This window comes from Mytilus trossulus, chromosome 14 (genome assembly GCF_036588685.1).
Source record: "Mytilus trossulus isolate FHL-02 chromosome 14, PNRI_Mtr1.1.1.hap1, whole genome shotgun sequence".
Taxonomy (NCBI): Eukaryota; Metazoa; Mollusca; class Bivalvia; order Mytilida; family Mytilidae; genus Mytilus; species Mytilus trossulus.
In genome coordinates this window covers 52,234,229-52,306,317 of record NC_086386.1, presented here as the reverse complement: position 1 = coordinate 52,306,317, position 72,089 = coordinate 52,234,229, and the positions used below count along the sequence as shown (strand labels likewise).

Here is a 72,089-nt window from a genome sequence, read left to right as displayed (position 1 = left end):
CAACGTATTAGTAGTTCTCTCCTGGATTACATGTTCAGACCTTATAAACACGCAAAGTATATATACTAACGAAAAAGTCTAATACATGAAGATACTAAATTAGGGAATGTTACACGTATTATGTAAAAAGAGCCCAACATATGTCCGCTACTAAAGTAGACTACATTCATATACCACATATGTTGAACACAATTTAATATAATTAGAAACAAATTTAAAAAAAAAACAAATTCCTTTTTATTTACATTATTAAAGCTTTATTAGAACTTTCATGTATGTGGTTTTTTTTTAACAAATAAACAAACCTAAACATACATATTTTTTTTAAAATTCGACTGATGTTTTGCTCGTTGGATAAACCATGCTGTTTATTTATATTTGTGCATTCAAGCACAAAACCGGGTGTTTATCAGATAGTTTATGGCAATGGGTGAGAACTTATTGAATCAATATACCTCAATAAGGGATTTGTCATTTTCTATCTAACAATTTATTTACAGAATGTCAAAAAGGCTACTTTTCCAAGGGTAAAGTGTGTACAAAATGTGTGAATACGTATGGATATAGGTGCATACATACATGCAATTGTAACAGCAAGGAAAGGTACGATGTTTAATCATAATTGTGAACAATAAACATGATTATATAAGGTTGGGAATGCATATTGTGCAAAATCTACTAAAATATAAAACAATTTTGAAAAGGCTAGAATGTACTTAAATACGTGGCTCCATCGCTCGTGACAGCTGTAGTTTGACTATTTCACTTCAACAATGCAAAGTACTTGTATACATTTTAGTCTTGTTCAAAATAAGTCTGATATGCGATTTGATCGATTGTTGGTACTTTAACGTCCAGTGGCATATATGTCATACATGTTCAGGACGATTGCGAATTTATTTTAAGCAGAATGTATAAGGTTGTTCATGATATTTACTTTGTTTAGGAATACGAATAATTATGCATACTATATGCAAATAAATCGTTAAACAATACAGAAATAAGAAAATATTGAACTATTGCTAGTGAGACAATTCTTTCTAAAAGAGCAACTGATTAAAATATATAAAAATGCATATATTGAAAAGCTTGAAATTAACACACCTATTTTAAAAGTTGTTTATTTTCTGTTTCAGTTTAGTGTTTATCAATCGATAGCCTCTTTTTTATTCAGTATAACTACGCATGTTTATGTTTGAGCGTTTCTGGCGAACAAAAAAACCGACAATCACGCTTTTGGGTGCACTGCAGTTAGCAAATTGCTTATTTCATTCAGAATGATTTAGCATAAATTAATCATTAAAACTAAGATTATAATATATTGGAAAACAATCAAATATTGGTTGCAAAATCGGTGTTTTCTCTGAATAGATGCATTCTATAACGACTCAAAATGACGCAACCAATAAGTGTAGCATTATGTGCGTTAAGGCTGATAAAGCGTTAAGGCTGATAAAGCGTTAAGGCTGATAAATACACAATACAACATGCTACAATATTATATGTAGGCTTGCAAATAAAACTGTTGTTTTCAGTTTAAAAATGATAGAGTCGTCTTTTGGTTATGTTGATGTGTTACATTGTATTGTTGAGTTTTTATTTAAATCTAGCAATACAGAAAACGATATACATTTACATGTAATACATAAATATTTAAAAATGTCTTACTTGGTTTTGAAAACCCATGAAAATATAGTAAGAAGTATTGCACACGAGACAAACTATGAACCGGATATATGCTAAATCAAAAACGAAAATCAAATAGAATTGACAGCAACAAGCGACAACCGTTGAATTACTGTAACATTGTCCTTCAGTCTATTCGTAACGACTTTGTTTTTCTCACAACAGGTGTCATCATGAAATAGGATGTGTTCCGATAGACGGTAAGCATTCATTGACACATTCATACATGCGTCGATATTAACTTTAAGTTGCACACGCACATGTGAATCTTAAAATAATAACTTCATCATGTTCATGGCACGAAATACATTTAGGCCGTGTTCACACCAAACGCCGTGTACAGTAAACATGCTTACATTTTGTTCAATGTAATCTGCACTAGTTTCACATCAAATTTGTTCACATCCATACACCTTGTTAAGCTACCTGTACATAAGATTTGTTCAAATTGTAAACTATATGCCATTCAAATGTTCATTACGTAGAACCAAATCAAATTATTAAACAACTTTTCTAGCAGTTAGGGAACGACCATTTGACTTTAAAAAAAGGAGAGTGGATTTTTCCACAAATTGATTAAAAAAAAGGGTTATTCAGATGATTGGAATGACAAAATATTTTGAATCCAATGTTTCCCCATGCATTACAGTGTTAAATATTGAATTGGTACCATCGAAAAACAAAATTGAATCAGACACCCCCCTCCCATTTTGTTTAGAAGTAAAGTGATTGCTCCTTTGAGAAAGTCATTTTGGATGATTTGCAAAAGTTTAATGCTGTGTCAATTACGCATTTAAAACGTAGGCTTGCAATCAGTGTGCTTACAGACGAAAATAAAGAAAAGAATTGTTATGCTAAGGATCACTACATTTCTATCTTTTTTGTTTGTTTAAAATGTTTTTTTTCTTCAAAAAGTATTTGGCAAAGGGAGGGGGTAATCTTTTTTCTATTATTTCTCATTGTCTGAGATACAACACAAACAAACAATTAACCTCACCTTTTTCAGAATCGTTGTTTGAGTATAAAGACCAGTGGCAAATATTTCTGTCAGCGTGTACGTCCAATCGATTCGGAAAGACCTTTTCAAATGAATTATATGTTCGGCAATGATGATTGATTTAAGTCTCGAATAGGGGTTAATAAGGATATGTGTTTTTATAACAAATAAATAATTCACGTTATTACAAATATTTCTGTGAAGAACTTTTTGATAAATGTTATGAGTATCAATTTTATATAAAAAAACCTTTTTAAATACACATGGGAAAATAAAAGTTCTGAATGCCTAGTTTTGTGTTAGTTTTTTGTTTTTGTTTTAGTTAAACCTACACAAGGCCTACATCGATTATCGACTGCATGTAGACAAAACATGATTTAAACTACATGTAAACATTGAGTTTTAGGCCGTGTTCACATTGACATAAATTCGGTGTTGTGTTAGTGTAACTCACACGTAAACTAAACACAATTGCGTTCCCATTGATAAAACTCAATGTTTACATGTAGAGTTTAAATCATGTTTTATCTACACACAGTCGATAGTCAATGTAGGCCTTGTGTAGGTTAAGTGTACACAAAACTAGGCATTCAGGACATTAGGAGGAAACTATTTTTTAGTAAAATTGGTATTTTTGATAATTCTTAGTATAGTTCTGTACAGAAATTATTGTCTAAATTTTACAGATTTTTTTTGTTAAAAAAATTTAACGTGCTTTATTAACCCCTGATCAAGACTCAAAGCAGCATCATTGCCGAACCCATAAGGCAGCAACCAATTGATTTTCGGGAAGGGGGGTGGCTATTATAGTTGAGTATAAAACATAAAGGCAAGGGGGTGGGTGGTGAGCTACGGATTTTGATTTGGAAACCAAAAATGTTTCCAATTTGTGGCCCTGAAATTTTTTTGTTTAATTCACCCTCAGCTGCCACTATATATAATGCTAAAATTGATTTCGACTTGTCACCAAAATTTTTCCAAAAAAAAATCAATAGCCCACGCCCCCTGTCCCCCCCCCCCCCCCCCCGCTCCCCCTCCCCTCCCCAAAAATGAAGTAAATAGTTGCTGCCTAATTCATTTGAAAAGGTCTTCCCGAATCGACTTGACGTACACAGAAATATTCGCCGCTGGTCTTTACTCAAACAACGATTCACGCATAAATGCATGACTAAAAAAAGTGTGAGGTAAACGATATGTTTGTCTAGTATCTCAGATCCGTTAAATAAGACTTAAAATAAATAAAAAAAAACGTTACCCTATTCCTTTACCAAATACTCCTCGGAGAAGAAATACCATTTGAAACAAACAGAAAAGATAAAAATGTAGTGATTCCTAATATTTCAATCCTTTTTTTTCGGCTGTAAGCAAGCTGTTGCAGCTATCGTTTTCTAATGCGTAATCGAGACATCTCTAGTATATTCAAATTGCTACAACTAATAAAAATGGCTTTCATAAAGAAGCAACCACTTGAGTTAAAAAAGGGGGAGGGTTATTTTTTTTTATCTGAGTTAGATTTTTTTCGCGCGTACGTTTTTATTCCTTTTTTTCAATATTTAACACTATAATGTATGGGGAAATTCTTGATTCAGAATATTATTTTTTATCATCTGTATGACCATTTTTTTTTATCAAATTGGGGATCGGAATATTTCCATTTCCACCCCACCCCCCTTTGAAGACAAATGGTTGTTCCCTTACCGCTAGAACAATTGTCCAAAAAATTTGAATTCAGTTCTACGTAATGAACATTTAAATGACATATAGTTTACAAGTGGGAACAAATCTTATGTACAGGTAGCTAAACAAGGTGTATAGATGTGAACAAATGTAATGTGAAACCAGTGTACACTTCACTAAACTAATTGTAAACATGTTTACTCTACACGGTGTTTGGTGTGAACACGACCTTAGAAATGGGAAGGTAATTGTGTTTTGTTTATGTGTGAGTTACACTAACACAACACAGAGTTTAGGTCTATGTGAACACGACCTTAGTGTTAGTATGTAACTATTTCTTAAATTCAAGTAGTAAACAAACCATCCAAAAATAACGAATTTAGATGATTTACGAAATTATACTTAGGATAATATGTGCAATTTGAAACCGTCTCCATGTACCAGTGTATATGCTTGATAGTTAACTGCAATACATCCTGTTAAATGAATGTTACGGTATAATTTACTCAGGATTTCTAAAAAGTCATCGGTGTTTAAGTAGAGAAAAATATTAGCCAGCGCATTTTTTGTTATTATAGAAGAACGTCTCGTCCTTTAAAATTTTTGTTATTCGACATTTCATATTTGACATGACTGGGTATTGATGCATCCCGATATTGTCTTTTCAATTTCGGGCGTTCCTTGTGCAGTATAGTCCTCAGGTACAATTCCGATACAGGACTGATTGCTACATTCTTGTCTAACACCATATCTAACACTTGTGCTTATTTATTGCGGTAAGGTTTTATTGGTCGCAGAATCCCGGAGAGAACCTCCGATCAAGTCGAGGGGAAGTAGAATTTACAGTGGGGTTTTTTGGGTTCTTTTTTAAAACCTTTAATTGTATTCAAACTGGTTTATAGCTAGTTAAAAGTACATGTATACAGGGTTGGCAAGAAATTCCGGATTTTGAGAGTGTTGTCCAGCCTACCAGTACATTCTGGGAAAATCAGAATTAAAAGGGCTTATACGGAAAATAATGAAAAAAAAAAACGGTTTGCATAAAATGCTGCTTTACTTTTATGATAATTTTTAATTATTATCTGACAAATTTTTTCCACCATACTTTTGTCTTATAGAATACAGGTTACAATGCTTTGACATCATTAACAATTTTTGTTTTTCAAATAGTCAGTTTGCCTTATTATATAATGCAATCAGTACAAAAAGTTCCCACGATGAACAAAACAAAAATATATGTACTATGTTTCACGTTATTTTAACATGTATACTAGTAGCAGAATGTCGAACCGAGAAGGTTGTTAAATCATTCGATCTCCGTTTACAATTTCTTCTTAGAATGTCCAATTGGCCACCATTCGAAGGGTGAAAATGTATAAAAAGTAAAAACACAGAAATACTGAACTCCGAGGAAAATCCAAAAACAAAAGGGCAAAATCAAAAGTCCAAATACATCAAACGAATGGATAACATTTTTATAAATTTCCTGTTTATAAAACATTTAATTTTACGAAAAACTAAGGATGTTCTTATCCCAGGCATAGATTACCTTAGCCGTATTTGACACAACTTTTTGGAATTTTGGATCTTTAATGCTCTTCAACTTTGTACGTGTTTACCTTTATAAATATTTTGATATGAGCGTCACTGATGAGTCTTATGTAGACGAAACGCGCGTCTGGCGTTCTAAATTATAATCCTGGTACCTTTAATTACTAATGACAACTATCATATTCTTGACTTGAGACAGGCATTTTCTGATGTCGAAAATGGTGGATTGACCCTGGTTTTATAACTAGCTTAACCTCTCACTCCTCTCTCCTCTAACGATGTATGAACAAAACATCACATTTAACATACTCATTTTGCATTTCTTATACGACTTGATTTATATATGTAAAGTCTACCCGTACAGCATAAAAAGGTTAACAGTTATGATGTTAAATTGCGCGTTTGAAATTCGCACAGGTAGACATAAAAATAATTTTGTCGTTCAAAGTATGACGGCATACATACATGCAGAGTCACGTAAAGTAGATATAACACAAAAACAGACTTAACATAAAGTAATAATAATAAATAAAGTAATAGACTGAGTGTGGTTCAAGGTATGACGGGATACATAAGTACAGTTTCACGTCAAATGTATATCATAAAAAACTTAATAGAAAAAGGTTTTAAAATTTAATGAAATAGCTTTGTCATTCATAGTATGTCAAGATCATAAGTAAAAGTAATATAATAAATGAAATAATTTTGTCGTTCAAAGTATGATATTTTACGTAACCACAGAGTCACTTCAAAAGAATATTTTGAAAAAAATTGAAAAAAACTGACTTAACTGTACAAGTAATATTAAAACAGACAAATAAAAGAATACTATAACACGTTATTAAGATGATAACTAGCGTCAGTACGCAAAATCTATACTTCAAGACCATCTGGTATTAATTGTGAAGTTGATACGGAATATTTATCAACAAGTTCTTGGTATCTTCCGATGAACTTTTTAAGAAAAAGGACGAGACGTTCTTTGACATACCCCTGGTTCATCAACTTTCTCCTCAGACACTGGTGACGTTTTACAAAGTCTGAATAGGAGCTGCAAGCTCTTGAATACCTAATATGTTGGGAAATGTATATTCCATATGCAGGTGAAGTTGGTATATTACAACTATGGTGGGAGAAATTGATAATTTCAATATTAAAATCGTCTCGTTTGTCATAGATTCTGGTACTGAGATGACTGTGTATGTCAAATTCGAGGTATAAGTCTAAAAATGAGGCGGAGGAAGCTGTGTCTGTGGTCTCTTTAATTTTCTAGTTCTGGTGGGTATATAAATAGAACCCAATCAGAAAAGTTCGGATTGTTAATGGAAAGAACATCATCAATATATCTGAAAGTGAAATTAAACAACCTGGCTTCTTTGATCCTTTTGTTTTGACAAGTGTTTAAAGGAACTCCGATTCATATGAAAATAAGAAGAGGTCGGCAAGTAGAGGTGCACAGTTCGTTCCTATAGAACATGTGAAGGTGGACTTTATGGACATAAATGCAGTTTGACATGCAAATGTAACAGCACTGACAGGTACATGACCAATCATGATCATAACTATATATGAATTATATATATGTATATGACATTGAAAATGAATCATATAAAAAATCTACATCTTGGTTTTTATAAAGCTATTTTAAATGTCTTGCTTTGGCTGTTACAGTTGTTTGATTTATTTAATTTCAACATACATCAATGTCAGAGTATACGGTTTAATCTTGTTTTTTTTAATAGTTCTGTTGTACATCATTATATGTATTCGACGTGAATTGTTTCTTAGAATACAGTTTTGTTCTTCGTTCAATCTGATAAAAAAATGGCATTCTACACGTAAGCTTATCTTTACAAATACAAAAGTTAATAGAAAAGATAAGAATATGTGATATGATTGCCAATAAAATACAAATGTCCGAAAACAATCAAATGAAAAATTAGTTAACAATTATAGCAGTATAGTTCACAAATGGTCGTAGAAATTATTTATTTTTTCAGTTTATTCTAGAATTATAGTTGTTGATGTCCTTTGGTGTGTTGCCTCTCCTGTTAAACAAATAAATCAAAACGCACTTTGCCTATATAAGAACACAAATTAAATATTTGAAATATAGGTAACAAATGTAAAGCAGCTTATAGTTATATCATTGTTTTAAATAATTTAAACACACCCAGCTTAATATGTGTATGATTGTGGGTTTAATCGGGATGAGACAAACCTAAAAAATAATTATCTGAAGTCACACATGGTTTAGGTTTGTTACCCCGATTTTGTTTTTTATCAAACGATTTACGAGTTTTGAACAGCGGTATACGTCTGTTGCCTTTATGAATGAAGTTTAGTAAACATGTAGGACGTATATCAATACATAAAATATTTAACTGAAAAAAAATTGGCCGGCGAATTGCAATTGCATATGCAAATTAAAAAACAACTGACATATTGATGGTGTTGCATACATTCAATCAAGGGAAAATCGTTTTATCATTTGAAAATGGAGATCTGATATCTCATTGAGACATTAAACTATCAGAGACAAAATGACGAGGATGTAGAATAAGTTTTCTTACCATAGAGATTTCCAGTACCTCGACGTAAGAACGTAATGTTACCTGTTATTGACAACCATTCAATATGATTAAATACGTCACTAACGTTTAAACAAAGTATTCCATGACTTTTAGAAGATATAGTGTCATCAATAATGACGACCTCAGCAGGACACTTAAGTGATTTATCCTGCAGAACTGACATTTAATAAAGTTAATATTAACAATTTACACTGCTCTTTCCTGTAACTTGATATCTATATATTGGGAAGCAAAATAACAAAGTTTTAGTAAAAGAGATATTTCATCACCTATTGTTATTTTTTTTCCATTTTAGAAGTTGGCGTTCCCTTGACACCATGTTATGGTGTTTATATATCTCAATGTGTTCGATTCGCTCGTGCATGTGTCAACGTATTTGATTTCCACAAAAGAAATCTCGGTATTACTGAAAAATATTACACCAGGGTTTTCGAGGTCACAAACTAGTCAAACCATTTACAAAATTGTATCATCAGTACAAATATATCGTTTGTAAATATGACTCAACATACAGACATAATTAACGATCAGATATTTCACATAAAATATTTGTAGTTAACCAAACCTTTAAACGGACTTATTCGGAGATGATATAGTTACGATACTGTTGTCAAGTTATTAAGGATTGCATATTATGTTATTAATATTGATTGGTGGGTCTTTGCATCGAAAATAAACACATTATTCTTGAACCAGTTTTTGACATGAAACAGGTTATGTTCTTCTCATTTATTTTATGTTTAAACAAGTTTTCATTATAAATATTCCAAACGAGTTTTAGCTGATGCCTGACAGTTTTAAAGGACTTTATGGGAACGTGAAACGTCAACGATCAGTCTATGCATAAATCATTTAGAAAAGTCCAATAATACTTAAGTGAGCATGTGTATTATTTTGCAATCGTAATATAATGTTAACCGTTTAACTGTGTATTCTCACGTGAATATATTTTTATAATTGACATGTCAAGTTCATAGTATTGTCAAAAATAATGTTGATAACAACTTCTTTTTTTGTTCATAAGTGTCTATCTAATATTGTGTTGTTCTATATGCTGACTTAGTTGTTGTTTCATAGTGATTTAGACTCTAGCTTTGCTGTAGCCCAATTTTTGACCTTTTTATTTATTATGTCTGTTTGTTTTGGTCACACATTGAACTGTCAGTAAGAGGTTTAGCAAGCCATAAAAACATTAAATTCACTATGTACATAAGGAAATGCCAGTACCAAGTCAGGAATTTGACATATGATTTCTTTTCGTTTGGTGTGTTTAAGCTTTTGAATCTGCCATTTGTTGAGTATTTTTTCTAATTGTTTTTCTCCTTGGAGTTCTGTATCTTTCTTTTAAAATGATGCCTTTAACTTTTGCTGACCAAACGAACACCATGCGATACAGGGAAATTGTTTCGAGCAAACATTATTTGTGAACTAAGATCTTCAAATAATTCAACATGATAGCAGTCATCATTTGACTACTTATTTGAATTCTTCCCTTACTGTCGAGTGTTTTGGGTAGTTTTACAAAATAATTAATAGGGAAAAAAATAGGGAAAAAAAGAGACTCAGTGCAAATACCACAGTTTTTTTTAAACTAATAACTCGAAAAACAATCTAATTACACCATAGCAAAATAACTTACCAATAATCTGAGCTTATTTTGTTTCTAATTAATGTTCTTCTGACTTATGTATCACTTTCAAATTCTATACTTTTATAGATTCACCTGACATTTTTAAGTCATATTTTACTTACATTTTTTATTCTGTTATTAAATTATATGCTAATGAACATGTTTTATGTCTATTCATTTCTTTCCTGGTTCAAATGTCTTTCTACATTTTTTTTAACTGTTGTTTAATTGGGTCGCTTTCCATTTCTATAAAGCTGTATATTATGAATTTCATCTAATATCATTGTAAACAAAATAAATTCAGATGCTTGTACCAAAATCGATTTGAAAGTATTTATTTTTAATTTTAGAATCATAAACCCACTACTAGTAGTTTTTCTTTAAATTTCGTTTATCAGTTTCTAACTAGTTATGCACAAATGATTTTCCATCCCTTAAAAAAATAGGAATGGTAATAAAAATAAATAACATTTATGTCACAGTTTAGGCAAGTCTTTTTATGACTACAACGCATAAACATGCTGTCTATTACACAACCATTCTTGTCTGCTGCTGTTTATTTTGTTTTATTTTGAATGCAAAATGGATATCATGAAACTGCTTGCATATCGATAAATGCTATCTCGTCATAACTTCCCAAAACAACCTGGGCTTTTATACTGTTTTTCTGGTCAGGTTTTTAAATGTGAAAACATACCTTTTTTTACCTAGGAGAGACGTCACGGACGCTATGCTTACACATTTCCCTCAGATGGTCAGGGCAAAGATAAGTCCATCACTTGTTTTTATGATAACTTTGTTCCAGCAGCACCTGCATACATGTACGGGATATATATCTCCCAATTGATACGATATTCCCGTGCTTGCATTTCCTATAAGAATTTCTTGATTAAGGGTTGCTGTTCACAAGGAGGCTATTAAACCAAGAGTTCCAAATGGTGAAGTTGAAATCAACCCTTCGTAAATTTTACAGACGCCATAACGACTTGGTTGACCGTTATGGAATAACCATTTACACAAAGATATCCGATATGTTCCTTTCGTCGTATAAACTACAATCCCCTTCTTTTTCATTAATGTGACCTACCGAACAGTCAGGGGCATTACTTAAACAAGTAACATTTTAAATTACCTATACAAGTAATGTTGAAAACGAGGCTATTTTGAATATTACTTATACAAGTAACTTTTCTAAACATTATTTTTATAGGTGTCCTACTATACAGGCTTTAATAGCTTTGGCAAATTTTCACGGTCATCTGGTTATTTTTTCCATGAAATATAAAATGTAATCTTTGTGAAACACTTACTGCCTTTCTGAAGCACTTATCTGTCATATCGACGCGTTTGGGTCAAAGATTGGTCTCTTGGGACTATTAAAATATAATTTTCTTCACCAATCTTGAAGATAGACAGATATACATGTAATAATTCAAACTTGTGAATTAATTAAGACTTGATGTTATTTATAATTTGTAACCCAAAACAATTATATAATTTATGTTCCTTACATGAGTTTTATTACTAATTCTTTCAAAGATGTATAAAATAACTTATTCAAGTAATATTTTTGTCATTATTTTTTAAGTTATCCTTTATCTCTATACTCCTCCTAGATCTAATAAGTTCTTCATTTTATGAAATAAAATGCTATAAACATTCATGAAAGTCCACGCTTGTATTGAAATTTAAAATAACTCTTTTGAGTAATTTTATAATATTTTAAAACAAAAATTACCTATATAAGTAACTAGAAAAAATACTTGTTTAAGTAATGCCCCTGACTGCCGAATTAGACTATTTACCGGATTTGTTATTACGTAAGCAACACGACGGGTGACACATGTGGAGCAGGATCTGCCTACCCTTGGGGTTCGTGTTGTGTATTCTTTAGTTTTCAATATTGTGTCATGTGTACTATTGTGTGTATGTTTGTCTTCTTCATTTTAGCCATGGCATTGTCAGTTTATTTTAGATTTATGAGTTTGACTGTCCTTTAGTTATCTTTCGCCCCTCTGTCATAATACAGTAAAATTAATTTGTACTTTTCAAATAATCTTTTATATCACATCATTACCCGGTTGTCAACGTCAACTCATTATTCAAAATAATAAACACGTTAATGTTATATTTATTCGGGGATGACATACAATACAAATTTTTTTTATTTTTTTTTATAGATTATGAGAGAAGCACCGCTTATATAGCAAGCGAAGAAGCAGGTGACATTTTAATTTGTGAGTATATGTCCCTTTTGTTTTGAAAATGGATATGTGTCAAAGAAAACTTGAACTTAATATTATAATTATAAAGCAAGGACCTCAACTCAAAAGACCAATGTTCTCTTTTAGGTATAGTGATTAATTTGAACCCCATACAATTAATTCGAAATATAAGAGGAGAGACAACTCATATTGATTGAATACATACCCTTTCATCCAACATTACCTGCGACATGTCGTAGATAACTATTAGTCCAATTTGTTGTTAATATTTTAATATTACTGTGGAAAATCTGATGAAACCCAAATCTTACTGAGTAATCTGAAAAGTCTTAAAACAGAAAGAGAAATGTAGCGTTAGCAAATCCTTGCCTGCAAAGCTTGGACACAGTATTAGTACAGAATGTTTTAACCATATTGGTTTTTAACGTCAAGAAAGAAGAAGTCTTGTAGGATTGATCAATTTGTATACACAAACAGTGAATGTAAGCTTATAACGGTTAATATGCGACAAGATCATGAAAAATTATTAAATGTGTCGAAAATAAATCGCAAACATATATATAAAAATGTTACAATAATGTTCATATTAATGATGTTTATTGAGCGTTTTGAAGAATGCTTTATTATATAAAAAATATTTTTATTCAATGACAGATGATTTAATCCTCATGATATCAACTACATCTCATTTATCCATGATGATTGGAAAAATTTTGACTAAACTATGAGTATAGGTTTATAAAATCCTTTTTTCAGCGATTACATCACGGGAAATTATACTTTTTGCCGTTATCCTTTTTATTGGGCTACTCGTTTATCTTGGATTCTGGCATGTTTGTCAAAAAAGACAAAGAAGGATATTAGTAATGCCACTTCAAAATGAGCAAATACAAGCAGATAAGGTTGGACTACATCACATTGAAGAGAGAAGTGAAGGTGTGTATGACGAAATAGACGAAACAGCTATGTCAAAAACTGTTGCACTGTCATCCGTCAGACCGTCATTACATAGCTCCTACTTAGACTTAACGGATAGTCAATGTTATACGATGGACACCAAAGATACTCCCAGAAGTATTGCAATGGCAATATTTTCTACTCAGTCTGAACCAGCCCAAAAAACAAGTCAACGAAGACAACGACATAGTCTGGAAAAAATTATAAAGGATCAAAATATACAAAAAGAAGAAGGAAATGAATATTCCGATGGTTATTTAAGGCCAATGTTTCTTGCAGAGCGCAATTGGTTCAACAAAATGTCGGAAAATAAAGGAACATTGTTTTCAAACAAGAAAAAAATGACAGAAAAGGTTTACGATGAACCCGCTTACGATGGCATCAATAGATCAGTGTGCTATGACAGACTTATTAGTGCGAAAAGTGTTGGAAATCAAATTTACGGAGGAGTACTCGTAAACAATCCAATTTATCCTACAGATGATCTGCTTGACACAAATCTAAAACAGTCCAAATGCACATCATTGGCTTCAAAGAGAAAGACTATATAATTTGTACAACAAATACAAAAGAGTCTGCCAGTTGAAAGTTTCGAATTTGTTATCCTTGTAATAAAATAATCTTATTATTAATACAGATGCAGTGAGTACCTTTATTCAACTGTAAGTACATGACACATTTCGTTAATAGGATAAACATATCGGTAATGTTTGTATGAATTGGTCGCCTGAGTTAACGGAATAATTCAAAATAGTCTACAAGTTACAAAGTATTCAACATTTGTTCAATAGAGTTTTGAAAGACTCACCATTTACTTTTGTTTTATTTTCTGGAAAAATCACATTACACAATTGATGCATCTGAAGCACCTTGTCTGATGAACACAATACCAGGACTAGATTTTCGTTAACTAAACGAACTATTATTCTAGGCGAAACTTAAGACATGCTAAAAACAGATACATGCGTCATCTGGGTCTATTGTGGACAGTTGTCTCATTGGCAATCATACCACATCAGATTCTTTATTTTTATATATGTAAGCAATCGCATGAGAAAACCAAACTAAATTGAAAAATACATTGACAGGGATTTGATTTCAAAATTGACAACAGACAAGAAAGAATACACGGTTATTTTTGTTATTTTAGAAGTATGGTTAGTTTTAATTTAATACCGTGATTCAACATTTATAGTGAAATGGTCCTATATATCTCCAACAAATGACATACATTTAGAATTTACCAACACTATGCCATCGTATTAGGGAAAAAGTGCCACGTACAAGATACGCAGACAAGCCAACACTTGCACAAGTCATGCGATACAATTATGAAGTATGTCAAAATCGCATGATGCTTTTACAAAATGTACATGTGTGAATCAAGCAACAAGAGTGTAATAAGAAATATGCAGAAAATGCAAGGTCTTCACATGCCATGTCCGCGCTTATAAATATGCATGTGTCGCATATATTGTAAGCGCATGCTTCGCGGATGAATGCTTATACATGCAAAAAACATGTGTGTATCATGCACAGTTCAAGCGATTAATGTTTTTTTGTGTGTAGTTCATATTAAAGTGTAAGCTTGCAACGATGTAGATCATACTTAGAATTTCAAATTTCAAACATACGATGATACTGTTTTTCTGTTGGTATTCTCAAAGAATTTTCTAAAGGCTATTTTCTCGTTTCTGTGTATCCTTACTCATCTGCTTTAGCTTCTAATCACTTACACTACAAACCAGTAAAGTTTTGAAATGGCATGTACTTGACCCTCACCGTACTGATTTTTACTCAACCAGTCTGAATTGGTCTGAATTTTACTCAACAGTATTTACCTCAAACTTAACACTACTTGACTGTACTGAATTTTACCTACGCCATTGAAAACAGTTATACATTGTATTACTCGACCTGTCTGGAACAGTTTTAAACCATTCTCGACCTGTACTTGACCTATTTTTTTCAATCTTAGACATACTCGATTCTTTTATTGATGTTTGTGATGTATATTATCACAGTTTTTTGTTGCTAGGTCCTAATTATTACCATACTTAGCCGACTATGTATGTTTAAGTTCCTGACCAAATTTTGTAACGTAACTGACCTGTAAACAATTGTCATACAAACTGAAAGGTTTAGCTAGCTATACAACCAGGTTAAACCCAACATTTTTCTCGGGAAATACCTGTACCAAGTCACATGAATAACAGTTGTTTCCAATTCGTTCCGTAAGTTGATTATCCTTTTAATTTACACTGTGTAATATGCTTCACTAATCCTAATACATTTTGTATTTAGATGAGGAAATCATTTATGCAAAGGCAAAGGACCGTGGTAAAACTTACTTTTTACTTATATACAATGTAATTATATACACATAGTAAAAAGTATTGCATCACCTGGATATTTAAAAACTTGAAAACATGACAACATTGGCATTAAAACAAACAAAACAAGTATGCAAACAAAATTTTTATTACAAAATGAAGGGTTTTTATTGTACAAAAAAATACATTTTACAACTTTTACTGTAGTCGAACTTTACGATGTCAGCCATTTCAAAATTAATCTTTAGATAATTGCTCACATCATGGTTAATTGATATACGCCAAAGAATCAGAACTTTGTGTGCAGCCTCCATTCAAACGGATAACCGCATCTTAACGTCTTCTGATTTCTGCCATAAGTCGACTGATTTGTTGCTAAGGTAGCAGCAACCCTTCCTGATGAAGGGTATTGCTTATTTCATGACGTCTTTGAACTAGAGTGTCCTTTTGTGCATTTTACGCCCGATATGGTCTTATATATGCTCGATATGGTTCAAATTCGGGCTACGATTTGGTCAAGGAAGATTAACCGAATTCCATTGGAGCATTTCATATTCAATTGAAATGTTCATGTTGCCTCTCGTACATGTAGGTTTATCGTTGGGGCATCTTGTCAATTCGTGTCATTTTAATCTTTATATTACTTCCTGTGGTCCTTGGTACCATCTGATATTTTTCGCCACACGTACGAAGGTTAAAAAGAACGAATCAATAAGCTACCGATTTGTTTTACAAAAGCAGCACAACTACACGAAGCCTTTTCATTATGTAAGGCATCGTATCATAGTATGAAAACATTGTGTAAAAGTTGTTGGCGAAAAAAGTCAGGTCTTAGAAGCTTAATTTCAAAATGGTTTATTTTTGCTGATTATCAATCTTGTTTGACGTTTTCATTCTGAAGTTAATGTGAAACCTTTTCATTTAGTCACATGACTTCAAATATTTCAATCCTTAATGAGTTGATTGGAAATACATGTATCAGTATGCAAAGAATGTGGTTGTTTAATTTGAATAATGCTTTGTTGTGCTTCTTTGTGAAGTACATGTATCTGTTTGATTCTGTTCTAATTAAGATTTTGACAGGTTGGTGACTGGTGTACCCCCATTTTGATAATTTTACCTTTCAAATCTAGAGTTTTAACGCATCGATGTAAATGTAAATGATTTATTGCGATGTCATATAAGTGAAATGTTTAGCGCTTAATCTACTATTTTCAACATTTGATTAGGGACTTTCCGTTTTGAATTTTCCTCGGAGTTTTTTTTTATAATCTTTTGGTAAATTTCTGCCAACGAAAAAAATCTCTGTATAACCAAAAAATTATTACACCAGGGTTTCGATATCACAAACTATTCAAAACATTTACTATCATCGGTACAAAGACATCATTTGTAAATGTAAATCACTTTAAGGACACAATATACGTTTAACTACAGTCGTCGACCAGAAGTATTCGTAAAAGCAAAATGGCCGCCAGTCAATGTAAATCTGCACCTGAAAAAAATTAGAACTATTTAACAAGTAACCATAATAAAAATATCCTACCTCAATACTTTGTTATGTTTCCTTTGTTCTTCATTACTCGTAAAATCCTCCTTGTAGTGCTGTTATAGAACGATTTCAGGTAAGTCACAGTTAATTTGTCCCATATGTCACGAATTTCACGTTCAAGGTCTTTGGTATTATTTATTTTCTAAGTTTGAACACGTACCAGGATTATAATTTAGTACGCCAGACTCTGATGTCATTACGCACGTGTCACATGACAACCCAAGGTTTTCCACATGATCATATATATTAAGATTCATTGCCATCACGATTGTGACATGGAGACGACAGACAAATCTTGTTTACCCTTCCGTGACGTGACCGCCGTTGTTGTTTTACGAATACTTACGGCTGAGTACTGTATTTCACATTCAACCTTATGTGCATGATACTATTATATATAATGTACAGACATCTGGTATTCACCTTATACTCTAAAAAAAACAGGTAACTCAATATAGCATAGTTTGGTATCAAAATTGATTCACTCATCGGGTCCTTGCACGGAAAGTAAACACATTTAATCTATAACCAGTTTTTAACACTATACGGGTTATGTATTTTACTAGAACAATATCCGGGTCCATGACTAAATTTAAGTAACTTAAAATTGCTACGCCTTACTTTTAGTGTGATTTCTAGTGTTGATATTGTCAATTAATAAAATCACGGTTTTGTCTGATTTCAATATATTTCTATTTGAATCAATCAAATTGAATCTTATTAATAATCTATAATATTAACAATAAAAAAAAAAGGATTTGTAGTGGCGTAATTTGTTATCAACAGCAACGTCCTCTATTAGGTCAATTATTTTTTTCGTCGTTTTTACGGCATGCCGGATAACACATTGGTAACTGTACTTTATTTTAAGTTTAGTATTTTTGTATTCGTAAATTTGTTACTTATAAAGTCAAATTGACTAAAATACTGCAACCAGAAACAATGTGACAATGATTGAATTATGTAATATCAATCCTATTTAATAACGATAATAACCTCTGTTTATGGAAAATATAATATTGACCTCTAAGTGGTGCGCCTGATACAGCAGTTCGTCGACTGAGTACGATCGAACGCGATTAACACACGGATCGATAACAGTCCAAAATTGGATATATTATTAAACATTGGAGTTTTGTGTCGAAACATTGTGTCAAAGCCAAAGGATTTGGTCCGATCAGGACCGATTTTGGCCTAAACTTTTTGGTTCATCTGACAAAAGATTTTCACCACTTTTTTAACACTTAAGTGTCTATTTCATTTGATTTAATTAGTTTATGCGAAATATTTTAACTGATTTAGTCAGTAAAAACGATCCGATTTAAGCTCAAATATGTAAAATCTACCAAATATACCGACACATGTCACTATTCAGATAGTTTTTGTCAAAAATGAAAGTGGCCGCATTCGTATTCATCCACAACCTTTATATCTGTTACGTATTACTATCTATTACAACTTACACTTCAATATTAAGGATGAACACCAATGTGTCCACCTTCGTTTTACACGTTTTACAACGAAACCGTCTTAAATTTAACAAAAATGCTGGCATTGCGGAGATTTCAGTATGACTTAGTGGTGCTACTACCCGATATATGTATATTATTGAATATATCATTTGATCAAACATACCACTTGGTGTAAATTACCAATTAAGGTAAAGGAACAGTAAATGGGCTATGTCGCAGATTTTGCTACAAAATTGCATACAACATTGGCTCGTTGACCTACAACTGAAAATCGAAAAAATAATATATTTATCTCTTTTATTTGCTGAAAAGTTGCAGATTGATTTCTCTTAATATGGGTGAACATTTGTATAGAATGCACATAAAATCGGCGAAAAACCTTCTAAAATGTGTCTTAAAATCGCCAAATCTCTAATTCTACTCCATAGATTTTTCTAAAAAAACTATATATTGTTGACACATAAATTTCTGTTTTAATGATATAAAATAATCATAAGGTCGCCGTCTTCGTTTTTTTATCTAATAATCAATTTGTTCCCGTATTGGTAGTGAAAAACGTCAAAAATTAACGTTTTACGGCCTGCAACGGAATAACGTTACGATTATTTCGACGTTTTGTTGGATTTTTTCACAAAGAATGCAACTTTGAATGATGTATACTGTAAAAACAAAGTCGGTGACCCTATCTTTATTTTGCATCATTACAACGGAAATTTACGTATCAACAACATATAGTTTTTCAAGAAAAATATATGGAGTAGAATTAGAGAATTGGCGATTTTAAGACAAATTTTAGAAGGGTTTTCGACGATTTTATGTGCTTTCTATACAAATGTGCACCCAATTTGTAAGAATTCAATCACTAATATTTCAAATGATAATTGAGATAAATGCATTATTATTTCGATTTTCAGTTGAAGTTCACCGAGCCAGAGCTGTATGCCAAATTTTACTGAAATCGAAGACATAGCCCATTTACTGTAATTTGACCTTAACATAATTGACGAACAGATTCCATTGATGCCTTGATTTGTATTTCAGTACAACAAATAACAAACACTGATTTTGTTTGGATATTGAATTGTCATGGCAACATTTAATCAAAATTCATTCATAAAACAACAACAACTGTTACAACAACAGTACACAACCAAAATATTTGTCAATCAATAAAATGTTGATGACGATTGAACTAATCAATGTATCACAGCTGGGCGATCCAAAGCTGGTGTACGGAAGGGCGGTCCATTCAGCAATATTTCAGAATTAGCAGCTGGGCTATCCATAGTCTGCATAAAATGAAGTAAATTTCGCCAAAATTATCATTCGGACTTTAGTACAGAATGATAATCCGCCACAAAATTTACCCATGACAATTCAGTTATCTCCAATTCTACGATCAACTTATCAACAACATTTAAACAATCAAAATAATAAAAGTTATTACGAATTCAACATTTATGTAACAACCAAATTTCATAAAATACATGTATTTAGCAATGTTTAGTCTACATTATGAACTGTTTATTTTAAATTAAAGATGATCTTGGGGAAATACAACACAATGTGGATACTTTATGAATGTTTCTAGTGCTGACTGAATTTTATTCAAGAAAATATCCTTTCCAATAAATGATAGATGTACTCCATCGTCAGAATATAGCGCTGGCTGACGATCGTCAAAATCTGGATACTTGATAACGTATCCTCCATGTTTGAGTATATACGATCTCACTCCCCTATTTATTCTTTTTCTTGTAACTTCCATGGCATGGTCATCAATTGAGTAACGCCATGATCGCCTGGGAAGAATGCTTGACCATATAAGAGAACATTTTGGGAGCATGCGAGACAGACTTGCTATTGTGAATTTAACATGATATAGCAGAGCACCACATGGTACTTTACCTATGTCATTCCCACCACAATGCAATATCAACGCATGTGGAATTTTGTTGCATAAATTAATGATGCTGTTAACTGTGCCAATAACATCGTCCCATTTCATACCAGATTTGCCTGCCCATCGCATAAACAATTATTATTTTTTAAAAGACCTTAATTACTACTGAAGGTCTGTTCTCCGAGTGATCACGAGCACTGCATATTATTGAAGAACCAATAATCCATATTTCATTACTAAGACAAGCTGAAATTATTTGGTTAGCTCAATTCTTATATAACGTTTAAAGGATGCAGATTTCCAACGACTTAAAGTCATAATTTCTTTATCAGTATGACCGTTCATAGCAAAATTTGTAGCTGCTCCTATTCGAAATGAATGCGTATTGTACCCATTTGAATTACAATCAATAAATTTCATGGTCTTGCAAAGTACACTTGAAAATGGATATCGTGTTACACCGGTTTTGTTAAAATGACAAAAAAGTGGTCCATTGTGTTGGTGTCTGATTGAAATAAAGTTTAATAACAATCTCACCGGGCAAATATCTACTTGATTAAAACTTTCAACTGTTAATGTTGTAGATAAACCCTTTTGGTCTGTTTTCGAAAAGGGAATTGTGACATATGCAGATTGTGAATTATGTGAAACATTGACATCATCAGTGTTAATGACATGTTGCGTATTTCTATTAATTGTAATTTCACCGATTCTCAAAAATGCAAAAAATGCTAATGAAAACATGGATCTAAATAACGTACATTCATACACTGAAGAACAGACAAATTGCAACGAGTTTATTAATCGAGCTAATATTTCTACAGTTATAGGTTTGCGACTATCCACTACGCCATATAATTTGTCCATTTCTTTCAACATGTTTTGTATAATGAACGATGAAGTCAAATCAATGAGCTCATTTATTCGTAAATAATAAATTAAGCCTGACAAGTACACCTTAACCATGTTAACCGTTGCAGGGGCATATCATTATTTTGATAAATAAGCAACATAGTTAAATAAATACGAAATACTGGGTGGCCATGTATTTCCTAAACCTTCTTTTAATCTAAATGAAACAAATGAAGTCAGTCCATTATTATACGTTTTCCATGTATTCTGAGAATTCGAGGTTTCCTCCGGAATTGTAGCTGGATGTGTATCTGCTGTTAGAGCCAGACTTTTGAATTTCTGAATTTTTTTACGAGAAATACAATCTGCAATTATATTTGTATAACCAGGAATGAAATGTGCCTTAATGTGAAAATTGCCTACTAATGACCAATATACTATGTGTCTAACAAGGTTCATAATTCGTATAGATTTTGACGTCTTCTCATTTAAAATTTCAACCACGGCATTATTATCCGAATTAAATAAAATTTTCTTTTTTTGAAAAAGATTACCCCATAAGTAAACAGATAGTGCAATATGTATCATTTCTTAACATGATATATCCCTGAGAACTTCAGTACCAGAACACTCTACAGGCCATTTAAGAAAAGCCCATTTACCTTGGAAATAGCAGCCACACCCTTTTGTTGAACCACCAGCGCTGTCAGTAAATAGTTGTAAAACTGAATTTGAAGTCCAATCAATGTCGAGCATGTAACTAATACCGTTAAATTTGTCTAAAAACAATTCACATACCAATAAGTCTTGATACATGCCTTCTGTGATTCTGACATAATGATGTGGTTTCTTTGCGTGACTACTTGCCAAATAAATTCGTCTGCTAAATGCTCTGCCTGCAGGTAGAGCTTTTGCACAAAAAGCTAATGACCCACACAAAGATTGTAGGTCCCTTAAAGTTATCTTTTTCCTACCTAATACCCATTTAATTTTTGACTTTAACTCCAAGACATTGTCCTCCGGAATTTGTATAAGCATTGTTTCTGTGTCTATAAGCAAACCTATATAACTAAGTTTGGTTGTTGGGCCTTCTGTTTTTTCATGAGCAATTGGGACTCCAAGACGACAACATACTCTATCAAAACTATTCATCAATTTTTTTTACAATCCTCAGTTTTGCTTTTACCAGCAAATAAAAAATCATCCAAATAATGATCAACATTATCTGAATAGGACTCAGTCATGACAGCCCATTGAATAAAAGTTGAAAATTTTTCGAATAAGCAATTTGATTCTGAATACCCCATAGGCAATGATTTATCTATGAAATAATATTCATTAAGTTTAAACCCTCATAGATCAAAGTCCCCCGGATAAATTTTTAACAATCTGAAGGCGGATTTAATATCATTTTTTCCAATTTCAACATTTGAACTCAATCTGTTAATCATATCAATAGCATTGCCAAGACGAATACTTTACTGTAGTAAATTTTTCATCAATAAATTCGTTTACACTCAAATTTGGCGAAAAAGATAAGTGCGTAATCAATCTAAATCCACCCGGTTTTTTTTTAATTACACCTATAGGCGAACACCTTAGATTAGATATAGGTCTAGTCAAAAATGGACCAGCTATGCCACCATTTTTACTTCACTCATGACTTTTTCCCATGCCACCTCAGGATTTTGGATGACTGAATGTAAATTTTTTGATTCAATCCTACATCGGGGTCCAAAATAATTCAACCTAAAACCTTCAGAAAATCCCTTGCATAATATCATTGCATCATTTTGATTTGGGTAATTGAGAAGAAGTTTATTTAATTCTGTGATATTGATCGGAGTAAAGCCAAGACACCATATGTCCAACGGATTAATGTCAGATTCTGAAAAATATAAAATTTAATTGTTAAATGTATGTGGTGCGGCCATTCGAATGGCAGGGAATCTGCTTCCTCGAGGTCTAAATCCTTGATTCAAATTCGCTCCTCTTTGAAAATTTGTTTGACTTCTAGGTGCAAAATTTCTAGCACCTCTATTTTGATATGTGCCTCGGGCTGCATTTTGAGAACGAGCATATGCGTGGTTGCTATTTACTTGTTGACAGCCAGCGAAAGGGTGGGCAAATCCGCTCTTCATACATAAATGGGTGTAAAAACAATTTTGACGATTACAAGCTCCCTTGAAATTATAATCATAGCATGGTCGATTACCTACACTTGTCTGTTGAATTGTATTACCCTCCGGTTCCCCATTAGCTATGACGGTGTACCATAAAATGCCATCAATGGAAGACCAAGATCTTGTAGGATTATTTGCCATTCTTAATCTAAATTGCTGGTCATAACAGTAAATCTTCTCAAAAGACACTTGTGTACCTCTAATGATTGACATATAAGTGGGCAATTCACTAGCTAAATTTGGAAAACGTTGAATAAATATTTTCATATACTTTATAAATGCATCAGTCCATGACTCAATGTTTTGAATAGATTTAACTTTGCTGTTTTTGTTTGATGTAATTACAAGTGAACCAGCTGCATTATCATAACTTATAACATTTTGAGGTCTGTCAACTTGGCTAATACAATTTTTATAAAGAAGTAATGACAAATCTATAAATTCTCTATTCCAAATTTTTTCTTTCAAATTTTGGGATACGTAAACATCACATTCTGACTGATTAGGTATAAGCATAGAATCATTATTTATCTCACCATTTTGATTAGGCATTGGCACAGGAGCTGGTATTTCAACTTGCGGAAATGTCGCTTGTACGTTCATTGCTGGTGCTACAGGACCTTGCAAGGCAGGTTGTCTTTCAATTGGCAAAGGAGGAGCCTGGATTTGTAGAGGAAGAGCTGCTTGTACTTGTACTTCACCAACAATTGCCCCCACATCTTGAGTTCTTGGTGCAGCAACTGCACGGTTTCTCCTTCCGCGTCGTCTCTCTGGTGGTTGCGCCCATTCCCATTTCTTCGTCGACCAATTCTAGGCATTTGTATAAACAAAATAGGTTAAAAATTGAAGTAATTACTAACATCACATAGCTAGTATTATGTCTTTTAATTTGATTTATTTTTGTAACAGTTTCAATGCATCGACTTCAGTATTCATTTTATTCATATATATCAACTCTGACATTTGAGCTTAATAAATTAATTCCTTAGATTGTCTCTTATCTAAACATGTATTTTTTATTTTTTTATTTTTTTACCGGTACATGTATATCACGAATTGTGATAAGTAAAATATATAAATCATTTATGATCAACTTATCCTGTAAACATGCACCTTCCTGTCTCTACGCATTATAACAGGTGTACTTTAACATTCTGCATCAAGGATGAATAAACTGTGAAATTAAACATGTATAGGCAATGCATATACTAATAAAAAATATTCATTTAAAATGTCCATGCCACGTGGCTCAACTCATATTTAATTCGAGGAAGTAATAAGTTAATTAAATATTACAACAAAAAAAACATAAATAAAATCATTAAATCCGAATAAGATTTAAAATATGAATTCTTAAATAAACTTATTAAAACAATACTTATCTTGATAGTGTATGTAAAATGTTTCTCTTAATTTTTAAACGTCATCTCCGTTCGGTTTTCAAAGTAAAAGAGACCGTTAAATTGCACGGGCTTTTACTACTCGGCTGTCACATGCTCAAATTAGCATAATAAGAGTAAAGGACGAGTCTCAATACATGTATATATGTTAATTCAATAAATGAATTTAATTTTCATTTAATTAAATTTTATTGTATTGTCAAAAACAGTCCATATTTATGTAGCAGAAGCATTCTACTGTCCAATAAATAACTAAAAGTTTTATTTTAACAATTTTGTTAAACTGCTATATTTTGGGGTAAAAACGGGGGTCAAGTGAACTCGGCCCCAAATAGTGAGATTTAAGTCATTGTGAAGTCAGTGAGTGCCTGAATGATCAGTTTTGGTCTCGTTTTTTTTTCGTTTACACAAATGACATACACATTGGCTTTGATTTAACAAGACGCCTATTTACAGACTTACACAACTGCTCAGACAGTCAGAAAACTTATACACACACTCTCACATACATGTACCATATCATATCCTTTAGAACACACATACGCCCGAAAAAAGATCTTTCGTGTATACTGAAAACCTGGAACAGCTTTCTTCTGGGTAACACTGTGAAGTCATACAAAACAGCAGTCTGAACCTACACACACAGGCAATAAATAAATCATGAGTAAAAATTGTACTCTGAATATGAAAAGGAACCAAAATAGAAATATTTGTACTATAAAAACAGGTCTTGATTATTTTTTAATACCTTTTAAATGATTGTAAAAACTGTATATACGTTAAACATGGAGGCAGTCACTACAAATTAAAAATAGGAATCTGCATTTCATTACATTTTGCAACTCGGACTATGATCCCGTTAAAATACATCGTTTACATTACTAAATATCTAAAATAAAGAAGTCTTGTAATATTGCAAATTTTTTTTCAGAAAAAAAAAATATGATATGAGGGGGGCAAGGGATTTAGCTGTTATGCTGTTATAGGGCATTTTAATACTTTGTTATCTGTTACTCTGAAAACATATTTGCTGTTGGCTGTTATTGTCTTATTCTTTGATTGCTGTTATTGGGTTTTTAGTTTTTTTGTTATCTGTTATTGTGATAATGTATTTGCTGTAAACTGTTATTGAAAATTGGAATGTTAGCATTTTTTTGACAGTCAAATTTGCGGTAGAAATTAAAGATCATTCATTGGACATTGGGATCTACCACTTCTTATATGTCGGTCACGTATTCGGAGCAGGATTCCATTAACATATACCCATAACAGAAGTGAGGTCCAGGACAATTCCAGTATATCTGATGATTAATCTTTGTAATACATTCCATTGGTTATTTTAACATTTATGTAGAAGCATCTTATTTTTTGTATGAGGATAATGTTCCTTGTTTCCCGTACGAACATATTAAATTAGAACAATTTTTAATACGACAAAAAGGATCACATATGGCCAGGAATATCTGACAAAGATCTCACTTAAGGACTAGGTCCTTACAACCAGTTACATGTAACCTTATATTATATGCTTCATAGACTCAGCTCTTATCAAAACAGATCCAAAAACATTGTACAATGAAAGTTCTCACCATGTACTGGGTTCCGAAGCTGCACATAACTCATAACAAACAAAGATTTATTTCGTCTTCAAGACATTTTCCCCTACTTAACAGTCAGGGGCGTCACTTAAAAAAGTTAATTTTTTTTAGTTACTTATATAGGTAATTTTTGTTTTTAAAAACTATAAAATTACTCAATAGAGTTATTTATAATTTCAGTAGAAGCATGGACTTAATGTAGTTTTCATGAATGTATACATCATTTTATATCATAAAATTAAGAATTTATCAAATTTGAGAGGAGTATAGAGGTAAAGGGTTACTTTAAGAATAACGACAAAAATATTACTTGAATAAGTTATTTTATACATCTTTGAAATAATCAGTAATAACAATTATTTAAGGAACTTATGTAATTGTTTTGGGTTACAAATTATAAATAACTTTAAGTCCTAATTATATCACAAGTTTCTATTTATTCATATCTGTCTACCTTCAAGATTTTCAAGGAAAATGATATTTTAATAGTCCCAAGAGACCAATATTTGACCCAGAAGCATCGATATGAAAGATAAATGCGTCAGAAAGGCAATTAGTGTTTCAGAAGGATAATATTTTATATTTCATGGGAAAAATAACCAGATGACTGTGAAAATTTGTTAAAGTTAGTTAAATCTGTATAATTGGACACCTATAAAAATAATGTTTAGACAAAATACTTATATAAGTAATATTTAAAATAGCCTCGTTTTCAACATTACTTGTATAGGTAATTTTAAAAGTTACTTGTTTAAGTAATGCCCCTGACTGCTAAACTGTGTGTTGTACTTACTAGTAGACTTGGTAAAAAAAAAAGTTCAAATAAGGCATTTGAAAATAGTGGAATAAAGTACTTTTGGAGTGTCAAAATTGGTTCGAGGTACTGGATAAATTGCATTTTTGACACATGTGCTCATAATTGGTGCTTTTATTTTTTTTACCCTATAAACGACTTTGCCTCATACTCACACACCTCATTAAATGCATGGCATTTAAAAAAGTCAGAATGCGAATATATATATTCAAACTCTTTCAGGTCATTTGTCAGTACCAACAAACACAAGAACTATGTCAATTGGACCTACTTTGATACCGTAGCTGCCTATGCATATTATTTTTGTCTCTGACATATTCCTCATTTCCATTTTATTACACACTATTTAAATTACCAGAAAGTGTGAGTTTCTATAACTGCACAAAACTAAATGCTGAAAAAAATATTATATAACAAATAAACAGCTACGCCATGAGGGCATGATACACCCGTCGTCTTTATGGAATATTCGATAACTTCTTAATGTCATATCAGATATTTATTAAAAATGAGAACTGCTGAATTCATTTTTTGGGTTATTTTCCGAAAACTGGAAAATACCATCTTTTTAATGAATAAACCCCTAACCGAATAACATAAAATCGAAAATTGATAAAAATCGAAAGGGCGCTCACAACAATAGATATAAATAATTCAGCAAAGTTTCATGATAAATATAACAAATACATATCTAGATACATAATTCTAAAAACCATGTTCATAGAAAATGGAATTCATTACAAAGGATTATACCTGTGATAAGAAATACTGGATTTGTCAAGGACCTGACTTATTTTAATATTTCATTTACTGTTATCTGTTTTTGTCCATTTTAATTCCTTGTTATCTGTTATAAGCCAAATCAATTTGCTGTTTTGCTGTTATTGGGACCCCCTTGTCCCCCTCATATAACTAAAAGTAGTATTTTCGTTGGTAAACATGACACAAGTGACCATGAAACAGTCAATCTTGATAAAACATCAAATGTTAGTTATTTGCTGAAACTCTTTTCTAAATTTTGACATTATCCTAACTGTTAACGTAATATATTAGATTCTAAAATTCAAAATGGTGTAACATATTTTGAAGTAGCTATACTGTTTGATATGCATTGTCATAGCAGGTGTAACTACTTTTGTTCTTTTAATTATCAGCAATTGGTAGAGGAGATATTCCTTCTGTGTCACATATATCGGCAGATGACTTATAACGGAGTATAATGTCTTCAATGTTAATATATTTGTTGATTCGTGCTTTTACTATTGGTGTTTGTCCGTGTTTATCCCGCGCATTGATATCCGCTTTATTATTCATCAATTTCAGTACCACATTTGGACAATTGTTCATGCATGCTATATGCAGAGGGGTGATGGAATTGTTATCTGACAAATTAATATCAGCCCCAAATTCTAATAATAAATCAACAACCTCCACATTGTCAAATTTGCACGCTAACTGAAGAGATGTGCAATGGTTTTTATCACAATCATTTGCATTTGCCTTTGCATGCAACAAAGATTTGACAACATCTGTCTTACTCCCAGTACAAGCAATCATTAGCGGTGTGACTTTACTTTTATCACACGTATTTGGGTTCGCTTTTCCATGTAGAAGGATTTCAACAGTTGTGTTAAAGCCATTTTTACAACAATAAAAAAGTGGTGTCCATCCCTTATTATCTTTTTCATTAACAATAGCTGCATTATCGAGTAATAATTGGACGACTTTATCATGGCCGTTTGCGCAAGCTACATGTAAGGGAGTTATGTCTTCACTGGTTTTATGGTTAGATAATGACCCGCATATAATCAAATATTTAACAATATCTTCCTTGTCATTTTTACAAGCTAGATGCAATGGTGCAATGCATTTTTTGCTTCCTTTTTTCACTAATTTAGCACCATTTTCTATTAGTAGTTTTACAATCTCGATACTTCCGTATTGACATGCAGCATGCAGAGGTCGCATGTTAGTCTTAGTTTTTAAATTGATATCAGCTTTATTGTCGATCAACATTTTTACAATATCTTTCTGATTCGCACTGCATGCAACATATAAGGGAGTTCTCTCTCCAACATCTATTGCATTAATATTTGCATTATACTCGAGTAAAGCTGGTATCATTGATGAATGTTCCGTCTTACTAGCTAAGTGCAGTGGCGTACGTTCTCTAGCATCTCGAATATTTACATCTGCTTCCATTTTCAGCAAAATCAAAGCAAGATCTGTAAACCCTTGCTCAGCAACCACGTGCAGTACACCTCTATTTTCCCTTGTAAGATATTTTTCATTTATTTTTACTCTTTTTTCTAATCTTGTCGTCAGTAACAACTTTACTATTTCTAAATGATTATTTTCACATGCATAATATAAGGGGTTTATACCCTCCGTATTTGCAAAGTAAATCTCTGAATTACTTTCAATCAGATTTGTTACAACCTCTAAATGTCCATTTTTACATGCTGTGTGGAGCGGAGTATTACCAGCAGAGTCTTTTATTTTTGCCATATTTTTGTCTTGAAGGAAAAATGAAACATATTCACAATATCCATTCGATGAAACAACATGCATCGCAATCCCCTTTTGTGTATTACTCATGTGAAAATCTTCTAAATGTTCTTGTATGTATTTAAGAAACATGCATCTGAAAATTTCACATTTGTTTTGCTGGTTGGTAAAAACGGTAGAAATTAAGCCGTTATTTAACTCCAATACAAGACGTCTAAAATATGTTTCTTGATGTTCTATTGGAACCTTTATAGCGAGGACATCTTGTTCTGCGTCTATACAATCTAAACGAATATGATCCAGAAGCACTTCAGTTTTACAATACTTAATTACTGTTTTCATAAATGTTTTAGCAATGCAAAACAGAACGATATTTTTCATAGTTTCATGAACAAATACAACTTCCTCTATGTTTTCTGTTACATAGGATCCCGACAGACTACGTAAAGAAGACATCAGACGTTTTTTTGATGGATATTGCAAAAAAGCGGATTCATGAAACATATCATGTAATAATTCATTGGATTCATGATTGTCTATGGAAAGGAAGTTTAGAGGAATCTTCTGCTTGATGGCAAGAACAGCCAATGCAAAATAGATAGCTTCTGACTTTCCCTTAAAATTATTTATTTCTTCTTCTATAATCTGAGAAGGAGCTGTAAATATGTGGTTTACATTGTAATGTTTCGAAGTTGAGTAGAAGGAGCACAAATACGGAAAAAAATTATACATCATAATCATGTCATCGTGTAATCTTGCTTCCTCGGTTGTGTTGAGATAAGATTTGCAAATAGCCCGTCTCTCTTCCAATAATAGTGAAAGTTCTTCTGACAAAAAATTGCATGTGTAAGGTAACAATATACTGATGCATTTTTGGTTTTCTGGTTGCCAAATATATGTTCTGCTTGTAAGGATGAGTTTTGTTACATTGCTTTTTCGAAAAATATTCTTCAATATTGGTCCATGATTTTCCCATGAAAGTATATTAGTCTCATCCACGCCATACTCTCCGATAAAATTGTCAATGACAAACACTTGTTTTGATTCTGGTATATGATACTTTATAATGTCACCTGGTTGTCTTGCTGGTATTATCGAATAACAACCTTCACTTTTCAATCTGAATGCAACGTGATAAGCATTAGCTGATTTTCCAATACCAGTTGGTCCTGCTATGACAACTATATTTTCCTCCAAAGTGGCATCATATATTTCTTTTGTGGCTCTTGTAATAACAAATTTATGAAGTTTGTTGGTCCATTCTTGCAGTGTTTCTTGTTGAAAATCTGTAGATAAAGTGTAAAAATAAAAGCACTTGCTTTAATATTAAAAACAAATAAGAATACTCATATGCCAACGATATTTTCGTAGAATAATGGAAAGGGTTCTATTCTTCTGTATGAATAAATGAAACACAGAGAAAAATTTTGTCAATTGGTACACTTTAAAACTACTGCTTATTTAAAATAAGCATTAATTTGTAATTATGTTTTTGCCATGCAAATCGACACTCAGCCAAAATGTCACAATCGGAAATTGGACACACAAGGAAAAAATGCAATATATATCTAGTTATCAAAAGATTGAAAGTTGCGAATACACGTTTCTAATGAGTTGATACACATATATCGTGTCAGTCAACCCAAAGTGGATGTTGACCACAACATGCAGAACATTCTATTTTTACTTCTGAATGCCTTTTGCCTAAAGGAGAAGCTATAAATAGTTATCAAAGGTATCAGGATTATAATCTAGTAATTTTCAATTAATCGGTTTAAAAAAAAAGTCCTTTTCCTAATGGTTACATTTAGCTAAAGTGATGACTCACTGGAAGACCTTCGAGGCATGCATATTAGAAGAAATTTATATTTACACTGTTTTTTATTTGAAATAAGATTTTTCTATACTTTTCAATAAATGACTTTCATCTTAAACTTAATAGAAAAAAGAAATAAAAACATGTGGTCACCGTTCGGTTACGCTCACAATCTGCCTTCGAAAGAAACATACATTTTTGTTTATGTCCGTTTTTTCTGTCAAACTAATAGGAAAAAAAGCGGTAATATCGAAATAAAAAAAAAAAACACTAAATAACAGAAATCGCTTATATTTTACATTTATTTAGTATATGTACAGCTTATTCGAAAACAACAATAAAAAGTATAGGTCACCGATGATTAAAAAAAGAGATTTCAATTTTAATGCCAAAAACCAAAGGGAGATAATTTGGAGCTTTTTCAATGATATCTACATTTTAAAAGTCACCTGGGGCGAACACAAATTGATTTTTTGGAATGATTTTTTTACCATATGATAAAGTAATAACTATTCAAGGTAATTAATAAAATATGTAATGAAAAATAAATGTTTATTTTTTTTTCTGAAAAAGCTTATACCTGGGAGTTTCCTTAAGCAGTAGGGTTTTTTTTTCATTTGGAAGATCCTGGAATTGCCTAAGCGTTTTATCTTTTTCTCACTTTTTATGTTCTGACTTAGTAATGATTTTTCAATCGGTTGAGTTTTAAGGTTGATTAGATATGTTAAGTACTTTAAAATTTCAATATTGTAAATTGGTGCACGGCTGCAGAAAAAATCGTCGATATGCGTACAAATATTAAGCGATACGGTAATGTCAATATTTATCTTATTTTTATCTCACTTTATGTAATGATAATAAAATGCAGCCAGATGTCTCAAATCTTAAATTTGCAAATGAATTCATTTGGACTAACATTTTAGTCTGACCGAAGTTGTTTTCGAGAGTAAATTGTTTTTTTGGGGGCTTGTATGACAATTATGTGGTCATTCCAAAGCGACTTCTGAATGACACATAACAGTTAATGAAAGAAAACATATTTCGCTGTCCCTTCGTAATTTTAATATGCAAAAATAAATATCAGCAAATCAGTACATTATTCACCAGAAAGCGATTCAGGTCTTCAAATGAATGGATCAATGAATGAATGGATGAAGTTTTTTTTTTTTCTGAAAAAACTTATACCTGGGAGTTTCCTTAAGCAGTAGGTTTTTTTTTTTCATTTGGAAGATCCTGGAATTGCCTAAGCGTTTTATCTTTTTCTCACTTTTTATGTTCTGACTTAGTAATGATTTTTCAATCGGTTGAGTTTTAAGGTTGATTAGATATGTTAAGTACTTTAAAATTTCAATATTGTAAATTGGTACACGGCTGCAGAAAAAATCGTCGATATGCGTACAAATATTAAGCGATACGGTAATGTCAATATTTATCTTATTTTTATCTCACTTTATGTAATGATAATAAAATGCAGCCAGATGTCTCAAATCTTAAATTTGCAAATGAATTCATTTGGACTAACATTTTAGTCTGACCGAAGTTGTTTTCGAGAGTAAATTGTTTTTTTGGGGGCTTGTATGACAATGATGTGGTCATTCCAAAGCGACTTCTGAATGACACATAACAGTTAATGAAAGAAAACATATTTCGCTGTCCCTTCGTAATTTTAATATGCAAAAATAAATATCAGCAAATCAGGACATTATTCACCAGAAAGCGATTCAGGTCTTCAAATGAATGGATCAATGAATGAATGGATGAATGAATGAATAAATGAATGCATGAATGAATGAATGAATGAATGAATGAATGAATGAATGAATGAATGAATGAATGAATAAATGAATGAATGAATGAATGAATGAATGAATAAATAAATGAATGCATGAATGAATGAATGAATGAATGAATGAATGAATGAATGAATGAATGAATGAATGCATGAATGAATGAATGAATGCATGACCGAACGAACGAACAAATGAACGAATGAACGTACGAATGAATGAATGAAGGAAGTCATGGATAAATGAATGAATAAATGAATGAGTTATTATTGTGCAACATGTACCGTGATGTATATATACAACAAATGCATGATACAATGTAGTAGAGTACTAGTATAACATTAGATTCAGTTACGATGAACTGCCAAATTAGACCAATTGCACTTGACAAACACATATACATACATATATCATTGTTTGGACGAACAGCTAACGTAAAGGTTATAAGAAAACAACAGTAAAAAAGTCAATTATTAAGGGAATTTATCTTTCGATACAATCATATTTGAATTTAATGTTTCCTATGCATTTTTGTTAACTTGAGTTTGTAACCCGGATTTATTTTTCTCTATCGATTTATAAGTTTCGAACAGCGGTATACTACTGCTGCCTTTATTTATAACACTTCATTTCAGACAGCCGAAGGGTATGATTAAAATAAGAGGAATATGGAGGTATTTCAGTCAGAGAGCCATGCGGTGGTTAGAATGATATCAATTAATTAGATTAAATAGTATTGTATATAAAATACATGCATATTAGTTCAAGATGTCGTAAAGATATCAAAACAAGCTCAATAAAATAAAATACAAAAATATTGGAGTTTCAATCAAAGTGTTTGGATTCATGTAAACCAAACGTAATCTCAAACCTAAATTCTCAGTAACCACATGAACATAAACATGAATAGCTGAACGTTTGAAAGAAATGGTAAAGGTACGATATCCAAAGATGAAAATGTATGAATTATGATATTGCTATCATTGGAGTCTTTACATCATTATCAGTGTGTTCTTTGTGCAGGACTCATGTTTCAGGAAAGAATTGATATCCAGTGTGCGATTTACTTATTAATCACTAAATAGTGTTATGACATTCAATACTGTTATACATACCTTCAACATAAGTTGAAACCTCCTCTAAATCACTTTTGTGTTTGCCATTTTTGTTATTCCGTATCGGGGTTGCTTCGTCGATAACGTTGCTTTTAATTCCAGCACCATGTTTGTCGTCTACTGTAATTGTGGAATATGTATTGCTAACTCTGTCATCAATGTCTTTCGGTGGTTTTTGCACTGCATTTGAAAACATAACAGTTACGGTGAGTGCACTTGCATTTTATACATATCCAGGAGAAGCATGCAAATGTGAGGCTTTTTTAATTGCATTGATTCTTAAACCGGAACTTTGGCATGTATGCATCTTTTATTTTTGGGTGTAACATTTTTGGGCTAAGCGATTCAGGCAATTTCTCTCTACTGAGGTCGATTAGTCATATTGTGTGGTGTAGCATTCATTTCTTTGATTAAGGAGAGGGTAATTGTAAATACAAAAAATCAACCACACCAAACCAAATCATTCAAAAATTACTTTTGATATTTGTTATCAGCAACATGCATCAGAAAATCTATAATATGCAATTACATATTAAACAATAATGGCCCGTAGTACAATTTAATATCTGAGATTGTAAACCCTCAATTTAATTTAATGTATTTGTACGGGTGCAACAGGAACTTTTATAAATTATTGATGACCATGAAAAGAACAGTGCATGAAAGATATGTCTGGCATAAGATAAAATGTCATGAGTTTCCTTGTCACGCGATGTCTGATGTCATGAAGTTTGAATACGTACATGTACATGTATCAGACTTTATTCTGATTGGAAATAACTAGCTTAAATATCAAGTATCCCAACAGGTTTTTCGACATTCAATAATTTTGAACAATTTTGAGTTTAAATAATTGAGGTAATTTGTCCTTCCTCAAGTTCCTAACAATCTTAAATGCTCTTCAACTTTGTAATTGTTTGGCGTGATAACTATTTTGACATGAGCATCACTGATGAGTCTTATGTAGACGAAACGCGCGTCAGGCGTATTGAATTAACTATTTAAAAAAAAATTAACCGGACCCTTTTACTTCATTTGATATTAATATAACATAAAAATCACGAGTATTATATATGTACGGTATAATAGTAAAAAGGGGCTTTGTTGGCCTAATACCAAGCATCAAATATAAACAAGGGGAATGTTAGGTTTTAATATCAAGTTGAAAAGCACTGAATTGCCAAAATTACAACAACAAAAAACATATTTGCCTCAGACATATACAGCAGATGTATAGCAAAGACTATAGTTTAAATTTAGTGTTATGACATCTACATGTCATTGACGTTTTAATCATACTGATAGGTATGTTAAGCTACAGTCAAGCAGGAAATAGAACAATAATTTTATTATTAAGATTGAATAAGTAGAAGGACACACACATCATAAAAAGGAACTGTATAAGTTCTGAGCTGTTTTTCGTTACTACTATGAGTATGTGTGTTCCTAATCGGTTAATAAATCATTCGTGATGACCAGCTGTAAAATTTGTGTCAAATGTCTGCAAAAGGACCTTATATTTGTATTATGCAAGTGGGTATTGAACTATATTTCTGTTTTTACCTGTAGAGTGTTGTTTTAGTCTAATTGGGAAATTCCCATATGTTCGATATCGATGCCAAAGTACAACTGTTACAGCTGGAAATAATAATAAAAAAATGAGGCCAATTACAATTCACTTTATATGTAGTCAAATATAGTTCCAAGAACAATCAGTTGTACACTTTTTTTGAATTTGTGTTCTATTTTCACATGTCTGAAAAAAAAAACATTTCTCGTTACTAGTTCTCAGCAAATGATAGGTCGAAATTAATTTTTGACAATAAATTTCCCTGAGTTCGGTTGAATTTCCTATTGTGACGTCCTTTAGAAAAGCAGACTATACTTGATGACGACACATGAGATGTATAAAGGCAATTCTTCTGGTAATCTTTTAAAATGAGGAATAAAATTTGTTAGAGAAACACATGCTACAATAGTGACTGTAACTTATGTCTACTACGATATATTGCGCTTTAAATACATAAAGTTAATAATCTCGTGTGAGGAAATATCGAAACACATTTTATTTAATGATTAACCATTATTTTTGTCAATTACTACTAAAATAAAAACATTTGTGTTATACAATTCTATTTCAAGAAAAAAAAAAGTTTCTAAAAAAGTAACATTGTAGGCAAATCTTAAACTTCTGACCGTATGTAAATTGAAATACTTCGTGGATACTTTTGCTATGCATTTAACCTAGAATATCATAATTCGCGGCAATATATTGCTCCTATTTCCTGATGTACTTGAATTGTTCAAATACTGATAGATCGAAGTTTCACATATTTATGTTTGTGTTTCTACTATTCTACTAAATCCCTCTCGATCGAAAATTTGTCATTATCAGTAAAATAACGATATCAGAATTATAGAATTCGCTTGTATACAGACATCACGCGAATGATACTGTAAATCATTTCGATTGTAAGTTTACTTGAAACGTGTAAAATATTGATATTGCGAAATAAACTCAAACAAGATAACAGAATTGAACTTTTGTATAAGCGTTTTGTCTCAAAGACACATCAGGACCGCTCGAATAGAAAAAGTTAAAAAAAATCCAAATAAAGTACGATGAAAAAAGAACATTTGAAATGAATAGAAATTAACCATGAGTAGATGATGTATGATTGCAAGTAAGACTGTAGACTTCACTGTAGACCAACATGACGTAAATATTAGCAAATGAGGGTTGTTGTACATACTTTTATAATCCTAGTGTTTGGTGGGGTTCGTGTTACTAATTTTTATTTTCAATGTTGTGTCGTGTGTAATATTGTTTGTCTGTTTGTCTTTTTCATTTTTGGCCATGGCGTTGTCAGTTTATTTTCGATATATTAGTTTGGCTTATATCTTTGTCTCTCTTTACAATTAGCAAAACCTATACCACAGAGCAATATATACAAAGCGCCGATGAAATCAAATACCTAATTTAAAAAAAAACTTATTATTTGTATACAACAACATACAGACTAAACAAACATACAGTAATACAGGACTGCCTTTGCAGGCTATCTTTATATAACAGGTATAATTTTTATCTTCAAATTTAAATTTTGTTCAATAATATTTAATAATTAATCGTATATATCGAAAAAAATAAATAGATGGCGTTACTACAATGTCCTCTTTCTAATGAATTAAACATAAGAACATTAACTTACTTATTATCATCAATAATAGAAACAAAGTTAGCGACACAGCTGCAACTGCTGCCTCATCATTTTTCACTGAAAATGAAAAAGCAAATCCTCCTATTATTATAAAAACTCAATATAAATAGAGCATTGTATTTTATAAACTCTTTCTATGACATTCATATGATTGTAAGCAACACTTTGTTTTTTAATTCTATCTAAGTTTTAAAAATAATCATTGGTGACACAGTGACACCATTGATTAATGTGAATGATACATTATTCGAAATATTGACACAGTACTTAAATATGTGAATCAATACAATTGAGAAAGGAAATGGTGAATATGTCAAAGCGACAACCACCCGACCATAGAGCAGATAACAACCGAAGGCAACCAATAGGTCTTCAATGTAGCGAGAATTCCCGCACCCGTAGTTGTCCTTCAGCTGGACCCTAAAAATATGCATAATAGTACAGTGATAATGGACGTCATACTAAACTCCGAATTATACACAAGAAACTAAAATTTAAAATCATACAAGACTAACAAAGGCCAGAGGCTCCTGACTTGGGACAGGCGCAAAATTGCGGCGGGGTTAAACATGTTTATGAGATCTCACCTCTCCCCCTATACCTCTAGCCAATGTAGAAAAGTAAAAGAATAACAATACGCACATTAAAATTCAGTTCAAGAGAAGTCCGAGTCCGATGTCAAAAGATGTAACAACAACAAAAAATGACAATAATACATAAATAACAACAGACTACTAGCAGTTAACTGACATGCCAGCTCCAGACCTCAATTAAACTTATTGAAAGATTATGTCTTCATTATATGAATATCAGACACAATCCCTCCTATTAGGGGTTTAGTATCATACTATCATACCATATATGAGAAGAACATAACCCGTGTCATGCCAACAACTGTTTTTTAGAAATAAATGTGTTTAGTTCCGATGCAAAGACCCTATCAGTGAATCAATATTAAAGCCAAAATATGCAATCTTTAATGTCCTGACAACGTTTTATACTTATATATATGTTCTGGTACCTTTTTCGGGTAACACTGTTTATGACTATGCAATTTGGCATTTCAACTTTCATCTTTATAACAAAACTAATGTAAGCAATAACCCTTTGTCCTTTCAAACAGTTTAAATCATAGTTTGGAGAGCATAAAACCCCTTAATTTTCAAATTATTCAATATTTTATCATGTTCATTGTGAGTTTATGTACAAAAAAAGATAAATGTCAACAATAGTATATGCATATGTCTATCGTAGAGTAATAGTTACTTGTCGGTCAAAAAACTCCGGTGACATGTCAACCATTAGTAGCATGGCTCCAGCGCTTGAAGCATCGAAGGTTTTTTTTGTATCTTCTAGTCTATTGACTAGAACCTCACTAAATTTTATAACACACATGATTTTATTGAATATAATTATTGTATTTGGGTACAAGACTTGTAATTAACAAACACAATAACTTTTGTTCCGCAGAAAATATAGTTTTAAATTAGAGCTTTTTTTTTAGCATTTCAATATTGCGACAACGATGTCGATCCAATAAGGGTGAATATCGGACACCATGTTATGTGAAACCTTGGACGTGTGTTCTACTCAAACTTCTTCAAACTTTATTTTAACTTCCTCGTGTTTCTATTGGATATATTTACTACATCTCTTCATGTTGGACTATATATATATGTTTAAATATACTTTTTCACTCTTTTGGTCTTTTGGAAAATGTTGTTTGTGCTGTTTTTAGACCCTTCTACAACGAAATTTGTTTGACATGCACACGTATAAAAATTGCGGTTTTTATCCAACGCAGTCATAGGTTTGAACGTAGTTTTCAATTTAGACTCGTATATATATATATATATATATATATATATATATCGGTTAATTACACCATTGTATAAATATAATAATATATAATTATTTTCTGTGGCTGTATCTAACATTAATTTGTAGGATCCTTTACTATAGATAATTTAGCTGATCTGGAACCACATATTTCAAGTAATTTACATAATAAAAGTAAACACTAAAATTTGCTATTATATTTTCTTTTGATCTCTTTCGGATTTGCCTTTTACGTTTTAATTATACTAAATCAAATGCCACATGGACTGTAATACCTTATTATAAAAATAACACTAAGATGTAAATTAAACATGCATTTTTCAAGCACACATTTATGTTAATTTTAACCTACCTGGTATATTAGACCAATCAGATTGATCAAGAGTCGATGATATTTTGATAACTCCGGGCAACCTAGTATAAATAATAAATATACTTTTAGCGCTAACATACTTGTTTCTAAATATCTTTTTTTAATATTATTAGTTCAGAGTGAGACATTCTCAATACTGTTCTAGAATTTGTTTTTGAAAGTCTTGTCTTCTTGCAATCACAAAGGTAAAGTTAACATAAATAAAAGGAAATAATTTCATAAGTCAAACTTTGAACTGTTTTTTTTTTCAATTTTTGTATCGCAATGTATTAACAGCAATTAGTTTCAATTCCTGGTATTTCTCTTCTGTACAGTTTTTTAGAATTCAATATACTCGTTATATACTTGCCACTTGTTTCAACCCACCATTTTTTTCTTTTAACAATGTCATGTACCAAGTCAGGAATGTGGCCATTGTTATAGTATAGTTCGTTTCTGTGTGTGTTACATTTTAACGTTGTGCGTTTGTTTTCTCTTATTTTTGATTGTAAATTCACATTGCGATAAGACGTGTCACGTTCTTGTCTATCCCAAAATGTTATATTTTATATTCTCGTGGGATTTTGTCTGATGCTCGGTCCGTTTCTGTGTGTGTTACATTTAAGTGTTATGTCGTTGATCTCCTCTTATTTTTAAAGCGTTTCTCTTGGTTTTAGTTTGTTACCCCGATTTTGTTTTTGTCCATGGATTTATGAGTTTTGAACAGCGGTAAACTACTGTTGCCTTTATTTATAGCAATTGATAACATGTTTATTTTTAGGACATTATTATTGAAACTAAATGTGGTGTCTTGTGCTATTGTTTGTAAGGGTTTGGACTGTATTCATGGCTCGTAGTGTTGTCATTTAAGCGATATCATTTCAACAGTGCCATAGACGCAATAGAGTTAAATTTATCATTTTTCTTGAAATGCCATGTACCAAGACATGAATGTGGTAGTTATGTCTTCATAAGAAAATGCCTGTACCAAGTAAGAAAAAGTAAAATCACAAAAATACTGAACTCAGAGGGAAATCTATACGGAAAGTCCATAATCACATGGCAAAATCAAATAACAGAACGCATCAAAAACGAATAGACAAGAACTGTCATATTCCAGACTTGGTACCGGCATTTTCAAATGTAGAAAATGGTGGATTAAACCTGGTTTTATAGCGCTAACACTCTCTCTTTAATAACAGTCTCATCAAATTTCGTTATATTTACATGATGCGTAAAATAAACAGTCACAATTAATGAAATAGTCAAAATATGGGTACATCAGTCATCATCGCATAACAAATTTAAAAGGGACAATTTAGCAGAACACAAAAACATCTATCTACGAACACATGTATTAACTTGAGTGTCTGACGTCATAAATGGTACTTTTTTCTCTCTTAATCGATTAATGATTGGTGGAAGTTTGATATACTCATGTACTTAATCTATATATAATTAATGTATCTTTAAGCTAAAATAAAGGGTAGTTTTTATGCGTCTGTAATTCATAAAAATAAAAAAGCGTGAAGTAACCATACATATATACAACTACCTCATTTACAGGTCAAGAACATATATGATGTGTTACCTTTCCAGAGAAACCATTTATTTTAAACTGAAGATGGATAAGTATAGAGCTTCACAACAGTAGAAAAGCATTTATCGATAAAAAAAAAAACTATGCATATACTAATACTCTATATTCTCATTCGAAATTTACTATTAAATAGCACGGATACAATTTGGTATCTGCATAAAGTCATTGATTACTAAACTCTTACAAATAGTTAAACAAAAATATAAGATGCAAACAAATAAGCATCACTATCTATCACATTTTCAACGATTGGCATACACAGCATGACAAAAACAAAGCCCCTGATAGCCAGTTGTAATGTAATACTTTACTTCCGTATTGTCTCCGTGCTAAGTAATCCTATGTTTATCTTGTTGTAAAGAGTAGTTTGCGGGTCCGACATAAGAATGATTATGAACCTTGTTCATCATTATTGTGCAGCACCACAAGTACGACAAAACACTTACATGTCAAGGGCAATTGGTTTGCAGTTAAATGAGGATTTCCACTCATTCTTTTTAATACACTCATAATCTGTAAAATACGTATGAACTAAATCAATGTTGAGTCAATATAATTTGATCAAATTCGAAAGCAGAAATTAAACAGCATACAGTTTGCATGAAAATGCAACTTGTCTCATATCTGTTCACTGTAATACTCTATATGTAATATAGTCGAACAAATGTTTCATGTTTTGTAATTTATATACAGACAAGTTCTATAAAATGATTTTCATACAAATGAAAATATTTGGTAACATATGTATAAAGCATAAATTAAACTGGTATTGACTTCCGTTACAAACGTTATATAACTATTTATAGCTAATAACATATTTGGTACATCTATGTAAAATTCCGAAAGAGCAGATTATACATTGTGTACGCAATATTATAAAATACATTCTTGAAAACGTTTTTCTTCGACAGTTTGTATAAAATAAAATAAGAAATGTCCCAATTCATGTTCATCCATTTATAGAGGTACAGTGTGTCCATCATACATAATGCAAACTTTGATTTTTTAAATTGATGAAATTAGTTTCAAAATTATCAGTATTAAAATGTATGGGCATATAATATAACAACTAAAGATGTAAGAATACCTGTTAGTTATGTATTCACCTATTGTGTGATATATTCATGAGTAAATATGGTTGTTTGTTACTATCAAACTTAACTAAAAGTATACATATTCATATTCATATTGATTTAATTATAAACAACCAATAGAACAGGATACAAATAAAAGATTACAGATATTAAAATTAATCTAGTTGATCTGTCTTACTTTTTCAACTCCCTCAGGGAAAGTTGGCTTTAGATGCATTTGGCTATTTATTTTAGGTATTTTGACATATAGCTCTTCAACAGTTCGGTACTTATACATCTTCGAATTTCAAATTTCGCAAGAAATTAATAGCGTGTAATTTTTAATATAATCCAACATATTATACTGATAAAAATGGATTTTAATGGCAAAAAATAACCCTTTGATTTTTCTTTCGTGTATAACGTTTACTGTTTTCTTGTTATAGCTTTCACTCTGTTTGTGATCTTAATATTTACAATAAGGACAGGTTCTTATTTACTATTTATGAATAAACGAAACTCCCTTTTTCATAATACTACTAATTTTAAATATCTTTACTAAAACAAAAACATAATTGGGTATAAAGAAAGTAATGATAAGTTATATCGATGAATTTAAAATTTGTTGGAAATAGACATGATAGATGATTGGTTTTTTTTCGAGAGTAGACTCATAGACACAGTTGTAGAAAAAAATGTGTGTGTACTCATACACAAAATACCGAGGTATAGTAGAGGATTAAGATCTCACATCATTAACCTCCTCCCTATATATGCCTTGTCCAAAGTCAGGAAGTTCTGACATGTGTCTAGCACATTTTTCATTGTGATTCATTGATATGTTTCGAAATATTGTGTGATGTCGATTGTTAATGTACATGTATCCATTATTGTTAATGGGCAATATGACACCTGCTTCCTGGTGCGAGATAATGTTTATGTGGTGACGACATTGTGTTGGCCTCGGGTTGTTTTTCTACGCTTTGGTCAAGTTGATGTGTCATTGAAGTATTCCTTTTTGATATTGCAATTTGTTTGAAAAAGAAAATGCAATTGTTTAAAAACTTAACCAAAACATGCAAATGCATAGACAAAATCATTTTATTTGAATTGATATTCGGACAGTGGTAGATTATATGTTAAACACTTTACAAAATAATCATCACGGTACATCACTTATTTGACAAGATTACCAATTGAAAACTGTAGTGATATGTAGGATAATTTTCTTTTCTTTACATATGGCAAACCCAGACGAAACTAGGATGTGTAACAGAAGAACACAGGTGACCTTTATCTAGAATGACACGGATGGTAATACTTTGATAATTTGCAAAATACATAACAGAACTTAACCTTGCATGGGTAAGAAGGTTGTATGACTAAAAATCAAAATAGGTGAGATTGATCTCTTATAAGTGACGTTCTGCATTTACTGATAATTTGAATCATAAAGTTTTACGTCAATTATTTGTTATTTCGAAATAAAAAAAAAATCAATATTTTACCGACTAATCTTGCACATTCTCAGTGTTCCTGATTTACCAAATTCAATTCGATCGAAATAATTTTCAGGTGATACAAAATGAACATAACTTATTACATACCTGGTGATAACATTTCATAAGAGGAACATAGTTTAAGGTAGCAAGAACAATCTTCTTCTGATGGTTCACAATAACATCGTTGATTTGGCCTTACGACAAAATCATAACCTCTCGTATAATCACAACGGCATATCCTATTCTTTTTCAATGTGCCATTATTTGAATATATTTGTCCTTCATCGTTGCACAAAGATTTTTTGTAAATACAACGACTATTTCGGGAAGACATGAATTGAAAAGGTTGATAAAATTCATCGTCACAGTCAGCTCCTTGCAGAGTTCCTTGAACAGATCCAGCCACTATTAGCTTTTGTCCTGTATGATATTTAAAATAAAATAAATAAATAATGATATTACATTAATATATAGCAACTTGACGTCGCAAATAAAACGTCTACATGTGAGGATAATATGTAAGGTTTGTTTCTTATATTAAATGTACTTGTAACTCAATAAAATAAGGTATTTTGTACAAATGCAGTTCTAATCGAATCTTAACTTCAGTCATCAGAACAGCAATGAACAAGGGGTTTAAGAATAACTGTTTAAGAACAACCTTTAGGTTAACAGTTTAAATTTCGGTCAATAAAAATGAATCCTTTGACGTTTTCAGAAAGACATATTGCTAAATTACAATCAATTAATTTATTTGATTCTGTCAACAAATTGTGTACGTGCTACCGTAATACATTCCAAATATTATTCATGATTTGAGGACAATATTTTTGATTAAATCATTTATAAGGTTTTTCAGTACATTCGATATGTTCATTGTTATACTTGAATATGTGATCCTTTTCCCGAGTCAACTATCATTTTGTTCGAATATCTTTTTTTATTTTATTTAAACATATCTTTTATTAATTATAAGGGATCGCCAGCACGCAGGTGCATACCTGTATCTAATGAATCATAATTATTTTGAGAAAGGCCGGTTATATATAAAACAAGATGCAAAAACATCTTCAAATTGATGATATATAATAACACATTACCTGGTGCTTCGAAGTCTGCATTCTTTCTACAAAATTCGATATAGTTTTTTTTATTCTGATCATACAAACAACAATAATTTTCAACAGAATGACAAAGATATTCTGATCTGTGTGTCCAGTGTGCCTGAACAGGACATTTCAAGCTATAGATAGCTTCGGACAACTGGTATAACAGCATAGTCTGAAATAAAGTGATTACATACTACAGTTGAGCGTGAATCATATCATGACCTACATCTAAACATTTACAATGAAGGTTAGAATCCTGTAACCTTACCCCGAATATGACAAACCAAATCAGAAAACATACAAGACAAACAAAGGCCAGAAATTTCTGGCAGGCGCAAAAATACTGCAGGCAGAAAACAAATCCGATCTGTTCAATCTTTTATAGCTCGATGTTCGGATTGAGGTGAAACTGAAGACAATAGTATGACCTATATCAATACTTATATGAACTGTGATTTGGATGAAGATTTGTCGCATTAGCATATTCACACCATATCTTCGTATATCTACTTATTCAGACTATTAAGTATTTGTTATTAAACTAGGCTATTACCATCATATTCAATTGTCTGCAAGCAACCAGTCTGAACATTACAAGTGCTGGATTTATCACATAAGATAAGTCTAAATTTGACTGAAGAAGATGGAAAAAAAAACTCTCTCTACATGTTTATATAATATAAATTAAACATAAACTTTACATTTCTAAAATAATTGGGGAAAACAAATAAACATTTTATGAGAAACAGATAGATGTCTGATAGAAATTTACTCAAATCCCGAAATAGCAGTGTTTTAATTATTATTCTTAAGCGTCGTTTTGTATGTCGTACTGCAGTTATAGTCTTCCATATCCAATGTTTCATGTGTTTGGAGATTTTATAATACTACATGTATAATGTTTATAAAATTTATACCAAAAGTTGAATGGTTCTGCGCTTTGCATGATGTTCACTTAATTAAGTGTGAATATCAGCAAATTAATCGTTGCAAAATTTAGAAGTTCAACAGAATTTCCAATAAACATTGTATTGATAAAAACATGTGGGACATTATTTCTTTCAAACATGTTTCTGATTGTGTTTAATTGATCTGCGATTTAAGTTTTTTCGGTATTGTCCGTTTAAAATAGCAATGCCGATGTAGTTATTGTCCAACAAAAAAAACCATCGATTACTTCATACATGTAACTTCCTGTTAATTCGGTCATAAAGAAAAAACCTTTTAGTAAAGCTTTAAATTATTAAGATATTCTACAAAACTGGAGAGCGATCATTTCAATATTCACACGACAACAAGTAATACTTATGATTCGTATCACACATATAAGTCATACTCATCATGCATACATGTATGATATATATTTTTTTAAAGCGGGGCATTTCAAATGACATTTTAGATAATATATTTCAGTGAACAAATTCACAATAACATATGTTTTATCAGCATTTCCAAAATATACAGTATGAACGGAGAAAGGAAATAATTTTGATGTTCATAGTACTAAGAAGTAAAAATTTAAGTAAAGGCTGAAGATAGATATATATACTTACAAGGAAAATCCTGTTGACTTGTATATTAAAGTTTTTCGACATCATTCTGAATGCTGAAAAAATAAAATAAAATTATTTTGACAACCTACTGAAAGATGAGAGGCAGTTCATGTCTCACTGATTACACATGTTAAATATCATAAGCAGAAGTGTTTATCGACTGCGACACTCAATGTGATTAAACAAAGTTCTTTTTATATTATAGTGGTAATGCATTAGATCATGGTTCAAAACTCAATTGGCATAAATTGGCATAAGATGTGTAAAGCTATTTGAGCTGTAACAGTTATGTATTTTGCAGCAGCTAATCCTATTCTGATATTATCTTCAGTAATCAACTGAAATGTGTTGTTTATGATGTTTATAATGTTTAATAAATGATGTGAAAAATAATCAGTCATTTGTTGTTCAAGAAATAAAATATCAATAACCAATAGTTATTAAATCCTTGAGTACACTGAGTATACAATGAACCAAGTATAATGCAGATTGATTAGGACACCTTCAAACAGTTTGTTATCACACATTGTCAATACATTTGTCAACCACCTGATCATTAAAATGCAGTACAAGATTTCTCACAATCAAAAACAATAAAATGTTTGAATAATTTAGTTGCGTTTTTCAACAAAGCACATTGTTTGTCATAAACATAAAAACCACTTTTTATGTCATTCGTATGAAGACGAGCATTCTCCAATGTGTACCTTTGTGAAAGGGCGAAGATTTAAAGTTCCTTTATCATAATGTTGAACCATTTCACCAGACATGTTTATTGTTTTCAAATATTTGCTTTTAAAACGAGATTTACAACTGGCATGGTTCGTATTTCATTGTAAAGTCTTATTGATTTATTAATTTAGACAGTTAATGTTTGATAAATCGCACAGGTGAGTTAAGTAAATTTATAGTTTGTATAGATGTCAATCTGGTGCTTCTTACCGATATAATAATCTAATCATTTTGACAGTGACACTGTTTTACATAATCAAGATCTATTTGGAGAACTTTAAAAAGTTTGTGAAATGCTGACTTATCGTAGATTTTCTTATATATATTTCTCAAAACAGAACGAAATAATAGATAGATTTTAAACAAAAAAGTTGCACCTCCTAAACACAAACACAAGCGTTGTTTCTTCCGTTTACCTTTATATATAATGATTAATTTGGATATGCATTTTGCACATTTAGGATAAATATTAATTTTGCTGTTTGATTTCCAGTGTTACATTTACAACAAAAACAGACGTCAAACACATACACCATGTATTGTTTACACAAAACCAAAATGGAATATAGGTTGTGAAGTAAAAACAAGCAATGAAAAATTTGATATCGGTTAAAATGTTGTAAATATAAATACTATCGGATGCATATAATTTTAGAGTTTCTATTGCAATCACGTAGATAAAACCATCTTAAGGATGAACTCAGGTGACATTTGATAAATCAAGGATTTAAAATTGATATTTTTAACCGGTAAGACAATTGTTAGGTTAAAAATAAATTAAAATAATGATCGGTCATGGACCTTCTTTTCGTGATATTTGAGATTTAAAATATGGCGTAAAATGGCTGATTTGGTTTTTCACCTTACATTTGCAAGAATCTTTTTAAAATCTTGATAAATGACCTTTCATGAGCTATTTAATCTCATGTGAGAAAACAAATGTGTGTTATGGGGCAAATATTTTTACCTTGTATTGCTTGGGAAAACTCCAAAACCTCACCTAAGAACATGTACATGTACATCATTATGCGGTATATTTTGGCACATATAAATATATTCACAGTTAAAACTATAACTATATTCTTTATTACGTTAAACACTATAAAGTTTATCAGCATTGGATTATGATAGTGAGAAAACACACAGTATAACATGTTTAAAGAGAAAATAACAGACAATGAATTCTGACAGAGTAAAAAGTACAAATCAATACATTTGACACAATTCCAAAAAAAAACCAAACATTATAAATCATGCATTGTATATAGTAAGTAAGTGACGTAATATGATATTTACGAGGTACGTAAATTCCATATGGATTGAGAGTGAAACTTGACTCCCATATGGAATTTACCGACCCCGTTAATATCATATTGAATCACTTGTTTACTATGTAATAAGTTTATTTTTTAACTATCTTCATTTGTGAGTGTGGACATGAGTTGTCTCATTTGCAATCATAACACATCTTCTTACTTTATACATTTTATAGTAAAGTGTTCGAGTGTTAAATTTTAAAAACTTACTCCCATTGGTCTGCACAGAGCATAAATAATGTCGACAATATCAATTTGATATATACAACCTTGACATAACAACAGTAAACAGAACTTTCAATGCATTGAGAAAATCAAATATTGCCAGTATCGAATCTTAACTATAAACCGTATATTGAAATTGCTTTAAACCAATGGGATCAATAAATTCCATAACGGATGAGAGCAAAGCTCGAATCAACTTACTGAATTTATCAACCCCATATATACCGTATTAGTTTCACCTTGTATTGAATTTGTGTAAACGACTATCTTCACATGTGGTATTTGGTATTTATACATATGGCTTATGAAAATGATCAAGTCCTCACTACCGTTAGTAAAAGGAAAATAAATGCAAAAAAAATCAAACTATTAGGTTTATCGCTGGTTGAAACCTTAAAGATATGATCTGAACACCGTGTTGTTTGAATAAAGGAAAACATATCCACCACTAATCATGCATTGCAATAAGCGCCGTCAACTTACCTAATATGGAATATACACGGTCTCCACGCGGTTGCTTTTAACCATCGATATTCATAGACACGTATACTGATTTCAAGTTATCATGGCAACGTGTGTGTAGTATGTCTTTAAAAATAGTATTCGACAATATACATGCCACACGGGATGATAATTTGATATTGAACTGAATTACAACTGAGATTCGTTACAAAGGTTTATATATTCACTTGTGTACAATGTACTTTTGATTAAAAATGCAGTTCTGAAAAGTTGAGGATTCGTTCAGCTGAATCATATTGCTCATGTTATAATTTCTGGCATGTAAGGTTATCTAAGACAATTTATAACATAAACAAACATGATAAAAGAGAAAAACAATTCGTTTGAAACCTCTCATAAAAGTCAGATTAACATAATAAATAATTTCATATTTCAATTTTTTCATGACAGTGTCTTATTTATATGACATGTAGTTTCGAAAACTTTTTTTACTTGAACCTCACGATGACACCGACTACATTATTTGTTTACGATTTTGACCCCCGCAGAACTATAGAAAAACAGTACATTAACAGATTTTACACGGACTCTTTTAAACGATACATGGACTCTTTTGAGTTGTTACACTGACACGTTGTATGACTAGAATCACTCGTGCATAAATAATGAGTTCATGGGAACTCTTACTTTCAATTGGATTTGAACTTTTCGGTTCACTGACATATTTCCTGTCTTGCTCTACGTTGTCATCAATATTTAAAAAAAAACAGCATTTCAAGTAAAATACTATTCATATCAGTATACCACGAGATTCGTACATTAAACTCCTAAAAGAGGGGGGTATGTTTTTCTCCTAATAAAAATAATCTTTTATCCCAAATTTTGTGAGAAAAAAAAATACTATGGTCAAGCAGATAACAAATAAATGATCTGCATGATTCCTAATTTTTCGAATACCGTATATATATATAAAAGTGCTAATTAAAAAAAAAAAGTAGATGGTGTTTTAAAGGTAAATAGTTAATATATTCAGAAAAGTACTCACCCACTCCCCCTTTTAAATGAAGCATGGGTATGAATAGAAATTTTGGATAGGCTGAAAGTGAAGAAATAATTATACCGACGTTTATATTTCAATTTAAAAAGACAGGAAATATGTAATTAAAAATCAAATCTCATCAAAAGATAAAATCCCCATGAGCGCACCAATGCACGATTGGTCCTATAAATAAAAAGTGATCGTGTACTTCATGTCCTAATAAGCAGCAACTTTTGAAGAAAATAATTCAACTTATGTCAGGCCTCAATTTTGTACGGTTGGCAGCTGTTGGTCTAGTAACACGTGTTTAATTAATCGCGATCAACACGTAGTTAATTATTTGTCTTAAAGGGGCACTAGCTGTCAAATTCGTGGTGACCGGTTTGACTCAAATTCTCATATTTAATTTATAATAATGTTAAACATTTATCCAAGTACCAAAAGTCTGAAATAAACAGTTTACAGAGCATGGGTAGATGATATGCAGGTTCGTTTTGTGTGTATTGTAGTCCAGACGCCATCTAATAAACGATCGATTTGACCTGATATGTCCATATAAGCGATGTAAACATGAATAAAGATATGAAAAGATTAAATCAACACGTGCAATTGGATTTTTTTTTAGGTCTGTTTGAGTTTATTTTATAGATTTAAAAGAAATATGTTTCTCGTTGTATTTAAACCGTATGAGGATGGTTTTATATGGATCGAATCAGTATTCAAATGAATCACCGCAGTTACAGTTTCTTTGTTGACATTCTTTTTCTTTAAATAGCCATTACACTTATAATGCATGTTATTCAATCTCTAAAAAGGGGTTAAATTGAAGTTCACATGAATATGGATTTAATGAGGTCGACTTATCAACTTGCAAATGAATGAGTAATTAACAATGTTTCTTCGCTTCAGTTGACAAAATTGAACCATTTTGGCTACTAAAAGCGAATTATTATTTCGCTATTTCTCTTTGATTATTGATTGAACAAACCCATTTTACTTTAATGTTTCATATATCTCGTATGTAGTGCCCCTTTAGCATGTTTAATATATTCAATAAAAGAACAAAATCTGCTTTTTCATAACATTTCACTCACTAATGAAGAAGAAATTTATTTTCTTTTGATACATTCATACTGTTATTGAATTTGATTATAATTTGAATTTAAATCTACCGGGGCGGATGCAGTCATTTTGGGAAAGGTGTTCCCAACCTAGGGAAAAGGGGGTTTTAACTATTTGTCAACAATCAGATACATTGATCGTCCAAAAAAGGGGATTCCAACCCCCTGCACCCGCTCCTCCACTTAATATTAAATTCATGCATTTGGCAGCAAACGTGCGATTTTCACTAAATGTTTAAAGGGGTAATCATGTAATGACGAAATGAAATGGCACATCCTGAATTTTTTCATCAAAGTGAAGATCAGAACTTGTTTATCTTAAATCAATTTAAGCCCCCTCCCGCTTTCCGTTCCACTCCTAAAATTGAACGTTAGCTTACTTACCACTATCATATTTCTTTAATATATTACTTTTTAACGAAGTTGCATTTTAAAAAAAAAAAGTCTCAAACGTGATAACATTCATCCTAAGCCTAAAATTGTTCTTTTATTTTTATCAATTTTTTTTATTCCTGATTTTTTTCTAGAAAAAAAACCTTCGTTGAAGGGAAATTCACAGAAATTAATGTTAATACTATAACTTACATTTACTGATTTAAGGCCATTAAAGTTTCTCGAATAATCAGTTTTGCAAAATGTAATACATCTTCCTTAAAACGTAATACAAGTCAAATACAAAACAAAAGTAACAAAAAAAAACAAACCGGAAACAATCTGTCGTAAAGTTTTTTTTTCTACACGGGTAGTCAGTTCAAGGTCCTCGGCTAGCGGATCGGATCTTGACCTGACTACTCGTGCAGAAAAACAATCCGGCAACGGTTGTTAGCGGCCTGTTTCTGTGTGACCTTTATATTGTATCTAATACACAATCATACATAAATATGTCGGTTATTAATTTCACATTCCTTTCCTTGCACTAAGAATTTTGGAAAATCATTCCCCACTTCTCCGTTAACACGAACCAATCATTTTTGTATACTAGTAAACACATTCTTCACAAGTTTTTCATCAAATCATGTGTAATTTTGAAAAATAAAATCAGTTTAATAATCATTGTATTTACACCCATCGAATGATTATTGTACGTATCTATAAAAGGCAAAATTGAAACGGGTAATAAAATGCATCAATTAGTTTCTGACTGTCATCAAATTTGGGAATAACCTTAAAAGCTAACCATATAATACAAAAAACAAAACAACCCTTACCTATTTTGCAGCTTTGACAAGGCTACTTTTGGGGGTGTATTTACCTGTATCGATTAAAGTTCAATCGCTGATTAGGATTTCACCTGTTTTGAACGACTGATAATTGATAACAATGTGTTGTTTATGTTGTTTATAATGTTTAATAAATGATGTGAAAAATAATCAGTCATTTGTTGTTCAAGAAATAAAATATCAATAACCAATAGTTATTAAATCCTTGAGTACACTGAGTATACAATGAACCAAGTATAATGCAGATTGATTAGGACACCTTCAAACAGTTTGTTATCACACATTGTCAATACATTTGTCAACCACCTGATCATTAAAATGCAGTACAAGATTTCTCACAATCAAAAACAATAAAATGTTTGAATAATTTAGTTGCGTTTTTCAACGAAGCACATTGTTTGTCATAAACATAAAAACCACTTTTTATGTCATTCATATGAAGACGAGCATTCTCCAATGCGTACTTTTGTGAAAGGATGAAGATTTAAAGTTCATTTATCATAATGTTGAACCATTTCACCAGACATGTTTACTGTTTTCAAATATTTGCTTTTAAAACAAGATTTACAACTGGCATGGTTCGTATTTCATTGTAAAGTCTTATTGATTTATTAATTTAGACAGTTAATGTTTGATAAATCGCACAGGTGAGTTAAGTAAATTTATCGTTTGTATAGATGTTACCATCAATCTGGTGCTTCTTACCGATATAATAATCTAATCATTTTGACAGTGACACTGTTTTACATAATCAAGATCTATTTGGAGAACTTTAAAAAAGTTTGTGAAATGCTGACTTATCGTAGATTTTCTTATATATATTTCTCAAAACAGAACGAAATAATAGATAGATTTTAAACAAAAAAGTTGCAACTCCTAAACACAAACACAAGCGTTGTTTCTTCCGTTTACCTTTATATATAATGATTAATTTGGATATGCATTTTGCACATTTAGGATAAATATTAATTTTGCTGTTTGATTTCCAGTGTTACATTTACAACAAAAGCAGACGTCAAACACATACACCATGTATTGTTTACACAAAACCAAAATGGAATATAGGTTGTGAAGTAAAAACAAGCAATGAAAAATTTGATATCGGTTAAAATGTTGTAAATATAAATACTATCGGATGCATATAATTTTAGAGTTTCTATTGCAATCACGTAGATAAAACCATCTTAAGGATGAACTCAGGTGACATTTGATAAATCAAGGATTTAAAATTGATATTTTTAACCGGTAAGACAATCGTTAGGTTAAAAATAAATTAAAATAATGATCGGTCATGGACCTTCTTTTCGTGATATTTGAGATTTAAAATATGGCGTAAAATGGCTGATTCGGACTTTCACCTTACATTTACATTGGTTATATTTAGGTTTCAAATCGAAAGAAGGAAGACCAAGAATCTTTTTAAAATCTTGATAAATGACCTTTCATGAGCTATTTAATCTCATGTGAGAAAACAAATGTGTGTTATGGGGCAAATATTTTTACCTTGTATTGCTTGGGAAAACTCCAAAACCTCACCTAAGAACATGTACATGTACATCATTATGCGGTATATTTTGGCACATATAAATATATATCCACAGTTGAAACTATAACTATATTCTTTATTACGTTAAACACTATAAAGTTTATCAGCATTGTATTATGATAGTGAGAAAACACACAGTATAACATGTTTAAAGAGAAAATAAAAGACAATGAATTCTGACAGAGTAAAAAGTACAAATCAATACATTTGACACAATTCTAAAAAAAAAAACCATTATAAATCATGCATTGTATATAGTAAGTTAGTGACGTAATATGATATGTACGAGGTACGTAAATTCCATATGGATTGAGAGTGAAACTTGACTCCCATATGGAATTTACCGACCCCGTTAATATCATATTGAATCACTTGTTTACTATGTAATAAGTTTATTTTTTAACTATCTTCATTTGTGAGTGTGGACATGAGTTGTCTCATTTGCAATCATAACACATCTTCTTACTTTATACATTTTATAGTAAAGTGTTCGAGTGTTAAATTTTAAAAACCTACTCCCATTGGTCTGCACAGAGCATAAATAATGTCGACAATATCAATTTGATATATACAACCTTGACATAACAACAGTAAACAGAACTTTCAATGCATTGAGAAAATCAAATATTGCCAGTATCGAATCTTAACTATAAACCGTATATTGAAATTGCTTTAAACCAATGGGATCAATAAATTCCATAACGGATGAGAGCAAAGCTCGAATCAACTTACTGAATTTTTCAACCCCATATATACCGTATTAGTTTCACCTTGTATTGAATTTGTGTAAACGACTATCTTCACATGTTTTTGGTATTTATACTTATGGCTTATGAAAATGATCAAGTCCTCACTACCGTTAGTAAAAGGAAAATAAATGCCAAAAATAACAAACTATTAGGTTTATCGCTGGTTAAAACCTTAAAGATATGATCTGAACACCGTGTTGTTTGAATAAAGGAAAACATATCCACCACTAATCATGCATTGCAATAAGCGCCGTCAACTTACCTAATATGGAATATACACGGTCTCCACGCAGTTGCTTTTAACCATCGATATTCATAGACACGTATACTGATTTCAAGTTATCATGGCAACGTGTGCGTAGTATGTCTTTAAAAATAGTATTCGACAATATACATGCCACACGGGATGATAATTTGATATTAAACTGAATTACAACTGAGATTCGTTACAAAGGTTTATATATTCACTTGTGTACAATGTACTTTTGATTAAAAATGCAGTTCTGAAAAGTTGAGGATTCGTTCAGCTGAAACATATTGCTCATGTTATAATTTCTGGCATGTAAGGTTATCTAAGACAATCTATAACATAAACAAACATGATAAAAGATAAAAACAATTCGTTTGAAACCTCTCATAAAAGTCAGATTAACATAATAAATAATTTCATATTTCAATTTTTTCATGACAGTGTCTTATTTATATGACATGTAGTTTCGAAAACTTTTTTTACTTGAACCTCACGATGACACCGACTACATTATTTGTTTACGATTTTGACCCCCGCAGAACTATAGAAAAACAGTACATTAACAGATTTTACACGGACTCTTTTAAACGATACATGGACTCTTTTGAGTTGTTACACTGACACGTTGTATGACTAGAACCACTCGTGCATAAATAATGAGTTCATGGGAACTCTAACTTTCAATTGGATTTGAACTTTTCGGTTCACTGACATATTTCCTGTCTTGCTCTACGTTGTCATCAATATTTAAAAAAAACCAGCATTTCAAGTAAAATACTATTCATATCAGTATACCACGAGATTCGTACATTAAACTCCTAAAAGAGGGGGGTATGTTTTTCTCCTAATAAAAATAATATTTGATCCCAAAGTGTGTGAGAAAAAAAATACTATGGTCAAGCAGATAACAAATAAATGATCTGCATGATTCCTAATTTTTCGAATACCGTATATATATATAAAAGTGCTAATTAAAAAAAAAGTAGATGGTGTTTAAAAGGTAAATAGTTAATTTATTCAGAAAAGTACTCACCCACTCCCCCTTTTAAACGAAACATGGGTATGAATAGAAATTTTGGATAGGCTGAAAGTGAAGAAATGATGATACCGACGTTTATATTTCAATTTAAAAAGACAGGAAATATGTAATTAAAAATCAAATCTAATCAAAAGATAAAATCCCCATGAGCGCACCAATGCACGATTGGTCCTATAAATAAAAAGTGATCGTGTAATTCATGTCCTAATAAGCAGCAACTTTTGAAGAAAATAATTCAACTTATGTCAGGCCTCAATTTTGTACGGTTGGCAGCTGTTGGTCTAGTAACACGTGTTTAATTAATCGCGATCAACACGTAGTTAATTATTTGTCTTAAAGGGGCACTAGCTGTCAAATTCGTGGTGACCGGTTTGACTCAAATTCTCATATTTAATTTATGATAATGTTAAACATTTATCCAAACTACCAAAAGTCTGAAATAAACAGTTTACAGAGCATGGGTAGATGATATGCAGGTTCGTTTTGTGTGTATTTTAGTCCACACGCCATCTAATAAACGATCGATTTGACCTGATATGTCCATATAAGCGATGTAAACATGAATAAAGATATGAAAAGATTAAATCAACACGTGCAATTGGATTTTTTTTTAGGTCTGTTTGAGTTTATTTTATAGATTTAAAAGAAATATGTTTCTCGTTGTATTTAAACCGTATGAGGATGGTTTTATATGGATCGAATCAGTAATCAAATGAATCACCGCAGTTACAGTTTCTTTGTTGACATTCTTTTTCTTTAAATAGCCATTACACTTATAATGCATGTTATTCAATCTCTAAAAAGGGGTTAAATTGAAGTTCACATGAATATGGATTTAATGAGGTCGACTTATTAACTTGCAAATGAATGAGTAATTAACAATGTTTCTTCGCTTCAGTTGACAAAATTGAACCATTTTGGCTGCTAAAAGCGAATTATTATTTCGCTATTTCACTTTGATTATTGATTGAACAAACACATTTTACTTTAATGTTTCATATATCTCGTATATAGTGCCCCTTTAGCATGTTTAATATATTCAATAAAAGAACAAAATCTGATTTTTCATAACATTTCACTCACTAATGAAGAAGAAAATTTATTTTCTTTTGATACATTCATACTGTTATTGAATTTGATTATATTTTGAATTTAAATCTACCGGGGCGGATGCAGTCATTTTGGGAAAGGTGTTCCCAACCTAGGGAAAAGGGGGTTTTAACTATTTGTCCACAATCAGATACATTGATCGTCCAAAAAAGGGGATTCCAACCCCCTGCACCCGCTCCTCCACTTAATATTAAATTCATGCATTTGGCAGCAAACGTGCGATTTTCACTAAATGTTTAAAGGGGTAATCATGTAATGACGAAATGAAATGGCACATCCTGAATTTTGTCATCAAAGTGAAGGTCAGAACTTGTTTATCTTAAATCAATTTAAGCCCCCTCCCGCTTTCCGTTCCACTCCTAAAATTGAACATTAGCTTACTTACCACTATCATATTTCTTTAATATATTACTTTTTAACGAAGTTGCATTTTAAAAAAAAAGTCTCAAACGTGATAACATTCATCCTAAGCCTAAAATTGTTCTTTTGTTTTTATCAATTTTTTTTATTCCTGATTTTTTTCTAGAAAAAAAACCTCCGTTGAAGGGAAATTCACAGAAAATAATGTTAATACTATAACTTACATTTACTGATTTAAGGCCATTAAAGTTTCTCGAATAATCAGTTTTGCAAAATGTAATATATCTTCCTTAAAACGTAGTACAAGTCAAATACAAAACAAAAGTAACAAAAAAACAAACCGGAAACAATCTGTCGTAAAGTTTTTTTTTTCTACACGGGTAGTCAGTTCAAGGTCCTCGGCTAGCGGATCGGATCTTGACCTGACTACTCGTAAGAAAACAGCCATAGTTTGACATTTTACCAGAAGATGAAAAGTACAGATATATTTCAAAGTATCAGAAGACATCTTGGAGAAATACATAAAGATAACAAACGGTAATTAAACAATCACACTGAAAGTGGTTGTATAGTATTTATTGATAGCCTGAAAAAATATGAAACCAAAAGAAGACAATTTTTATAATTTATAAATAGAATTTAATATATAAAAACCAGTGGCAGTTACATAAATAATCAGAAGAGCAGGGTCCATTGTTACTTTAGTGATCCCTTTACTATATTTAAAAACAAAATGTTTTCCCACAAAAGAAGGGGTGTGTGGATTGTTTTCAGTATATAATGAATCAAACTGTTCTTGCATCTTACACAATTGGTAAATTTCTTTGAAATAAGTTAAATACCGAAAAATATTTACATGCAAACATGTATGGTTCAATTACTTTTGGTTGCACATGAATCACAATGACCTACATTTCAAAGTGCAATTACTTGGTGATATGTTAATTAGGTCATGATAAAAAAGCTGACAGACAATATCTGACTGGTTATTTACATGTACTTGTACAATGTATGTATATTATTAAATGTCCTAATTATTTCATTCAATATTTCAGATTTGCCAGATCTCTCAGGAAAAACGTCTGCCTTAAATACACAAATCAGGCAAATCGAAGCAATGCATCACAATGATTTACAGAAATATGCTTGTGAAGTTTGTAACAAACAATATAAAACAAAAGGGGGCATAAAGAAACACTTAAAACTTCAACATCAATGGGACTTTGACAATGAACAAGAAACACCTTCTAAGAATGACCATATAGCACTGTACCGGGATTCTTTCATGAAGTGTTCACTGTTGTTAAGGGACACCAATGATGCCTACGAGATGGGAGATGGAGATATAATTCTTTTAAATGCTAAATTCCAGATGTTATTGTCTCGCATCGGAAATCATACAAAATATCAACTATGGCTATTTAGATTCATGGCCTACATGTATTGTTATTCCTTATTAACTCCTCGAATGGCGTATGAATATATTTGGAATTGTACTGCCAATATGCATGGCAATATTGGACATGATTTACCTAATGACAACTTGGTAGAAATGCTGGTCCAGGCAGTAAAGAAGAAAATATATGCTCAAGGTGCTAATGCTACATACAAGAGTGCAAGAAATGCAGCTTTGACATTGCAAATTCAGGAGGAGATTTTTACAAATATACAAAAAGAAGTTAACAAGAATATAACAGGAAGAAGAAGACCAGAACGATCCAAACTAAATGATATTACTGCTATGGTATCCGAACTTCAATCTGCACGTGTTTTTGACTTTATTCTGGTAGAGAGTATACCAAATTTCCCTTATTCTCAGACATCTTCTCCAGATTAAAAGTGCCCGAGCTACATAGGTGGATTACGGACAACAAGGAACGTCTTTCATATGAGACAATTTAGATGATGACTTTTATGCCTTTTGATTATTTAATGGAATAAAATACATGTATGACTTAATCCACTTATAATTTACAGCTAATTTTCTACTGCATGTAAGGCAAAACTTTGGTTGGCTTGCTTGTTTATGCAAGCTTTATCAATAAGATTGATATATTTAAACAACTTATACATGATATATAGGCATAGTTCAACATGTATAATATTTGAATTTGATTGGGTGTTCTTATGGTTGTACAACATAAAAACAAAGCAAGCAAGCTAACTAAAGTCTTGCTCTACATGCTTTAGAGAATTAGCTGTAATATGACATTCTATTCAGTACACATATTAAAGTGGATTAAAATGTACCTTTTTACAGTCAATGACTAGTTATCCAATGCCACATAATTGCCGTTGCTTAACCGATGAAAAAAGCATAGACCCCCATACATATTATATCTAATAAAAAAAGCCTGCAAGTTGGTCAAGATTATGGCCCATCCTGTAAACTGATACATTCATAATGTAGTTCAAAAAATGTGTCAACATGTAGAATGAATTTCCTGTCCTTTTGGAGCACCTAGGTTCATCAATGGGTTCGTTTAATCATTGATTTTTCTTGTTATTTTCATTCCTGGAACTGAAGTATTTGTCACTGGACTCCAGCACAATCATGTGAAGTTTTGTAGTTTCTTCGCAAGGTATTTTTATTGTTTCTTTATTTTTGGATTTTTTTATGTATTTATTCCAACAACATTTATTCACTTTGGATCATTTATAGCTAGATATTGCATAGACAACTGCTAGTTGACATAGTATATTTGGTATATCTTGTTTGTGTGAGGCTGTCTCGTTGACATATAAGGAGATGTGGTGATTCTTCCTAACGAGACAACTAATCAGTAGAGTTCAAATTAAATGACTTCTTTACATGTATATATATACAATTGGTGAGTTTTGACAATGTAGTTTACTATGCAAATCCAAGACCTGAAACATGAAAACTAATACAAAATTTGATAGGCATGAAACAATGACCACCACATAAGAACAGGCTCCTGACTTGAAACATGCACATTGTTGAAGGCCAGACGGCATCTTCCCTAGTCAATGGATGTACGGTGCCCTGTAGTTGATAATTTCTGTGTCATTTTGTCACTTGTGGAGAGTTGTCTCATCAGCAATCATACCACCTCTTCTTTTATATATATAAGTGTGTAAGTGAGCAATCAACCCCACACAGGGCGCAATTAGCACAGCAGAAAAACTATATTAGCATAGTTGACATAAGGTACTTACAGCAAAGCCAGTTTCAAATAATAAATAAAATTTTGTTCTTCCTATTAAAGGACCAATCATAACACATAATAGTACATGTATATCCTGTAATATTGATAATTCTTGGTATAGAGCTTAAGTTCATTTTTCATATAAATGAGGCCTTCAGTTGTCTCGTGCAATTGTTAACAGTGTCATTTCTGGGCCTTTTATAGCTGACTATGTGGTATGGGCTTTGATTATTGTTGTCTATATGGTGACCTATACATGTACATGTAGCTGGTATTTTCTGTGTCATTTTGGTCTCCTGTGGAGAGTTGTCTCATTGGCAATTATACCACATCTTTTTTTTGTATACATACAATGTACAGCTTTTAAGATGCTTTTATTATTTTATTCAAATATCAATTGGAGTCCTCCTCTGTGTAGTCCAGTAAATTATACATATCCATGTCACCAAGAACATCACATATTATATTACAGATGTCAACAACTGTTTGAAATGACCAAATTGAAAACTTGCACATTACGTCTTCACAAGTAAAAATTGTATTACAATTTGCCACTATGTTTGTCACAACTTCATCAGTTAGTCCATGCACTACATTTGAATCTACAATGAATCCAGAGCAAGCTGAGTTTAATGTGTATTTATATGACATCAGTTTTTGATTTATCAGTTGTCTTTCACTATCAGAAACATATCTTTGCATTACTTCCTCTAATGAATCTGATTCTGTGTCATTGATTACTGTTAAAGCAGCATGTGTGCGTGGACATTGTTCATCCTCACAAGAACATTGTTTTGCACATGTGTCACAGCAATTGTGAGAAGGAACAATTTTTTTGTGAGAAATCAAGTACGCACCACAAAGTAACTCATGTTTGCCCTTGCTATCATCTTTTACCATTCTAATCAAGTAATTTTCAACCTTCTTCAGGTGACTCTTATGATTCCTATACATAATTAGTTCATCAGAAACTTCTCCATCCCTGCCTGCTCTTCCCATCTGCTGAACAAAAGTATTAATAAGCCGAGGCAAATTCAAATGCATAATGTTATGAACCCCAAAGAAATTAACGCCCATTCCTGCAGCATTTGTACAAATAAGTATACGAATATCACCGTCAACTGTCATATCATTTCGGGTTTTTTCCTTTACTTTTTCATTTGTTTTGCCATGAAACATTTCAAAAAGTTTGCTGTTATGACCAAATTGTTTAATGAACATTGCATAGATTTTTGAAACCTCTGCTATACTTTCACAAAATATTATGTGCCTGTCAGCTTTTTCTATTTGACTTTTTAGAGTGTCTATCAACCAAGTAAACACTTTTTTCCAAATTGTCTTTATTGGGAATACATAATGAGGAAATCTTAATGTTTACGCGATCTGGAGAATCCAGAATAACTTCAGAATGTGCACGGAAACACAACAGTTTCATTATTTTTCTCCTTTGGCTTGGTCCTGATGTGGCGGTCAACGCAGCCATTGATGCATTTGGACATAAAGATCGCAATTCACCAATTCTTGCAAACCATTCTCTAAATGGTTCCTCTGTGTCATAACTTTCTCCCCTGAAAAAATTAATATGATATACAGCTATTTTGTCTGAATATATTAATATTCTAATATTTTTGTTATAATGCATGTATCTGATCGTAACCCTTGGCTAGCAAATATTCTAGTGCTGCATGTTTTAGTACATACATGTACATGTATTTACAATGTAACATTTTATGGGTTTAGGAATAAAACAATACTAAAGTCTAATACTAATACTAATATAATACACTCCTTAAGTTAGTAGCCTGTTAATCAATCAGCAGTTGTTGCTTGTGGTACACAATATTTATTTTTTTGTATTTATTGTTGATAATTTAGGTTCATTTTATTTGTTGATGACTGTAACGACTGGCTATATGCTGTTGGTTTTGCTCAATGTTGAAGGTTGAGGGGAAGCATTGATGCCTATAAAATTAGGTGTACCACATCTCCTTATTTTAACATGGTTTACATGTGATAGTCCATGTTACATGTAGCTTTCCTTTCAAACCCCCTTGTCTTATCACATTATATATATAAAAATTGAAAAACAAAATAAATGCCTCATTCGAACACTTATAGTTTTAAAACAACCTACCATTGTACTACTGTGTGTGCCTCGTCAACCACAATCAATGCCATCTGTTTCTGGTATACGGCGGATTTCAATATTTCTCTCCATTTGGTGTCTCCGACAAGAACCTCAGGACTTCCAAAAACGAAATCATATTTTCCTTGTTCAATTGCTTCATTTTCGGATACGTTTTTGCCTATATATGTAGCTTAAAATCCGAACTTTTGTAACTTCTCAGACTGTTCTGACATTATTGTCAACAGCGGAGCAATCACTAAAACCGTCGATCCAGGTTTAATTACGGGAAAACTCTCGTATGTCATTGATTTCCCACTTCCATTTTTTGTTCCCACAAACACATCATTTCCCTCCGAAATTGCTTTAATTGCTTTCTCCTGATAAGCCGCCAAAGAAGAAATTTGAAATTTATCACATATCTGTTTGTAAATACTGGGCGCAGCCATTTTTGTTATTAACCAAACTACATATATTACAAGTGCTCTCATTGGTCAAAAATTATGTAGTAGAAGTGGGCGTGTCATATAAAAATCGCTAGATGGCGTAACATTGTTTTAACAAAATCTGGCTCGATCCGCCAAGGGTGAGAGAAAGCGGCAGTGGATCGTAACCATTGGCTAGCGAAAATGATTATCAACGTGACTTTTAAAACTGTAGTGTCATTTCATGGTAATGTTGGGTACAACTATACATTCACATATTTTGACTCGATAAAACACTTTAATGATAAATGCTGACGATAAGTTTTGACAAGTGCTGTTTAGATTATCATTTATATTGAAATTTCGACCTATAACATTTGATATAATCGAACTCATATCATGTCCACAAATCTCTGAATTTTATATGCGGTTTTTTTAATAAAACTTTTATAAAAAATGACAAGAAAGAGCATTTTTTTCTTTTCTTTAAAACGCAGGATCACGGATTTTGTTGGGTTTTTTTATTTTGTGTCACGTCCGTCCTTTTTTAAGCAGAAACAACTATGTATTCACGATTATCTGAAATATTTGTGTTTAATATTTAAAAAAAGGTTGAATACAAAAAATATTGTTATTTACAACAAATATATCTGCATCACCCGAACCCATACATACATGTATATCGTTTTATTTTTTGTTATAGATGAAGCACCAAACCAACAATGCAATTGTATGTGAATGAAGTGGTAACGCAATTAATTTGAACATTATTGTATTGATTCCGTATATTCTTTTAACCAGTATTTGAAGCTTTATCTATGTTGTGTTTTCGATTTGTAAGTTTGAATGTCCCTCTAGCATCTTTTGAAACTCTTTTATACCATTACAATTTCCAAAAGAATTGGCAATTTTATCAATTCGGTCGTAGTTATTGGACAACTAATTTGATTTAATGAACAATCTTTAAAAAAGAAAATGACAATATTCAAAACGAACAAATTATATCCATTTTGTAAAACATCAATCATAATGATTATTGATAATACCCTTATGCAAAAGGCATTGGATACTGTCAGTCTAATTTATGTCAGAAAACTACATGTAGTTTTTGCACTACAGCTTAATATGTGTTATTGCTCAGAAGTTCATGAATTAATTGTAAATTTCAAATAAGTCATGTTTTGTTAAACATACCATATATCTCCTTAAACTATTAAGGTTGCATAACAGGAATTATTTGGTTCCTATAAATAAATAATAGTCTATATATATATATTTCCTTATTCTCATACAATATCAGAATTACTTTGTATTATTTCCTTGAGAAGAATTTTTATTTATGATATTTTCTCATGAAAGTATGGAATGGATTTTAGTCAAGACTGGGATTTTTATTTTGAGTACTGCTCATGCGAGAACTCTTACACCCGGAGTCAGTACTCCAAGGGCAACAACGGTCACCCCTGGAGTTTGTGTAGAATTCCGCAGGTATGTAATGTTTACGTTTGCCACAAACCATGAAACCCAATACAAAATAAAATGGTTCATACATGTATGTGAAAAGACTCAATTAACTAACTCGTTGAGCTAGGTTTAATAACCCTATTCAGATATTTATAACTAAAGGTAATTATTAAACCACAATTTTAATTTTTTAACGTTAAACTTGTGTTTTGTTCTGATAGGTCTATCATTGACGCTCAAACTACCGAATTGCTCACAACAATATAGTATGGAATTAACAGCTGACAAAAATGATAGATAACTTTGAAAAAATACTTTCCTCTTTTCTAGTAGATAATTATTTTCATGAAATACCTTGAAAGAACAAACATTCCTATGCTGTTTCTGGATTTTATTATCTCATTAGTAAAAAACAACAAAATATGATGTAAAAAAAGGATTTCTTATTAATTTTCTTACCATGCAGCATTTCCTAGATGTTTGATGATTTATAAATTGCCATGGTGATATTACTTAAATCAATACGATTATCTTATTCCAATTAAAATTTTGCATCAAATTAACATGACATATATGGTTTTAAATAAAATGTAATGGTAATTGTAGGTTGCACTTTATAAACAGAGCTGTTTCACAATCCACAACTATTTTTTGCATGTTTAGGAAGATATATAACATTTATAGATATGTTAATTTATCAACGTACTGGTTCACAGACATCATTATGATTATCTCTGTATTTCATCTCATACTATTAAAGAAAACAGGATAGCGCCTAAAATTTATTCCTTAGGAAGTCCAAAAGTGGAGTTATGGGTAATATAGTTTTTTGGTATAAGTTTAAACTCTAACCAGTTCAGGTCATATAAATGTTGGTAATATGCCGCACGGACCTATATTTTTTCCGTTTTTGTAATATAAACAATGCTATTTAATCTATCTGCTATCGTTACATTATTATTCTATATACGTTTTACCATCTAGGATGAAATGTAATACATTTGTATTTTATTCCATTGATGTAGAATAAATCTTATGGTGATATTTCTTCCAGTTTAATCTTGGAAACATAACATATCGTGTGTGCGTGTGTGGGGAGGGGAAGGGTGGGTATTTGTCTGTGTTGGTAGGGGTTGGTGCAGAAAATGTTTGTTTTTACCAAAAAAAATCAAATGAAAAAAAACAAATAAAATATTTCAGATGAGCATGCATAAATAATAATGTGTTTTTGTTGGAAAGAAAGGCGGACAAAATCTTCAAGACCCCTCCCCTCCCTGAAAAAATATGCGTTATCATGTATGTGACAGAAATCCTATGTTCTTGTAAACTATATGTTTAGCGCTGAGCATGGGCAGCTTAGTATAATATTAGCGTAATTTGTTATTGTGTTAAATTTTTTTCAGACATACATTTAATTAAAATCAAATATTTGTTAAGATGTTCAGTTTTATATTATATTAAATGCTATAAACCGATAACTGATATCCCCACTGCACTCGTTAGGAAACTATCGCCAGTATTTAGCCTTCAACCGTTAATTCAAATTAAAATATGTGAATATGCAGTTGCACTCAACATGCAGAAGGAATGAAACTACATTTGAAAAAGTTACATCACCAATTGTATACTATTAGTGCATGTACATGACATTTGTGTATTTAATGTAGGGTTTCATATGCATCCTGCCACTATACACCTTTGTGACCGCCATTAAATTTACGAAATATTTTATAATTTCTTTATATAGCTTTTTGTTTTTTTGCAAACATGTGCAGTTGTGTTAGTGCTTTCAAAAGAGATTTACTTTTTGAATGATATCATGTAAATTACACTAGATAGTTTACGAAATAAAAAAAGACCATTAGATTTGCAAACACGTAACATATAGACATGGACGATACCTTTTTCAGGAGGACTGTTTCTGGACTGACTAGCCTTGTAGTCATGAAGAACATATATTTGCTTCATTGTACATATGTTTGTACTGATTGTTTTATTGGTGTCTCTAGTGGATTTAAGAAAATCACAAACATATGTTTTCACTAGTCAGCTTGGTATGAGGGAAAACAATGATGTACAAATTGAAAGGAAATGATTCTAATTTTGTTCGCATCTTGTTTCTTTTATTTCAAATGTTTGACATTTTGTAAATCATGGTGTAATACATGTAAATTGATGGCTTAATCATTTATCTTTAAAATAGAAGTTATAAAACATAACCAGGTTGTGATATATAGGATCAAATGACTGACTAGGTTCCTGCTATTACTGTTAAGGATTGAATATGAAAATTAAATTGAAAAAAAACATTTACAGAAATTTCAACAATTTTCAGCTTGCTCTATTCTTATTGACAATTTACATTATAAACCACGGAAAAGACATAAACATGAAAATATAAAACATCCAATGGCAAAACGGTTATCAAAGCGAACGGACTCTCGGTTTGCTTTAAACATGGCAGTGCATAATATTAAATTTGAATATTTGATATGTACCATACTGCCTGTATATATCGAAGAGAATATGCGAGTGAACATGTAAAACGACTATCATAGTTCATATTTGATAGCTTAATGTTCTCTTGTCCTCATAATCAGGTTGTTATGAGTGTTTTTTTAATGTGTTTCCAATACTCTAAGAATTTCAGTATACCTCTTGATATTTTTCATCTGAAAGGCAATGAATATTTGCCTCCCTTCATATTGAAAGTAGATATTTAACGCCTGTCCAAAATTTGTTCACTTATTCTAATAATGTCAAATATGCATATAGGCTCTCATATGACTTGATTTGAGGAAATATTACTTATGTTAGATTCAAGTATCAGAACAATGTATTCACAGTTCAGAGTCTAAAGATAAACAATAGATTAAAGTCCAATGCAGTTTAAATAAGATGATACTCGTAAATCGTTATTTGCAGTTTAAAAGCTGATGTATGCTAGAGAAATAATGGAAACAGTGCGAAAGAGATAGCAACCAACTAAAGAGCAGAAAACACTGTATCAGGAGCCTGTAATTCAGTGGTTGTCGTTTGTTTATGTGTTACATATTTGTTTTTCGTTCATTATTTACATAAATAAGGCCGTTATTTTTCTCGTTTGAGTTGTTTTATCTTATCTTATTTGGATCTGTTATAGCTGACTATGCGGTATGGGCTTTACTCATTGTTGAAGTCCGTATGGTGACCTATATATGTTAATGTTTGTGTCATTTTGGTCTTTTTTGGGTAGTTGTTTCATTGGCAATCATACCACATCTTCTTTTTTTATATCAATGTGATATGTTTTCCAAACAGAGAGACAACTATGCGTCCGTATGCGAATGGCAGCTCGCCACTAACAATATGTGTATAAAGTGCAAATAAATGGACGCTAAAAGTCTCTAAAACATAGAAACGAACCAAAATTAAATTTGTTACAGAAAAAAATTAAGCAAAAGAGATATAATAAACTAACATAAACACCTGCAAGTAGTTGCTGACATTGCAAGCTCAGGACATCAATTACTGTGAAAGTACTTGTATTCGTGGGTATCAATTGTTATTGTTTGAGCACAAATGGAATGTTTGTGGGTTCTTACACTGTTTAAGATAAACATATGTTGTTTGAAAACCATTTCTTGGACTGTGCATAATAAGGTATTCGTTTTTACCTACTTGTTCGTCTTTCATTACCAAACCATCCATCAAACTTTCAAAACGATAATTGCTTTCTAAAATAACCCTATTTATGTATTTCTACGAATGTTCTTGATTAAAGGGGATTGCAATTTAACATTTCAATCGTTTCACACGTGTAATTAGAAGTAATTACATCGTTTATAATTGTTATAGACGAAAGGTCACCAAAATTGTTATTTCGGTCGTAAACACGTCACGTAGGAAAACAGTAACTGACGTATAAGAAGGCTACAAATCCACTTTGACTTGTAAAATAAAATCTTAGGAAGATATTTTTAAAAATTACTGTGAGGATACAAAACTAACACTTCAACGTCGCATATTATGACTAATGGTATTACTTTTAACTATCAAAACTATTTTTCGTGAGTATTAAAATGGTAAAAGTCGTACAGCTGGGTTTTTGTTTTATTATTATTCAAATGGACAATTAATCCTGTCTAAAGTTACATTTAAGAGATAACTGTATTGTATTTGAAGCTTTAAGGACGTCCATCGGTAGTTTTACTGTCGCAAATTTAGGTTACCTGGCGACAATGCTGTAAAATGAAAATTGGGCTTTAAACAAAAGTTTTGGAACTTATTTGGAATTTATTGTGAGCAAAGGAATTGATAAAACAAAATAAACACTTGACAACAATATATATTTTATTCATACCGCTTTGACTCACATCTGAATATTAAAAAACGAGATTTAAAAATGAGGATAATTATTATTGTGTTTTTTTGTTTGTTTTGCATTTAATAAAAATATTGTTTCCTAACACACATACCAAGTCAAACAAGTAGAACAAAACATATCGATATCGAATGTCAGGAACATCTCGTTGAAGTTTGTAGATAGATTTGAAATACTTCTTTTTTGAATTCTCAAACAGACCACACAATTGCCTGATTGTTTCTGTTGCATTTTTAACACATTTTCCTGTTTGAATGGTTTTACACGGGTAATTTTGGGGGCCTTTATAGTTTGTTGTTCGGTGTGAGTCAAGGCTCCGTGTTGAAGGCCGTACGTCGACCTATAATGGTTTACTGTTTCAAACTTGCTATTTTGGAAGGAGCGTTGTCTCATTGGCACTCACACCACATCTTCCTGTATCTATATATGATCTGCATCATGTGCATGTATCACGATGTTTGAATATTGCATGATGTCTTGGATGAAACTTACATTTACGATGGAATGAATTCTAATGCAAATATGTCGCACTAAATTGATAACTGTGGTATTTATTTTTCATTACAGTTGTGTTGTATATCGAGTATATACATGTATAGGAGATACAGAAATCACACATATTTATACACTCGAGTAATGATGTTTTTCAGAATACAATCAGTCAATGGTACTTATAGGAATGTTAAGAAAGCGATTTGTTGCAACCATTTTGAAGAAAGGAATGGAATATGTGTTGGTAAGTTTTGACTACATTTCAAAGTCAACATGTCAATATGTGAATTCGTCTTAAGATTTTACTATTTTATATCTATTTACCCATGTTCAAATCTGAAATTTTAATCAAATGTGATTTCATAGTTATTTATAGAAACGCTGAGAAAAGACGCATAAGTACTAACAATGCCAACATACCACAATATATAAAAAAAACATACTTCTACTGACACATAATGTGGTGTAGCTCAATTAGTCAACGCATTAGTTGTCCTCTCTTAAAATAAATGTTAAAAACACGCACAGTATATATACTAACGAGATGTCTAATACATGTACATGTAGATACTAAATAAGAAAATGTTTCACGTATTACATGTACATGTATTATGTAAATCGAGCCCAAAAGATGTCCGCTACTAAAGAAGACTACATTCACATACCACATCTAAATCTGTTGAATACACACATATTATTAGAAACAAATTTCAAAATCTTTTTTATTTACGTTATTGAAGCTTTATCGGTACTAACATGTATTGTGGGTTTTTTAACAAATAAACAAACCTAAACATACAGATTTTTTTTTATATTCGACTGATTTTCTGCTTTTCGGTAAGGTTGTTGTCTATTTGATACATCGCTGATTTACATTCTCAGTTTGATATATGATAAATCATGCTTTTTATTTATATTTGTTGCATTGCATGCGCATTACTGTTTGTTTATCAGAGAGTGTATGGCGTTGGGTGAGAACTGTTTAAATCAATGGACCTCAATAAGGGATTTGTCATTATTTTCCATCTAACAATTTTTTTACAGAATGTCGAAAAGGCTACTTTTCCAAGGGTAAAGTGTGTACAAAATGTGTGAACACGTATGGATATAAGTGCATACAAACATGCAATTGTAACAGCACGGAAAGGTACGATGTTAATTCATCAATATAAACGAAAAACATAATTATATAAGGTTGGGAATGCATATTGTGCAAAATCTACTGAAATATAAAATAATTTTTATAAGGCTACAATGTACTTAAATCCGTGACTCCATCGCTCGTGACAGCTGTAATTTGACTAATTCATTTCAACAATGCAAAGTAATTGCATACATTTTAGTCATGTTCACAATACACAAGTCTGATATGCGATTTTATCAATTGCTGGTAATTTAACGTCAAGTGGCATATATTTCATACATGTTCAGGACGATTGCGAATTTATTTTAAGCAGAATATAAAAAGATGTACATGATATGTACTTTGTTAAGGATTACGAATAATTATGAATACTATATGCAAATGAATCGTTGAACAATACAGAAATAAGAAGATATTGAACCGTATTGCTCTTACTGCAACATAGATGGGCATCCTAGACGAGACTGCGAAAGTTTTAAGCAAGACCAAGAAAACCAAGGTTACAGTAAGCAAGGTCCTGAAATAATTGAGGGTAGACAAGAAACTAAGTTAGATGCACATTCAGATACACACTCAGTTTGTGATAACGACACCTTTTCCGAAAGTGGGAAAAATGACACTACCGATACACTAAATGTCCTTATTGGCGCGTCCAATTGTACAAGACTCGGCGAAACTGATGAAAACTTATTGAATGCTTCAAAATCAGGTGCAAATTTTGAAAATTTCACACAAATTTTAGACATTGCTGTTCAGAAAACTGATAGTTTCAAAGTTGATAAGGTTGCTATTTGTCTCGGTACAAATGATATTAGTAAACATAAGGATGACAGTGACC

General features: G+C 31.5%; 5 protein-coding genes across 5 annotated transcripts; 1 reads left to right on the top strand and 4 right to left on the bottom strand.

Annotated features, from left to right (window-relative positions):
* Window positions 1-22,020: 22,020 nt before the first annotated feature.
* On the bottom strand, window positions 22,021-22,581 carry LOC134697870 (uncharacterized). Its single transcript, XM_063560158.1, has one exon. The coding sequence runs from the start codon at window positions 22,579-22,581 to the stop codon at window positions 22,021-22,023; it is 561 nt and encodes a 186-aa protein (XP_063416228.1).
* A 5,986-nt stretch (window positions 22,582-28,567) lies between these two features.
* LOC134697869 (ankyrin-1-like) lies at window positions 28,568-34,846 on the bottom strand. The gene is made up of 2 exons (XM_063560157.1): window positions 34,651-34,846; window positions 28,568-31,218 (listed from the first exon to the last, which is right to left on the bottom strand). The coding sequence occupies exons 1-2, from the start codon at window positions 34,844-34,846 to the stop codon at window positions 28,568-28,570; spliced, it is 2,847 nt and encodes a 948-aa protein (XP_063416227.1).
* A 24,282-nt stretch (window positions 34,847-59,128) lies between these two features.
* LOC134697415 (uncharacterized) lies at window positions 59,129-60,027 on the top strand. The gene has a single exon (XM_063559678.1). It carries the CDS (start codon window positions 59,186-59,188, stop codon window positions 59,903-59,905), a length of 720 nt encoding a protein of 239 aa, XP_063415748.1. The 5' UTR covers window positions 59,129-59,185; the 3' UTR covers window positions 59,906-60,027.
* Window positions 60,028-61,564: 1,537 nt separating this feature from the next.
* Window positions 61,565-63,566, bottom strand: LOC134697414 (bifunctional 3'-5' exonuclease/ATP-dependent helicase WRN-like). The gene is made up of 2 exons (XM_063559677.1): window positions 63,373-63,566; window positions 61,565-62,806 (listed from the first exon to the last, which is right to left on the bottom strand). The coding sequence occupies exon 2, from the start codon at window positions 62,457-62,459 to the stop codon at window positions 61,632-61,634; it is 828 nt and encodes a 275-aa protein (XP_063415747.1). The 5' UTR covers window positions 62,460-62,806; window positions 63,373-63,566; the 3' UTR covers window positions 61,565-61,631.
* On the bottom strand, window positions 62,512-63,416 carry LOC134697868 (ATP-dependent DNA helicase RecQ-like). Its single transcript, XM_063560156.1, has 2 exons — window positions 63,373-63,416; window positions 62,512-62,806 (listed from the first exon to the last, which is right to left on the bottom strand). The coding sequence occupies exons 1-2, from the start codon at window positions 63,414-63,416 to the stop codon at window positions 62,512-62,514; spliced, it is 339 nt and encodes a 112-aa protein (XP_063416226.1).
* Window positions 63,567-72,089: the final 8,523 nt, after the last annotated feature.

Coding starts and splice junctions, on each gene's coding strand:
- LOC134697869 (XM_063560157.1), bottom strand. CDS start 34,846: ATGTTTTCAAATGCAGTGCAAAAACCACCGAAAGACATTGATGACAGA. Junction 31,219..34,650: donor GGTTTCAACTTATGTTGAAG/GTATGTATAACA, acceptor CTTTATCTACAG/ATTTTCAACAAGAAACACTG.
- LOC134697870 (XM_063560158.1), bottom strand. CDS start 22,581: ATGAATAGTTTTGATAGAGTATGTTGTCGTCTTGGAGTCCCAATTGCT.
- LOC134697414 (XM_063559677.1), bottom strand. CDS start 62,459: ATGTTCATTAAACAATTTGGTCATAACAGCAAACTTTTTGAAATGTTT.
- LOC134697868 (XM_063560156.1), bottom strand. CDS start 63,416: ATGGCATTGATTGTGGTTGACGAGGCACACACAGTAGTACAATG. Junction 62,807..63,372: donor GCACACACAGTAGTACAATG/GTAGGTTGTTTT, acceptor TAATTTTTTCAG/GGGAGAAAGTTATGACACAG.
- LOC134697415 (XM_063559678.1), top strand. CDS start 59,186: ATGCATCACAATGATTTACAGAAATATGCTTGTGAAGTTTGTAACAAA.